General features: G+C 48.6%; 3 protein-coding genes and 6 pseudogenes across 3 annotated transcripts; 7 read left to right on the top strand and 2 right to left on the bottom strand.

Moving 5' to 3' along the window:
* The first annotated feature begins 23,303 nt into the window (after nucleotides 1–23,303).
* Nucleotides 23,304–28,147, top strand: LOC134730780 (putative uncharacterized protein FLJ44672; annotated as a pseudogene).
* Nucleotides 28,148–29,758: 1,611 nt separating this feature from the next.
* Nucleotides 29,759–30,304, top strand: LOC134730675 (putative uncharacterized protein FLJ44672; annotated as a pseudogene).
* A 180-nt stretch (nucleotides 30,305–30,484) lies between these two features.
* On the top strand, nucleotides 30,485–31,024 carry LOC129398316 (putative uncharacterized protein FLJ44672; annotated as a pseudogene).
* Nucleotides 31,025–31,357: 333 nt separating this feature from the next.
* On the top strand, nucleotides 31,358–31,969 carry LOC134730673 (putative uncharacterized protein FLJ44672). The gene has a single exon (XM_063605743.1). The coding sequence runs from the start codon at nucleotides 31,358–31,360 to the stop codon at nucleotides 31,967–31,969; it is 612 nt and encodes a 203-aa protein (XP_063461813.1).
* Nucleotides 31,970–32,187: 218 nt separating this feature from the next.
* LOC129398315 (putative uncharacterized protein FLJ44672) lies at nucleotides 32,188–32,685 on the top strand. The gene has a single exon (XM_055115284.1). The coding sequence runs from the start codon at nucleotides 32,188–32,190 to the stop codon at nucleotides 32,683–32,685; it is 498 nt and encodes a 165-aa protein (XP_054971259.1).
* Nucleotides 32,686–32,912: 227 nt separating this feature from the next.
* On the top strand, nucleotides 32,913–36,519 carry LOC134730674 (putative uncharacterized protein FLJ44672). The gene has a single exon (XM_063605744.1). It carries the CDS (start codon nucleotides 33,019–33,021, stop codon nucleotides 33,562–33,564), a length of 546 nt encoding a protein of 181 aa, XP_063461814.1. The 5' UTR covers nucleotides 32,913–33,018; the 3' UTR covers nucleotides 33,565–36,519.
* LOC134730676 (putative uncharacterized protein FLJ44672) lies at nucleotides 33,632–34,136 on the top strand (annotated as a pseudogene).
* Nucleotides 36,520–37,552: 1,033 nt separating the features above from the next.
* On the bottom strand, nucleotides 37,553–39,443 carry LOC117981231 (protein capicua homolog; annotated as a pseudogene).
* Nucleotides 39,444–39,977: 534 nt separating this feature from the next.
* Nucleotides 39,978–43,667, bottom strand: LOC129398314 (putative uncharacterized protein FLJ46235; annotated as a pseudogene).
* Between the last annotated feature and the right edge of the window lie 26,625 nt (nucleotides 43,668–70,292).

The raw sequence follows: 70,292 nt of genomic DNA, 5'->3' as shown, positions 1-70,292 counted from the left end.
TTTGGTTATCCAAGGGGCAGTGCTGAGCTCCTTGCCAATGGGATATGGGATGCTGGTCATTTCCAGGAAGTGACCTCACAATGACTCAAGCTACCACCTACTGTTGATTGTGATGAATTGCCAGCTGAGGCACATACCTTGGGAGCTAAGTAGTTGCTGCACTTGACCACTATGAAGATTGGTGTGGGAAGGGTCCTTTTGGATGCACTTGAGCAGGGGCCCCTAATCCCTGGGTCACAGGCCTGTATTGGGCCACACAGCAGGAGGTGACCAGCGGGTGGGTGAGTGAAGCTTCATCTGTATTTACAGCCACTCCCCACATTACTGCCTGATCTCGGGCTCCTGTCAGATCAGCGGCAGCTTTAGATTCTCATAGGAGCACGAATCCTATTGTGAACTGTGCATGTGAGGGATCTACCTTGCTCTGTTCTTATGAGAATCTAATGCCTGATAATCTATGACTGTCTCACATCACCCCCAGATGGGACCGTCTAGTTGCAGAAAAACAAGCTCAGGACTCCCACTGATTCTACATTATGGTGAGTTACATAATTATTTCATTATATACTACAATATAATAATAATAGAAATAACATACACAATAAATGTAATTTACTTGAAATATTCCAAAACTGACCTGCTGCCTCCAGTCTGTGGAAAAATTGTCTTCCACAAAACCAGTCCCTGGTGCCAAAAAAATTGGGGACCGCTGCACTTGAGCACTTACAGAGAGAAAAACAAAAAGTTCAAGTCTTTACCTCTCAGCATAAGTCGCGGTCTAAGATCCAGAGAGCTTCCATGATAGCCCAAACACAATTCCTTATTTTTTGTATCCACAGGGCTGATATTGAAAATCAAACACAAACTTAAATGGGCGGGTTGCTGAATTGCAATGACAGTTGAATTCACCTACCCTCCAGCCACACGGAATGTCAGTTTCCTTCCGGGACTTTACTGGTCCTTGAGGAAACCCTCTCCCTACCCCCATCATCACTCTTTCACTCTCATCTTTGCTCATCTTTAGCCTCAGCTGAGATGTCTCACCTCACTCTCTATGATGCAACGAGAAGCCCCTTGGGAGCATTTCAGTCCCACTCTATACTCCTGTCATTGTGCTCATCACAGTCTGGTAAGTGTTGACATACGATTCCTATATTAGTCCATTTTCCATTGCTATAAGGAAACACCTGAGGCTAGGTAGTTTATAAAGAAAAAAGGTTTATTTGGCTCACAGTTCTGCAGACTGTACAAGTAGCATGGTTCCAGGCTGGGCCATGGCCCATACCTGTAACCCCAGCACTTTGAGATGCTGAGGCAAAAGGATTGCTTGAGCCCAGAATTTTGAAACAAGCCTGGGAAACATGGTGAGACCTTGTTTCTACTAAAAATAAAAAAAATAGCCAGGTATGATGGTACACTAATGCATGCCTGTTGTCCCAGCCACCTTGGAGGCCAAGGTAAAAAGATCTGGGAAAGTGCTGGGATTATTGGCATGAGCGACCACATCTGGCCAGTTTATTTTCTATTACTGGCTCAATGTAAAGGCTGCATCTCAGGAACAGCCAATGAAAGAGATGCACAGGGTAAGGTAAGTGGGAAGGGGCACTTCCATGCCCTCTGTTGGGCACACTACCCTTCCAGCACCTCCTTGTGTTCAGCAAAACAGAAGCTCTCCAAACCGTACTGTTTAGGGTTTTCATGGAGGCATGATAAAATCATTGGCCATTGGTCGTTAAATCTCCAGACCCTTTTGCCTCCTGGAGTTCAGCGAGTGAGGCTGAAAGTTCCAAGCCTCAAAAAATGTGGTTGGGGCTAGATGCAGTGTCTCAGCCTGTAATCCCATAACTTTGGGAGGCCAAGGCGGTGGATCACTTGAGTTCAGGGGTTCAAGACCAACCTGAACAACGTGGTGAAACCCCGTCTCTACTAAAAAAACAAAAATTAGCTGGGCATGGTAGCGGGCACCTGTATGTAGTCCCAGCTACTTGGGAGGCTGAGGCAGGAGAATCATTTGAACCCAGGAGGTGGAAGTTTCAGTGAACCGAGATCACGTCACTGTACTCCAGCCTGGGTGACAGCGAGACTCTGTCTCAAAAAAAAAAAAAAAAAAGTTGAAAAAAATTAGCCAGGAGTGTCAGCTCCTAGGGAGGCCAAGGCAGGAGGATTGTTTAAGCCTGAGAGGTTGAGGTTGCTGTGAGCTGTGACTGCACCACTGTACTTTATCCTGGGCAATAGAGAAAGACCCTGTTTCAAAAAGAAAGAAAGAAATGAGCATGATGGAAATGGGGACAGATGGCAATGTTAAGTAGAGTGGTCAGGGTTGGCCTCATAAGTGAAAATTGAGCAAAAGTTTGAAGCAGGTGATGGAGCTGGCCAAGGTGCTAAGGGAAGAGCACTGTAGGCTGAATCAACAGGATAAAGGCATTGGGAGGAAACTCCCTGGTGTGTCTGAGGCTCTGGAAGGAGGCCAGTGGAGCAAACAGATAGAGGGAGAGAAGTAGGGGAGGAGCCAGGGAGTTGCTGGGCTGGGATCAGTACAGATCGTGTAAACCCTGGGAGGCCATTGCTGGGGCTTTGGCTTTTACTCTGACTAAAATGGGAACTGTGGGGTGGTTCTGAGCAGAGAGGCAACATGATCTGTCTCCTGATTTAAAAGCACCCCCTGGCTGCTGAGTTGAGAAAGACTGTGGGAAGATTTGGGTAGAAGCACAGGGGCCAAGCTGTGGCAACATCCAGGTGGGAGATGATAGTGGTCCTGACCAGGGTCATGATGGTGGTGAGAGATGGTCAGAGCCCGGATACATGTTGAAGTCAGTCAATAGGATTTCTTGACAGACTGGATGTGAACTGCGAGAGAAGGTGGGAGTCAAGCTTGAGTTTGATTCTAATTGAATTATTAATTAAAAAAAACACTACTACCTTTCTCAGTCCTACTAAGTAAAGGACGCAAGATTAAAGAAGTCTCAAGTCAGGCCAGATGCAGTGTCTCACACCTATAGTTCCAACAGCTTGAGAGGCAGAGATGGGAGTACGTTTTAAGGCCGTGAGTTTGAGAGCAGCCTGGGCAACATAGCAAGACCTCCTCTCTACAAAAATAAAAGATTTAATAAAATAAAATAAATATAGCTGGGCATGGTGGTGTGCACCTATAGCCTCAGTTACTCAGGAGGCCGAGGTAGGCAGATCTCTTGAAGCTAGGAGTTTGAGGCCAGCTTGGGCAATATAGCAAGACTTCTCTCTTTACAAAAATGAAAAAAATAGTGTGACATGGTGTTACTTGCCTGTATTCCCAGGTACTGGGGCAGCTGAGGCAGGAGCATCTCTGGAGCCCAGTTGGTGAAGGCTGTAGTGAGCTATGATTATACCACTGCACTCCAGCTTGGGTGACAGACTGGGACCCTGTCTCAAAATACAAATACAAATGAAATGAAATCTGAAGTCAGACCAGTCCCTTCTAGGCTATGCAGTCCTTACAACCGCATAGCCGTGTGATCGGGTTTGTGTGGCTGTGGATGAGGAGACCTCTTTCCAGTTGTTGTTGGCTATATAATCAGTTTATTTTTAAATATAGTAATCAAATACGTTTCCTCATACTTGATCATCTCAGATATGTGTGGGTTTTGAAATTCTCCTTGAAAGAAATTGTAACACCTTATTGGCTCCATCATTCCATAATTTTTTTATCTGATCAGTTTTTTAAAAGATCAGAATTGATATTAGACCACCAAATCAGTTTTGATTAATGAGAAAATGAAATTGCATTGTTTGCACTTTATCCAAGATTGGTGTCATATTGGCTAAATCAAATCAAAACACAAAATTAGAACTTTTTAATCATGAAACTATGTCATTCTTGAAGAAGATGCCTTTTTTTTTTTTTTGACAGTCTTGCTTTTGTCACCCAGGCTGGAGTGCAATGGCATGATTTTGGCTCACCGCAACCTCCTCCTGCTGGGCTCAACCAGTTCTCCTGCCTCAGGCTCCCAAGTAGCTGGGATTACAGCCACATGTTACCACACCCAGCTAATTTTTGTATTTTTAGTAGAGACACGGTTCCACCATGTTGGCCAGGCTGGTCTCGAACTCTTGACCTCAGGTGAACTGCCTGCCTAGGCCTCCCAAAGTGTAGGGATTACAGGCATGAGCCACCATGCCCGGCCTCCATTTCTTTTTTGTAGTCTTTAGTAAACAGCTGCTATCATTGCAGACTTGCTATTCAGACACTTAGGAATTTTTCACTAGGAGGCATGTAAAGAAAGACCATGAGCATTTGTAATGAATTTAGCATTCATTCTTTGACTGCATGGCTATCCCCAGAGCTGTAACTTTACTAATGAATTTTTTAGAAGCTGATAAGCTAGCAACTGAGCCTAACCAGCCACTCACCCTCATTATTCAGTGCCCTTTTATTCTTGTCTATTTCTCCACCAACTTGGCTACACTCACAAAGTGGTAAAAACTTGCATTTCTTTTCTTTCCTTTTTAGAGACAGAGTCTTGCTCTGTTACCCAGGCTGCAGTACAGTGACATGATCATGGGTCACTGTAGCTTCAAACTCCTGGGCTCAAGCAGTCCTCCCATGTCAGTCTCCCGGGTAGCTGGGACTACAGACATGTGCCACCATGCCCAGCTAATTTTTTTATTTTTTTATCATAGAGACGGGATCTTGCTAGGTTGCTCAGACTGGGCTCAAACTTCTGACCTCAAGTGATCCTCCTGCCTCAGCCTCCCAAAGAGCTGGGATTACAGGCAGGCATGACTACCTGTGCCCAGCCCCTTATTATTATTATTTAAAATAATAGCTTTATTAAAATATAATTCACATACCATTCACTTTATTTATTGAAATCTGCAATTCAGTAGGTTTTAGAGTATTCCCAGAGCTGTACATCGATCACCACAGTCACTTTTAGAAACTTTCATTACTCTATAGAGAAATCCGCACCCCTTAGCCACTACCTCCTACTCCCCCCACCTGCCTTGGCCACCAGCCTTAGGCAACCATTGATCCATTTTTTTGTCACTGTAGATTTGCCTAACCTGGACAAATAGAATTGTATAATATGTGGTCTTTTGTGGCTTTTTTTTCCCTCTTAGCACAATGTTTTCAAACTTCCTTTATGTCATAGTGTGTATCAATATTTCATTACTTCTATGGCTGAATAATATTCTGTGGTAGAGACACACTGCATTTTGTTTATCTGTTCATCAGTTGGTGGACATTTGGGTTTTTTCCATGTATTGGCCATTATGAATAATGGTGCTATGAAGATTGCTGTACAAGTTTTTGTGTGGACATATATTTTTATTTCTCTGGGATATATGCCTAGGAGTGAAATTGTTGCATTATACGACGAGTGTACATTTAGCATTTTGAGACACTGCCAGACTGTTTTCTAAAGTGGCTACACCAATTGGGTGCAATGGCTCACAGCTGTAATCCTAGCTACTCAGGAGGCTCAGTTGTGAGGATGGCTTGAGCCCATGAGTTCAAGACAAGCCTGGGCAAGATAGTGAGACCCTGTCTTGATTTTTTTAAAAATCCAGTTAAAATGACAAGAAAAGAAATACCCAAGCAAAGTGGTTACATGATTTTATGTTCCCACCAGTAATGTATGTGGGTTCCAATTCCTCCACATCTTCACTGACATTTTTTTTTTTCTAGACAGGGGCTTGCTCTGTCTCTCAGGCTGCAGCACAGTAATGCCATCACAGTTCACTATAGCCTTGACCCTCCCAGGCACAAGTGATTCCCTCATGTCAGCCTCCTGAGTAGCTGGGAATTATAGGTGCATGCCACCATGCCTGGCTAATTTTTATATTTTTTTGTAGTAATGGGGTTTGACTATGTTGATTAGGCTGGTCTCGTACTCCTGGCCTCAAGTGATCTGCCCACCTCAGCCTCCCAAAGTTCTGGAATTACAGGCTGAGCCACTGTGCCCGGCCTTCACCAACATTTGTTATTATCTTTTTTTTTTCTTTATACCTTAAAGCAGTGTAAGAACAAGTATCTTCAATTATTCTAAACAAAAATTATAATCCCAGGGCATTGGGAGGGTGAGATAGGAAGATCTCTTGATGCCGGGGTTTTTTTTTTTGTTTTTGTTTGTTTGTTTGTTTGTATTTTTCTTTTTTTGAGACAGAGTCTCACTGTCGCCCAGGGTGGAGTGCGGTGGTGCGACCTCGGCTCACTGCAGCCTCCACCTCCCAGGTTCAAGTGATTCTTCTGCCTCAGCCTCCTAAGTAGCTGAGATTACAGGCACATGCCACTACTGTCCAGCTAATTTTTGTACTTTTAGTACAGATGGAGTTTCACCATGTTGGTCAGGCTGGTTTCTAACTCCTGACCTCAGGTGATCTCCCTGCCTTGGCCTCCCAAAGTGCTGGGATTACAGGCATGAGCCCTCATGCCCAGCCTGATTCCAGGAGTTTTAGACCAGCCTTGGCAACCTAGCAAGACCTCATCTCTGCAGAATATTTAAAAATTAGCCAGATGTGGTGGTGTGGTGGTGCCTGCCTTATAGTCTCTCTTTTTTTTTTTTTTTACTTTTTGAGAAACTGTCTGTTTCTGTCACACAGGCTGGAGTGCAGTGGTGTGATCATGGCTCACTGCAGTCTGAAACTGCTGGGATCCAGTGATCAGTCCTCCCACCTCATCCTACCAAGTAGTGGGGACCACAGGTGCATGCCACCCGGGTCTCGCTATGTTGCCCAGACTGATCTTGAGCTCCTGGCCTCAAGCGATCCTCTCACCTTGGCCTCCCAAAGTGCAAGGATTACACGTATGAGCCACCATGCCTGACCCCTACCCTACCTATTGAGAACCAAAAGAAGGATCCAAATTCTCCTTAGCTCAACTCGAGCCATTTCCCGATTGCTTCATCAGCAAGGAGCTGGTTATTGGGCTGTCCAGGCCTCCCAAACTGCACAGAAATGAGGTGAGGGAGTTTTTCTGCTGCTCCACTCTGTGAGGAGTTGGAGGATGATGTTTACTTGTTTGCAGAGAGAGATGCATTGTAGGCACCTTAGGATGGAGGGGACCCTGATTCCAATGTCCTTTTTTTTCTTTAGAAACAGGACCTTGCTGTGTCACTCAGGCTGGAGTTCAGTGGTCCTATCACGGCTCATTGTAGCCTCAAACTCCCAGGCTCAAGCGATCCTACCACTTCAACCTTCCCAGTAGCTGGGACTACAGGTAAGCACCATGGCACACAGTGATTATTATTATTTTTTTTTTAGTAGAGATGGGGCCTCTCACTATGTTGCCAGGGCTGGCCTTGAACTTCTGCACGCAAGGGAATTTCCTGGCTTGGCCTCCCAAAGTATTGGTATTACAGGGATAAGCCATTGTGCCCACCATCTCTGGTTCTTAACTTTCTGCCTCCCTCTTCCACATTTAAAGAACACTTGTAATTACATGGGCTCTTCTAGATACTCCAGGATAATATTATTTTAAGGTCAGCTGATTAGCAACATTAATTTCATCTGCACTCTTAATTCCCCCTTCCTATGTATTTGTGCAGTGTAACATAGGACATGAGCAATTGGTGGGGTGGGGGGGTCATTACTTTGGCCACCACAGTAACTTTTTTGTGCCAGGTACTCAGCTAAGCCCTGGTGAATTAAGCATGAATAATACATACTCGCTAATCTCCATCCATTCATGGGAGGAGCATTTCACCTCCCATGCTCCTGAGAATCTGGAGAGTCAAGGAAGGCTTCCAGGAGGGGGTGATGCCAAAGCGGACAAGTGACAGGAGCCAAAGCTAGCCAGGAAGAGAGTAGAGGTTTAAGGGGAAGTGTACTCTTTAAGCAGAGGGCATCACCTACTTCAGAGACTCCCAGAGGGGAAAGAGTGTGGATTCAGGATTCAGCTCCTTATGAGAATCTAATTCCTGATTCAGGGGGCAGATGAGACTCAGTTGGATTCCACAGCAGGTAAAATGGAGAGGGGCAAGCAGTGAGGCTGCTTTGCAAGGCAAGGAAGAGCAGGGGCTTTTAAGGAGTTTGGACTTAATCCCCGAGACAAGGAGAAGTGATGTAAATGGGGGAGTAATGTGATGAGATTAATGGATTAGAGACATGGCTCAGGCTGCTGTGTGGAGAAGGCACCACGGGGAGCGGATGGCTCAGTGGGTGTGCAGGAGACCTAAAGCAGGGGACACACTGAGTTTAGGGAGAGGTTTTTAAAATAGAAGAAGTTTGAGTAATTTAGATGATGGTGGGAAGGAGCTAAAAGAGGGGGATAGGTTAAAGATACAGGGAAGTGGGAGGAAGAACTGACAAGTGAGGTTCCAGAGAGGGCCGGAGAAGAGGAGATTCCCATAGGGGGATTAGCACTTTCTTTTCTTTTCATTTTCTTTCTAAGACAGGGTCTCTTGTCCAGGCTGGAGTGCAGTGGCAGGATCTTGGCTCACTGTAGCCTAGACTTCCCAGGCTCAAGGGACCCTCCCACCCTAGACTCCCAAGTAGCTGGAACTACAGGTGTGTACCACTACCACACCTGGCTAATTTTTCTCTTTTCTTGGTAGACACAGGGTCTCATTATGTTTGTCAGACTGGTCTCCAACTCCTGGCCTCAAGTGATCCTCCTGCCTAGGCTTCCCAAATTGCTGGGATTACAGGCTTGAGTCACCATGCCTGGCCTCTGCTAGTTCTGTATTCTGTAGAGTTGTCTTTAATTTGTGCTAGTGTGTCCCTCATTATGCTGATCCTCTGTTAAAATTAATATTTTTTGTTTTGAGATGGAGTGTAGCTCTTATTGCCCAGGCTGAAGTGCAATGGCGCGATCTTGGCTCACCGCAACATCCGCCTGCTGGGTTCAAGCGATTTTCCTGCCTCAGCCTCCCAAGTAGCTGGGATTTACAGGTATGTGCCATCACACCTGGCTAATTTTATATTTTTAGTTGAAACGGGGTTTCTCCATGTTGGTCAGGCTGGTCTCAAACTCCTGACCTCAGGTGATCCACCTGCCTCTACCTCCCAAACTGCTGGGATTACAGACGTGAGCCACTGCACCTGGCCAAAATTAATACTTCTTATATTAAATTTACATATATTGTTTTTCTTCTTCTTTTTTTTTTTTTTTAATACCGGGTCTCATGCTATCACCCAGGCTGGAGTGCAGTGGCACAATCTCTGCTCACTGCAACCTCCACCTGCCAGGCTTAAGCAGTTCTCCTGCCTCAGCCTCCTGAGTAGGTGGGATTACAGATATATGCCACCACACCTGGCTAGTTTTTGTGTTTTTTGTAGAGATGGGGTTTCACCATGTTTCCCAGGCTGGTCTCAAACTCCTGAGCTCAAAGCGATCCACCCGCCTTGGCCTCCCAAAATGCTGGGATTATAGGTGTGAGCCACTTTGCTCATTCTAGTTTAAACTTTTGAGTGGTTTGTGTCTCCTGATTGGACTCCTACAAATACAGAATTGATGATAGGAAGGATTCCAGGAGATAGACACACACAGATGGGATTTGGGCATAGGTTTGGTTATCCAAGGAGCAGTGCTCAGCTCCTTTCCAATGGGACATGGGATGCTGGTCATTTCCAGGAAGTGACCTCACAATGACTCAAGCTACCACTTACTGTTGATTGTGATGAAATGCCAGCTGAGCCATAGGCCCTGCGAGCTTAGGAGTGCTACACTTGACCACTGTGGCAGTAAATATGACTCTGAAGAAGGGCATGGGATGGATCCTTTCAGATGCACTTTAGCAGGGGTCTCCAACCACAGGGCCACAGAGCCGGAGGTGAACAGTAGGCGAGTGAGGGAAAACTTCATCTGTATTTCTAGCCCTCCCATCACTTGCATGACCACCTAAGCATGATGTTCTGTCACATCAGCAGCAGCATTAGATTCTCCTAGGAGCACGAACCCTGTTATGTGCATGTGAGGGATCTAGGTTTCGTGCTCCTTATGAGAATCTAATGCCTGATGATCTAATGCCTGGGGTGACTGTCTCCCATCACCCCAGATGGACAGTCTAGTTGCAGGAAAACAAGCTCAGCGATCCCACTGATTCTACATTTTAGTGAGTTGTAGAATTATTTCATTATATATTACAATGTAATAATAATAGAAATAAAGTGCGCAATATACGTAATGCACTTGAATCATCCTGAAATCATTTCCTTCACCCCAGGTCTTTGGAAAAATTGTCTTCCACACATTCACTCTGTTATTTTTTGGTAGAGACAGGGCCTTAATATGTTTTCCAGGCTGATATCAAATTGCTGGCCTCGAGTAATATACCTCTCTCAGCCTCCCAAAGTGTTGAGATTACAGGCAGAAGCCACCACGCTCAACCAAGACTGAGTTTTTTAAACCAAATAAAAATTAAATGAGATTACCTGAGCCCAGGTGGTCAAGGCTGCAGTGAGCCCTGATTGCAGCACTGCACTCCAACCTAGGTGACAGAATGAGATTCTGTCTCAAAAAATAAAATAAAATAAAATACAAATTAATCCTTTATGACATTCCCAGTAAGTTTCCCTCCTAAGTGTTCCCCAAAAGGCTATGAATTTAGTTAAAGTTTCACATACCATTTAAAACATTTAAGAACTTATGTCTGTCTGTGTCACCGTTCTATTTCAAAAGAATGTCTTTTTGTCACTTCCAGCTGGATCTACCATGAAAGACTTCAGAGTCCAGGAAGAGAGACTGACTGGGCAACATGTTATTCAGGTACAAAAAGACTTGGAATATAACTCAAAAATGATCAAATAATAGTTCATGCATCAAGTGCAATGGGAAGCTCTTCTGGAGGGTGAGAGAAGCTTCCAGTTAAGGTGACTTTTGAAGCCAAGTCCTGAAAGATGAGGAAGAGTTGTATGAGAATGGGGTGGGAAGGGGGAGGTGGAGGGGAATGGACTGGGGTGGGATGGAGTGAGCTGCCCAGGCAGGGAAACCAGCACTGTAACGACCTGAACAATGAAGATGGCACATTTTTTTTTTCAGGAAGTGGTGAATTAAGTGTGGCAGGAATACTTTGTAGCGACAGTAATTTGCTTGTATGGAATTTTGCCTGAGAGACCTCACTACAGTTTCTAATCTTTTGATGTTATCATCCATCCCTGTCCTTGTCAAATAGTTTGGAATAGGTATGATGATCACAATAACACCAAGCATAATATCTCATTAATTCTCACAAAATGACAGGTAGGTGCCACAGTTATCCTCATTTTATGAATGAAGTGATGAAGACTTAGGGATAACGAATGATTTGCCCAAGCTCACCTGGATATTAAGACTGAGTCAAATGTTGGGTCTGGTCTGACTTTAATGTTTGCTTTGTTCATGAGCACCACGTATTGCCTCTCCTATGCAGTTAAGCAGGTAGACAGGTCAAAGAAAAGCCTGTGTTTGTCTCTCCTCATGCACTTTTGACTGAACGTGTGTGTGGAGTTTGTATACCAAGTTTTCCAGTGTTCTGGATATTAACTGGGTATCCCACAATTTTATTCTGACACTACGTGGAGTTAGCACAGACTCCACAGGTTAGGGGCTTAGTCCCACAAGACTATCCTCACTTCAGATGCCAGTGGCAAGTCCTAGGTTGTCACCTGTACTTTTGTCCAACCTGTTACAAATCAGGGTTTCCAATGACCCTCTTCTTGGGTTTAATGATTTGCTAGAATGGTTTACAGAACTCAGAAAAACAGTTTATTTTCTTTTTTCTGAGAAACAGGTTCTCATTTTGTTGCACAGGCTGGTGTGCAATGGTGCAGTCATAGCTCATTGCAGCATCAACTGCCTGGTCTCCAGTGGTCCTCCCACCTCAGCCTCCGTAGTAGCAGAGACTACATGCTTGCACCACCACATCTGGCTAATTTCTTTTATTTTTTTTTTTGTAGAGATGGGGTCTTGTTGTGTTGCCCAGGCTGGCCACAAATTCCTGGGCTCAAGTGATCCTCCCACCTCAGCCTCTTAAAGTGCTGGGATTACAGATGTGAGCCACTGTATCTGGCCAGTTCATTTCCTATTACTGGTTCATTGTAAAGGATACATCTCAGAAACAGCCAATGAAAGAGACGTACTTTCCAGATGCGGTGGCTCATGTCTGTAATTCCAGCACTTTGGGAGGCTGAGGTGGGAGGATTACTTAAACTCAGGAGTTTGAGATCAGCCTGGGCAACATGGTGAAAACCCATCTCTACAAAAAATTAGAAAAATAAAAATAAATAACCGGGTGCAGTGTTGTGCATCTATTATTCCAGCTACTAGGGAAGGTGAGCCGAGAGGATGCCTTGAGCTGGGGACTGGGGAGGCTTAGGTTGCTGTGAGCTGAGATTGTGCCACTGCACTCCAGCCTGGACAAAAGAGCCAGACCCTGTCTCAAAAGAAAAGAAAGATGCCCAGGGCAAGGTAAGTTAGGAGGGGCACAGAGCTCCCATGTCCTCTGTTGAACATGCCACCTTGCCAACATCTCCTGTGTTCAGCAACCCCAGAAGCTCTGCAAACCCCATTCAGGGTGTTTATGGAGGCTTTATTATGCAAGCATGATTGGTAAAATCTTTGGCCGTTGGTGATTAAGTCAATCTTCAGCCCCTCTTCCTCCCGGAGTTCAGTGCATGAGGCTGAAAGTTCCAAGCCTCTAATCATGTGATTGCCCCCAAAGTTTAGAGGCTCTTGTGTTAGAAACCTGGGACCAAGACTAAATATTAAAAACAAAAGATGCTCCTATCATGTCTATCACTGAGGTCTTTGTAAGAGCTTTGGAAGCTCTGTGCCAGGAACCAGGGACAGAGATTAAATATGTATTTATTTTCTTTTTTTGAGACAGAATCTCCCCGTGTCATCCAGACTGGAATGCAGTAATGTGATCATAGCTCACTATAGCTCTGACCTCCTGAGATCAAGCCATTCTCCCTCCTCAGCCTCCCAAGTAGCTGGGACTACACATGCATGTCACCCACACCCAGCTCGTTTTCGTAGAGATGAGATTTAGTTATGTCACCCAGGCCGATCTCAAACTCCTGGGCTAAACTGATCATCTCACCTCAACCTCTCAAGTAGCTGGGACTACAGGTGCACACCACCATGTCCGGCTAATATTTATTTTAATTTTTTTCTAGAGGTGGGATCTCACTATGTTGTTCAGGCTACTTTCAAATTTTGAGCTTCAAGTGTTTCTCCTGCCTTGATCTCCCAGTGTTGGGATTATGGGTGGGAGCCACCATGCCCAGCAATCACAAGGATCTTTATGAAAGAAAGAGGGTAGGACAGTTAGACTTGGAGCAGGAGATGTGGTGATGGAAGCAGAGATCAGAGAGGGAGATTTGAAGATGCTTCACTTCTAGCTTTGAAGACGGAGTCAAGGGCCATGATCCAAGGAATGTTGGTGGCTTCTAGAAGCGGGAAAAGCTAAAGGAACACTTTAGAGTCTCCAGAAGGAATGCAGCCCTGCTGACACCTTGACTTTAGCCTTAATAGACCTATTTTGGGCTTCTGGGCCCCAGAACTGTAAGATGGTAGATTTCTGGTGTTTTAAGCCACTAAATGTAAGAAACTGCAAACTGTTGCAGCAGGAAGAAGAACATGAAGCCAGTCATGGTGGCTAATGCCAGCAATCCCAGCACTTCAGGAATTTAGACAGGAGGATGACATGAGGCCAGGAATTCAAGACCAACCTGGGCAACATGGTGAGTCCTTGTCTCATGAAAAATAAAACAGTTGGCTGGGCACAGTGGCTCATGCCTGAAATTTCAGCACTTTGGGAGGCCGAGGTGGGTGAGTCACCTGAGGTCAGGAGTTCGAGACCAGCCTGGCCAACATTGCAAAACCTTGTCTCTACTAGAAATACAAAAATTAGCCAGGCATGGTGGCAAGCACCTGTAATCCCCACTACTTGAGAGGCTGAGGCAGGAGAATCACTTGAATCCAGGAGGTGGAAGTTGCAGTAAGCTGGGATTGCACCATTGCACTCCAGCCTGGGCAAGAAGAGTAAAACTCCATCTCAAAATTAAAAAAAAAAAAAAAATAGGTCTGGCAGCCAAGATGGCCGAATACGAACAGCTCCGGTCTACATCTCCCAGCATGAGCGACGCAGAAGACAGGTGATTTCTGCATTTCCATCTGAGGTAACAGGTTCATCTCACTAGGGAATGCCAGACAGTGGGCGCAGGACAGTGGGTGCAGTGCACCGTGCGCGAGCCAAAGCAGGGCAAGGCATTGCCTCACTCAGGAAGCACAAGGGGTCAGGGAGTTCCCTTTCCTAGTCAAAGAAAGGGGTGACAGACGGCACCTGGAAAATCAGGTCACTCCCACCCTAATACTGCGCTTTTCTGATGGGCTTAAAAAACGGCGCACCAGGAGATTATATCCCGCACATGGCTTGGAGGGTCCTACGCCCACGGAGTCTCGCTGACTGCTAGCACAGCAGTCTGAGATCAAACTGCAAGGCGGCAGCGAGGCTGGGGGAGGGGTGCCCGCCATTGCCCAGGCTCGCTTAGGTAAACAAAGCAGCCGGGAAGCTGGAAGTGGGTGGAGCCCACCACAGCTCAGGGAGGCCTGCCTGCCTCTGTAGGCTCCACCTCTGGGGGCAGGGCACAGACAAAAAGACAGCAGTAACCTCTGCAGACTTAAATGTCCCTGTCTGACAGCTTTGAAGAGAGCAGTGGTTCTCCCAGCACACAGCTGGAGATCTGAGAACGGGCAGACTGCCTCCTCGAGTGGGTCCCTGACCCCTGACCCCTGAGCAGCCTAACTGGGAGGCACCCCCCAGTAGGGGCAGACTGACACCTCACACGGCCGGGTACTCCTCTGAGACAAAACTTCCAGAGGAACGATCAGACAGCAGCATTCGCGGTTCACAAAAATCCGCTGTTCTGCAACCACCGCTGCTGATACCCAGGCAAACAGGGTCTGGAGTGGACCTCTAGCAACCTCCAACAGACCTGCAACTGAGGGTCCTGTCTGTTAGAAGGAAAGCTAACAAACAGAAAGGACATCCACACCAAAAACCCATCTGTACATCACCATCATCAAAGACCAAAAGTAGATAAAACCACAAAGATGGGGAAAAAACAGCAGAAAAACTGGAAACTCTAAAAAGCAGAGCATGTCTCCTCCTCCAAAGGAACGCAGTTCCTCACCAGCAATGGAATAAAGCTGGTTGGAGAATGACTTTGACGAGTTGAGAGAAGAAGGCTTCAGATGATCAAACTACTCTGAGCTACGGGAGGAAATTCAAACCAAAGGCAAAGAAGTTAAAAACTTTGAAAAAAGTTTAGAAGAATATATAACTAGAATAACCAATACAGAGAAGTGCTTAAAGGAGCTGATGGAGCTGAAAGCCAAGGCTCGAGAACTACGTGAAGAATGCAGAAGCCTTAGGAGCCGATGCGATCAATTGGAAGAAAGGGTATCAGTGATGGAAGATGAAATGAATGAAATGAAGCGAGAAGGGAAGTTTAGAGAAAAAAGAATAAAAAGAAATGAACAAAGCCTCCAAGAAATACAGGACTATGAGAAAAGACCAAATCTACGTCTGATTGGTGTACCTGAAAGTAACGGGGAGAATGGAACCAAGTTAGAAAACACTCTGCAGCATATTATCCAGGAGAACTTCCCCAATCTAGCAAGGCAGGCCAACATTCAGATTCAGGAAATACAGAGAATGCCACAAAGATACTCCTCGAGAAGAGCAACTCAAAGACACATAATTGTCAGATTCACCAAAGTTGAAATGAAGGAAAAAATGTTAATGGCAGCTAGAGAGAAAGGTCGGGTTACCCACAAAGGGAAGCCCATCAGACTAACAGTGGATCTCTCGGCAGAAACTCTACAAACCAGAAGAGAGTGGGGGCCGATATTCAACATTCTTAAAGAAAATAATTTTCAACCCAGAATTTCATATCCAGAGAAACTAAGCTTCATAAGTGAAGGAGAAATAAAATCCTTTACAGACAAGCAAATGCTGAGAGATTTTGTCACCACCAGGCCTGCCCTAAAAGAGCTCCTGAAGGAAGCACTAAACATGGAAAGGAACAACCAGTACCAGCCACTGCAAAATCATGCCAAATTGTAAAGACCATCGAGGCTAGGAAGAAACTGCATCAACTAACGAGCAAAATAACCAGCTAACATCATAATGACAGGATCAAATTCACACATAACAATATTAACTTTAAATGTAAATGGACTAAATGCTCCAATTAAAAGACACAGACTAGCAAATTCATACTCAAGACCCATCAGTGAGCTGTATTCAGGAAACCCATTTCACATGCAGAGACACACATAGGCTCAAAATAAAAGGATGGAGGAAGATCTACCAAGCAAATGGAAAACAAAAAAAAAGGCAGGGTTGCAATCCTAGTCTCTGATAAAACAGACTTTAAACCAACAAAGATCAAAAGAGACGAAGGCCATTAAATAATGGTAAAGGGATCAATTCAACGAGAAGAGCTAACTATCCTAAATGTATATGCACCCGATACAAGAGCACCCAGATTCATAAAGCAAGTCCTGAGAGACCTACAAAGAGACTTAGACTCCCACACAACAATAATGGGAGATTTTAACACCCCACTGTCAACTTTAGACAGATCAACGAGACAGAAAGTTAACAAGGATACCCAGGAATTGAACTCAGCTCTGCACCAAGCGGACCTAATAGACATCTACAGAACTCTCCACTCCAAATCAACAGAATATACATTTTTTTCAGCACCACACCACATCTATTCCAAAATTGACCACATACTTGGAAGTAAAGCTCTTCTCAGCAAATGTAAAAGAAGAGAAATTATAACAAACTGTCTTTCAGACCACAGTGCAATCAAACTAGAACTCAGGATTAAGAAATTCACTCAAAACCGCTCAACTACATGGAAACTGAACAACCTGCTCCTGAATGACTACTGGGTACATAACAAAATAAAGGCAGAAATAAAGATGTTCTTTGAAACCAACGAGAACAAAGACACAACATACCAGAATCTCTGGGACACATTCAAAGCAGTGTGCAGAGGGAAATTTATAGCACTAAATGCCCACAAGAGAAAGCAGGAAAGATCCAAAATTGAAACCCTAACATCACAATTAAAAGAACTAGAAAAGCAAGAGCAAACACATTCAAAAGCCAGCAGAAGGCAATAAATAACTAAAATCAGAGCAGCACTGAAGGAAATAGAGACACAAAAAACCCTTCAAAAATTAATGAATCCAGGAGGTGGTTTTTTGAAAGGATCAACAAAATTGATAGACTGCTAGCAAGACTAATAAAGGAGAAAAGAGAGAAGAATCAAATAGACACAATAAAAAATGATAAAGGGGATATCACCACCGATCCCACAGAAATACAAACTACCATCAGAGAATACTACAAACACCTCTACGCAAATAAACTAGAAAATCTAGAAGAAATGGATAAATTCCTCAACACATATACCCTCCCAAGACGAAACCAGGAAGAAGTTGAATCTCTGAATAGACCAATAACAGGATCTGAAATTGTGGCAATAATCAATAGCTTACCAACCAAAAAGTCCAGGACCAGATGGATTCACAGCCAAATTCTACCAGAGGTACAAGGAGGAACTGGTACCATTCCTTCTGAAACTATTCCAATCAACAGAAAGAGGGAATCCTCCCTAACTCATTTTCTGAGGCCAGCATCATCCTGATACCAAAGCCGGGCAGAGACACAACCAAAAAAGAGAATTTTAGACCAATATCCTTGATGAACATTGATGCAAAAGTCCTCAAGAAAATACTGGCAGACTGAATCCAGCAACACATCAAAAAGCTTATCCACCATGATGAAGTGGGCTTCATCCCTGGGATGCAAGGCTGGTTCAGTATACACAAATCAATAAATGTAATCCAGCATATAAACAGAACCAAAGACAAAAACCACATGATTATCTCAATAGATGTAGAAAAGGCCTTTGACAAAATTCAACAACACTTTATGCTAAAAACTCTCAATAAATTAGGTATTGATGGGATGTATCTCAAAATAGTAAGAGCTGTCTATGACAAACCCACAGCCAATACCATACTGAATGGGCAAAAACTGGAAGCATTCCCTTTGAAAACTGGCACAAGACAGGGGATGCCCTCTCTCACCACTCCTATTCAACATAGTGTTGGAAGTTCTGGCCAGGGCAATTAGGCAGGAGAAGGAAATAAAGGGTATTCAATTAGGAAAAGAGGAAGTCAAATTGTCCCTGTTTACAGACGACATGATTGTATATCTAGAAAACCCTATTGTCTCAGCCCAAAATCTCCTTAAGCTGATAAGCAACTTCAGCAAAGTCTCAGGATACAAAATCAATGTACAAAAATCACAAGCATTCTTATACACCAATAACAGAGAAACAGAGCCAAATCATGAGTGAACTCCCTTTCACAATTGCTTCAAAGAGAATAAAATACCTAGGAATCCAACTTACAAGGGATGTGAAGGACCTTTCAAGGAGAACTACAAACCACTGCTCAAGGAAATAAAAGGATACAAAGAAATGGAAGAACATTCCATGTTCATGGGTAGAAAGAATCAATATCGTGAAAATGGCCATACTGCCCAAGGTAATTTATAGATTCAATGCCATCCCCATCAAGCTACGAATGACTTTCTTCACAGAATTGGAAAAAACTACTTGAAAGTTCATATGGAACCAAAAAAGAGCCCGCATCGCCAAGTCAATCCTAAGCCAAAAGAACAAAGCTGGAGGCATCACACTACCTGACTTCAAACTATACTACAAGGCTACAGTAACCAAAACAGCATGGTACTGGTACCAAAACAGAGAGATAGATCAATGGAACAGAACAGAGCCCTCAGAAATAACACCACATATCTACAACTATCTGATATTTGACAAACCTGAGAAAAACAAGCAATGGCGAAAGGATTCCCTATTTAATAAATGGTGCTGGGAAAACTGGCTAGCCATATGTAGAAAGCTGAAACTGGATCCCTTCCTTACACCTTATACACAAATTAATTCAAGATGGATTAAAGACTTAAACATTAGACCTAAAACCATAAAAACCCTAGAAGAAAACCTAGGCATTACCATTCAGGACATAGGCATGGGCAAGGACTTCATGTCTAAAACACCAAAAGCAATGGCAACAAAAGCCAAAATTGACAAATGGGATCTAATTAAACTAAAGAGCTTCTGCACAGCGAAAGGAACTACCATCAGAGTGAACAGGCAACCTAGAAAATGGGAGAAAATTTTCGTAACCTACTCATCTGACAAAGGGCTAATATCCAGAATCTACAATGAACTCAAATTTACAAGAAAAAAACAACCCCATCAAAAAGTGGGCGAAGGACATGAACAGACCCTTCTCAAAAGAAGACATTTATGCAGCCAAAAAAACACATGAAAAAATGCTCACCATCACTGGCCATCAGAGAAATGCAAATCAAAACCACAATGAGATACCATCTCATACCAGTTAGAATGGCAATCATTAGAAAGTCAGGAAACAACAGGTGCTGGAGAGGATGTGGAGAAATAGGAACACTTTTACACCGTTGGTGGGACTGTAAACTAGTTCAACCATTGTGGAAGTCAGTGTGGCGATTCCTCAGGGATCTAGAACTAGAAATACCATTTGACCCAGCCATCCCATTACTGGGTATATACCCAAATGACTATAAATCATGCTGCTATAAAGACACATGCACACGTATGTTTATTGCGGCACTATTCACAATAGCAAGGACTTGGAACCAACCCAAATGTCCAACAATGATAGACTGGATTAAGAAAATGTGGCACATATACACCATGGAATACTATGCAGCCATAAAAAATGATGAGTTCATGTCCTTTGTAGGGACGTGGATGAAATTGGAAATCATCATTCTCAGTAAACTATTGCAAGGACAAAAAACCAAACACTGCATATTCTCACTCATAGGTGGGAATTGAACAATGAGAACACATGGACACAGGAAGGGGAACATCACACTCTGGGGACTGTTGTGGGGTGGGGGGAGGGTGGAGGGATAGCATTAGGAGATATACCTAATGCTAAATGACAAGTTAATGGATGTAGCACACCAGCATGGCACATGTATACATATGTAACTAACGTGCACATTGTGCACATGTACCCTAAAACTTAAAGTATAATAATAAAATATATAAAAAAAATAAAATAAGTAAAATAAAATAAATAATTAAAAAAATGAGCCAGGGATGATAGCATATACCTGTAGTCCCAGCTACTAGGGAGGCTGAAGTGGGAGGACTGCTTGAGCCTGTGAATTTGAGGTTACAGTGAGCTGTGATTGCACCACTGCACTCCAGCCTTGGTGACAGAGTGAGATCTTGTGAAAGAGAGACCAAAAGAGAGAAGAAACAGAAAAAGAAAGAAAAAAGAGAAAGAAGACATGAGCATGGTGGGCATGGGGACAGATGGCAATGTTAAATAGAATGGTCAGGGGTGTCCTCCTAAGTGAAAATTGAGCAAAGACTTGAAGGAGGGGAAGGAGTTGGCCAAGGTGCTGAGGGAAGAGGATTATAGGCAGAAAAACAGGATAAAGTGTCTGAGGTGTGTCTGAGGCTCTGGAAGGAGGCCAGTGGAGCAGAAAGATAGAAGGAATTAGGGGAAGGGATCAGTACATATCACATAAGCCCTGGGAGGTTATTGCTGGGGCTTGGGCTTTGGCTTTTACTCTGACTGAGATGGGAACTGTGGGAGGGTTCTGAGCAGAGAGGCGACATGATCTGTCTCCTGATTTGAGTGCATTCTCTGGCTGCTCATTTTAGAAAGGCTGTGGGAAGATTTGGGTAGAAGCATGGGGGCCAAGCTGTGGCAACATCCAGGCAGGAGATGTTAGTGGTCTTGACCAGGGTCGTGGTGGTGAGAGATGGTCAGAGGAGAGAAGTAGGGGAGGAGGCCAGGGAGTTGCTGGGTGGGAGTCCAGTACGTGGTGAAGACAGTCAACAGGATTTCCTGACAGACTGGATGTGGGGTGTGAGAGAAGGCAGGGGTCAAGGTTGAGTTTGATTCTCACTGAATTATTAAGTAATTTTTAAAAAACACTACTGCCTTTCTCAATCCTACCAAGTATGGGATGCTAGATTAAAGAAATCTCTTCATTTTCAGTGCAGTGGCTCATGCCTGTAGTCCCAGCTGTTTGGGAAGCAGAGATGGGAGTATCTTTTAAGGACAGGAGTTCAAGACCAGTGTGGGCAACATAGCAAGACCTCCTCTCTACAAAAATGTTTTTCAAAATTTAATAAAATAAATGTAGGTAGGCATGGTGATGTATACTTGTAGTCCCAGCTACTCAGGAGGCTGAGGTGGGCAGATCTCTTGAGGTCAGGAGTTTGAGGCCAGCTTGGGCAATATAGCAAGACCCCTCACTCTACAAAAAATTTAAAAAATAGCCAGGTATGGTGGCACTCAACTGTAGTACCAGCTACTGGGGAGCTGAGACAGAAAGATGGCTTGAGCCCAGGAGATTGTGGCTGCAGTGAGCTCTAAGTACACAACTGCACTCCAGTCTAGGTGACAGAGCACGACCTGTCTCACAGTACAAATAGAAATACAAATAAAATAATCTCAAGTTAGAGCCTTTTGTCTCTGCAGCCCTTGCAACCCCGGAGCTGTGCAGTGGGGTTTGTCTCTGGGAATGAGGAGACCCCTGCCCAGTGTTGTTGCCTGACTAATCAGTGTTTTTAAAAATGTATTAATTGGGGTGGGTGCAGTGGCTCATGCCTGTAATCCCGGCACTTTGGGAGACCCAAGGGGATGGATCACCTGAGGTCAAGAGTTCGAGACCAGCCTGGCCAACATGGTGAAACCCCGTTTCTACTAAAAAAAACACAAAAATTAGCCGGGCATGGTGGTGGGCACCTGCCCAGCTACTTGAGAGGCAGAGGCAGGAGAATCACTTGAGCCTGGGGGCGGAGGTTGCAGTGAGCCGAGATCGCACCACTTCACTCCAGCCTGGGCGAAAGAGCGAGACTCCATCTCCAAAAAAAAAAAAAAGTATTAACATGTAATGATTTTATTATTAATATGTAATGTATATTAAATATTTTTTAAAACTTGTATTATATCAACATGTAATGGTTTTATTAATATGTGATAATATTTTTAAAATTTAGTCATTTTCTAATTTTAATATATTTATGTAAAGAAAAAGTCTTAAGAGATCTTCAATAAAGTTAAAAAATGTAAAAGGATGCTAGACCCCGAAAGATTGAGAACTTCTAGTTTAGAAATATTCCAAGTAAGCCACATATAACTTGCTACTTAATCTATTTTCTTTCTTTCTTTTTTCTTTTAGGAGATGGGGTCTCACCCTGTCACCCAGGCTGGAGTACAGTGGTGCCATCACAGCTCGCTGCAGCTTTGAACTCCTGGGCTAAGGATCCTCCTGCTTCAGCCTCCTGAGTAGCTGGGACTGTAGGTATACATGATGACACCTGGCTAATTTTTAAATTGTTTTGTAGACATGGGGTCTCACTTTATTGGCCAGGCTGTTGTCAAACTCCTGGCCTCAGGTGACCCTTCTACCCCTGCCTCCCATCCTAGAGGTATGAGCCACGACAACAAGCACTTGTTCAATTTTCTAAAAAAATAAAAAATGTCTAAAGGCTGTGGGATGATGGCAGGAAAAGTAGAAAAACAGAAAAGTTCAAATAACTTACTCACACATATTCTTTTGACAGCAAGAAGAACTTTTAGTATATATGTTCCTTACAAAAAAACAAAAGGCAAATAAACTGTTGTATAAGAACTTCAACACACACTGTACAATATTCCCACTTTGCTGACATCAGTTATGGAAATTCTTCGTGGTTTACTTGACTATCGCTATCAGTATTTTGCTTCTCTGATCATTTTTATCAACTTCCTCATCGGTTAACTGCTCTCCAAGGTATATCGTATTGTGACATACTGCTGCTGCACAAACATGGCCAGCGTCTTCTTATTAAACATACACAATGCTTCCCTAATTTCTTTTTTTTACCATCTATCTCTGTGTTTTGCATTTTTCTTACCTTTATTGTCAGAGACTCCAAAAAGTCCGTTGTACTGATTTATCACAATTTGCTTCATTTATTTTTTGCTTATATGGAATTTTACCCAACAGATCTCATTAGAATTTCTAACCTGTTTCCCCCCACCCCCCCCAAGACAAGGTCTTGCTCGGTTGTCCAGGCTGGAGTGTGGTGGTGCTATCACAGCTGTCTGCAGTCTCAACCTCCCAGGCTCAAGCAATCCTCCCACCTCAGCCTCCCAAGTTGCTGAGACTATAGGTGCTTGCCTCTATGCCCAACTCATATTTGGACTTTTTCTATATGTGGGTTCCAGAGGGATGACTGCGAAACGTGAGTATGCATGGATTTTGATATATGCAGAGATAGGTGGCTGGAACTAATTCTCTCTGTATACCAAGGGACAACTGTATGTGGTTTTACAATTATGCTGTGGGACACATATTGTTCCATAGCCTTTAAAATAATAATTTGTAATGACAAATAATTTTTAATAGAGTGGAATAATAATATTGATAAAAGTAGCAACTGGCCAAGTGTGGTGGCTCACACCATTAATCACAATACTTTGGGAGGCTGAGGCAGGAGGATGGCTTGAGGTCAAGAGTTTGAGACAGGTCTCGGAAAGAAAGGGAGTCACCATCTCTACAGAAAAATACATGAATTAGCCTAGTGTGGTGATGTGTTCCTGTAGTCCCAGCTACTTGGGAGGCTGAGGTGGGAAGATCACTTGAGCCCAGGGAAGCTGAGACTGCAGTGAGTCATGATCAGGCCTCTGCACTCCAGTCTGGGTGACAGAGTGACACCCTGTCTCAAAAAAGTAGCAGCTAACATGAAGTGACCTTTTACCAGGTGCCTATAAATATCATAGTTTAATTTCTTATAACTGTTTATTCCATTTAACTACTCTGTCTTCAATTACTCCTAGATTTTCACTGTGTTTGTACAGTTGACCTTTTGTTTAGATTGAATTGTCTCCCCAAGGTATTTCCAGAAGTAAGATTACTGTGAGTAATGGTGAATGGACATTCTCATTGCCCTTGATGTAAACTGACAAGGTTTTGGGTGCCTCCCAGCTATAATCCCAGCCCTTTGGAGGCTAAGACAGGACGATTGCTTGAGGCCAAGAGTTGGAGGAGGCAGTAAGGTGAGACCCTGTCTCTATTATTTTAAAAAATTGCCAAGCTTTACTCTGGAAAGCTATGTACTACTTAAACACCCCTCATAGTATAAGAAAGTGTCCATTTCACTGCACCTCTGCCAGCACAGGGTATTATAATTTAATAAGTTTTTTTCATTATTTTAAATAGATAAAAGACCTCATGTTACTTTGTCATATTTTAACATCTTTCCTTAGCTTATTAGCTCTATTTCTTTTCTGTCTGTAAATGGTTGTTGTTGTTTTGTTCTTTGAGACAGGGTCTTGCTCTGTCACCCAGGCTTGATGACTGTAATGGCATAATCATGACTCACTGCAGCCTTGACCTCCCATGCTCAAACTACCCTCCCATGTCAGCTTCCCAAGTAGCTGGGACTGCAAGTGTGCACCAGCACTCCCAGCTAATTTTTTTCTTTTTTTGGTTAGAGACAGGGTCTTGCTGTGCTGTCCAGGCCGGTCTCTAGCTCCTGGCCTCAAGCAATCCTCCTGCGTTGGCTTCTGAAATTGCTGGAATTTCAGGCATGAGCCATGATGTCTGGCCTGTGCTAGTCTTTTATTTTCCAGAGTTCTCTTTACTTTGTGCTAGCCAATCTCTCATTATGCTGTTTCCCTGTTACAATGAATAATTCTCTGTGTTAAATTTTACCACTTTAAACCTTTGAGTGGTTTATGTCTCCTGATTGGACTCTGACTAATATGCTAGGAAGGGTCCCAGGAGATAAACCCACACAGATGGGATTTGGGCATAGGTTTGGTTATCCAAGGGGCAGTGCTGAGCTCCTTGCCAATGGGAAATGGAATGCTGGTGATTTCCAGGAAGTGACCTCACAATGACTCAAGCTACCACTTACTGTTGATTGTGATGAAATGCCAGCTGAGGCACATGCCTTCGGAGTTAAGTGGTTGCTGCACTTGACCACGATGAAGACTGCTGTGGGAAGGGTCCTTTTGGATGCACTTGAGCAGGGGTCCCCAACCCCTGAGCCATGGAGCTGTAAGGAGCCACACAGCAGGAAGTGAGTGGTGTCGAGTGAGGGAAGCTTCATCTGTATGTACAGCCACTCCCCTTTGCTCACATTCCTGCCTGAGCTCCTCCTCCTCTCAGATCAGCAGCAGCATTAGATTCTCATAGGAGCTCACACCCTATTTGTGAACCGTGCATGTGAGGGATCTACGTTGCGCTGTCCCTATGAGAATCTAATGCCTGATGATCTGTCACTTTCTCCCATCACACTGAGAGGATGGGACCATCTAGTCACAGGAAAACAGGCTTAACACGGCCACTGATTCTACATTATGGTGAATTCTATAATTTCATTATATCTTACAACATAATAGGGGAAATAAAGTACCTAATAAATGTAACGTGCTTGACTCTTTTGGCCCAGCTCCTGCCTCCCAGCCGCCTCTTCAGGCCCAGAACTTTCTCCACTCAGCCTCTACAGACCAAGCTCATGACTCACAATGGCCTATTTAGGCCCATACCATACCTCACGACAGTCTCCACAGATGAGGCTACTGCCTCACAACAGCCTCCACAGGCACAGCTCCATCGTTACAATGGCCTCTTTAGACCCAGCTCCTGCCTCCCAGCCTTCTCTCCAGGCCCTGAACTTTCTCAAGTTGACCTCACCAGGCCCAGCTCCTGCCACTCATTGGCCTCCCAAGGGCCAGCTTTTGCCTCACGGCCACCTTCCAAGGCCCAGCTCCTATTTTACAGTGGCCTCTTGAGGCCCATCTTCTGACTCCTGGCAGCCTGTACAGGCCCAGCTCCTGCCTTACAATGGCCTCTTTAGTCCCAGCTCCTGCCTCTTTGCAGGAGGCCCAAATGTCCGCAAGTCTAGGCCACAAAATCCAGGGCCAAAATGTCCACAAGTCAGCCTCTCAAGGCCCAGCTCCTGCCTTTCGTTGGCATCTCTAGGCCCAGCTGCTGCCCCCAGGTGGCCTCTACAGGCTGTGCTCTTTCTTCTGACTGTGTCTGGAGGTCCAACTCCTGCCTCAGAACAACCTCTTTTGGCTCAGCTTCTGCCCAGCTCCTACTGGCCTTTGTAGGCCCCAAACTGCCTCAAGTCAAGCTTTCCAGGCCCACCTTCTGCCTCCCAATGGCCTGAACAGGCCCAGCTCCTGCGTGACAATGGCCTCTCCAGGCCCAGCTTTTGCCTCACAGAGGCCTTCCCCAAACAAGGTCCTACCTGCCTCCCAGCAGCCTCAACAGGCCCAGATCCTGCCTCACACTAATCCCATTAGGCCCAGCTCATGCCTCACGGTGGCCTCTCCAGGCGCAGCTCCTGCCCCCCGACAGGCTGTCCGTGCCAGAAACTTCCTCAAGTCGGCCTCTCCAGGCACAGCTCCTGCCTAACATTGGCCTCTTTAGGCACAGCTCATGCCTTCGTGGCCTCTCCAGGCCCAGCTCCTGCATCCCAGCAGCTTCTCTAGACCGAGAACTTTCTCAAGTCTGCCATTCCAGGCCCAACTTGTGCCTTCCGTCAGCCTCTACAGGCTCAACGTCTGCCTCACAGCAGATTTTCCCAGCCCAGCATGTGCCTCACTGCAGCCCCCTAGGCCAAGCTCCTGCCTTTCAGCAGCCTCTACAGGCCCCACTCCTGCCTCAATGGCCTCTCTAGGGCAAGCTTATGCCTCACAGTGGCCATTCTGGCCCAGCTTTTGCCTTTTGGCAGCATCTCCAGACCCAGAACTTCCTCAAGTGGGCCTCTCCAGGCCCAGCTCTTCCTCCCGGCTGCATCTCCAGGCCCACCTCCTACCTCACAACAACCTCTTTCGGCTCAGCTCCTGCCCAGCTCCTGGCAGCCTTTATAGGCCCAAAACTTTCTCACATCAAGTTTTCCAGCACAACCTTCTGCCTCCCAGTAGCTTGAATAGGCCCAGCTCCTGAAAGACAGTGGCCTCTCCAGGCTCAGCTCTTGCCTCACAGAGGTCATCCCTGGCCAAGTTCCTGCCTGCCTCCCAGCAGGCTCAACAGGCCCAGCTCCTGCCCCTGACAGTCTCTCCAGGCCAAAATCTTCCTCAAGTAGGCCTCTCTACAGGCTGATCTCTTGCCTCACACTGGCCTGTTTAGGCCCAGCTCATGCTTCTTGGCAGCCTCTCCAGGCCCAGCTCCTGCATCTTGGCCTCTCCAGGCCCAGCCTCTGCCTCCCGTCGGCCTCTACAGTCACAACATCTGCCTCACAGCAGATTCTTCAGGCCCAGTATCTGCCTCACTGTGGACCCCCCAAGCCAAGCTCCCAACCTTTCAGCAGCTTCTACACACCCAGCTCCTGCCACCCAGTGGCCTCTTTAGGCCAAGCTCATGCCTCACAAGGGCCTTTCCAGGCCCAACTTTTGTCTCATGGCAACCTTCCCTGGCCAGATTCCTGCCTGTCTCCCAGCAGCCTAGACAGGCCCAGGTCTTGCCTCACACTGGCCTCTCTACATCCAGCTCATGCCTCACGGTGGCCTCTCCAGGCCCAGCTCCTGTCCCAGGACGTCATTTCCAGGCCCAAAACTTCCTCAAGTTAGCCTCTCTAGTCCCAACTGCTGCCTCCTGGTGGCCTATGAAGGCCCAAAATCTCCTCAAATTGACCTCTCCAGGCCCAGCTCCTGCTTCCTGTCAGCGTCTACAGGCCCAACCTCTGTCTCATGGCGGCTTCTCCAGGCCCAGCTCTTCCTCTGGGCTGAGTCTACAGGCACAACTGCTGCCTCACAACAGCTGCCTCACAACAGCCTTTTTTGGCCCAGTTCCTGTCCAGCTCACGGCGGCCAATGTAGGCCCAAAACTTCCTCAAGTAAAACTCTCCAGGCCCACCTTCTGCTTCCCGGTGGCATGAACAGGCCCAGCTTTGACTTGAGAACAGCCTCTGCAGGCCCTGCTCTTACCTCTCAGGGGCTTCTCCAGGCCCAGCTCTTGTCTCATGGCAGCTGCCCCAGGCCAAGTTTCTGCCTTCCTGCCAGCAGCCTCAACAGGCACAGCTCCTCCCTCACAGTGGCCCATTTAGGCCCAACTCATGACTGTCGGGCCATTTCCAGGCCTAGTGCCTGCCTCCTGGCTGACTCTTGAAGCCCAAAACTTCCTGAAATTAGCCTTTTGCCCAACTTCTGTCTACTGTCGGACTCTACAGGCCAGCCTCTGCCTCACAGTGGACCCTCCAGACCCAGATGGTGTCTCACTGTGGCATCCTCAGGCGAAGCTCCTGCCTTTCGGCAGCCTCTACGGGCCCAGCTCCTGCCTTGCAATGGCCTCTTTAGGCCAAGCTCATGCCCCACGGTGACTTTTCCAGGCACAGCTTTTGCCTTTTGCAGCCTGTCCAGGCCCAGAATGTGCTTAACTCGGCATCGCCAGGACAAGCTCATCCTCCCAGTGCGTCTACAGGCCCGTCTCCTGCCTCACAACAACCTCCTTTGGCCCAACTCCTGCTGAGCTGCTGGCAGCCTCTGTAGGCCACAGACTTCTTAAAGTAAAGCTTTCCAGGCCCACCTTCGGCCTCCCGGCAGCCTCAGCAATCAAACTATTCCCTCACTGCGGCCACCGAAAGCCAAGTTTCTCCCTGCCTCACGGCATCCTCCAAAAACTGAGCATTTGCCTCACGGTGGCCTCCCCAGGCCACGAATCTGCCTGCCTCCCAGGCAGCTGCTGCCTCACAATGGTCTCTTTACCCAGCTCATGCTAGAAGACGGACTCTCCAGGCACAGCTCTTGCCTCCTGGCAGGCTCTGCAGGCCCAAATTCTCCAAAAGTTGGCCTCTTCTAACTCAGCTCCTGCCTCATGTCGGCCTACACAGGCCCAGACTCTTACCACACAGTAGACCCTCCAGGCCCACCACTTGCCTGAGCATAGCCTCCTAAGGCCAAGCTCCTGCCTTTCAGCAGCCTCTACAGGCCCAGCTCCTGCCTCGCAATTGCTTTTGTAGGCCAAGATCGTGCCGCGAAGTGGCCTTTCCTAGCCTAACTTTTGCTTTTTGACGCATACTCCAGTCCCAAAACTTCCTCCAGTCAGCCAGTCCAGGCCAAGCTCTTCCTCCCAAAGGCTTCTGCAGGCCAAAATCATCCTGAAGTCACCCTCTGCAGGCCCAGCTCCTGCCTCCAAGTGCTGTGTAGGCCAAGCTAATGCCTCACAGCACACTTTCCAGGCTGAGCATTTCCTTTTGTGCATACTCTCCAAGCCCTGAACTTACTCCAGTTGGCCTCTCCAGGCCAAGCTCTCCCTCCCAGTGGCCTCTACAGGCCAAAATTGTTCTCAAATCAGCCTCTCCAGGGCCAACTCCTGGCTACCGGTGGCTTCTGCACGCCAAAATCGACCTCAAGTCAGCCTCTCCACACCCAGCTCTTGCCTCTAAGTGGCCTCTGCAGGAGCAAAAGTTCAAGTCGGCCTCTCCAGGCCCAGCCTCCTGCTTCCCGAGGGCATGTACAGGCCCAGCCTCTGCCTCACAGCAGACTCTCCACTCTCCACGCCCAGCTCTTCCCTGTCTGTGGCCTCTCCAGTCCAAAGCTGTTCCTGCCTTTCGGCAGCTTGTACAGGCCCAGCTCCTCCCACACGGTGGTTTCTTTCGGCCCAACTCATGCCTCTTGCAACCTACCCAACTGTCAGCTCCTGCCTCACACTAGCCTGTTGAGGCCCAGCTCATGCCTCTTGTGGCCTCAACGGGTGCAGCCCCTGCCTGACGGTGGCCTCTACAGGCCCGGACTCTACCTCACAGTGGGCTCTCCAGGCCCATCTCTTCCTAACTGTGGCCTCCTGGGGCAATGCTCCTCCCTCTTGGGAGCCTCTGCGGGCCCAGCTCCTGCCTCCCAGTGGCCTCTGTAGGCGAAGCCCTTGCCTCAGGGCAGCCTTTCCAGGCCTAGCGTTTGCTGCTTTGCATCCTCTCCAGGCCCTGGACTTCCTCCAGTCGGCCTCTCCAGGCCGAGCTCTTCCTCCCGGCGGCCTCTGCAGGCCCAGACTGTCAAGTCGGCCTGTCCAGAGCCAACTCCTGCCTCCTGGCAGCCTCTGCAGGCCCAAATCATCCTCAAGTCGGCCTCCCTAGGCCTAGCTCCGGCCTCTCGGCGGCCTCTCCAGTTGCAAAAGTTCCTCGAGTCAGCCTCTCCAGGCCCAGCTCCTCCTGTCTCCCAGTGGCCTCTTTCGGCCCAGCCCAGCTCATGCCTCCTGGCGGCCTTCCCAGGCCCCGCTTTTGACTTTCGGTGGCCTCAGCAGGCCCCGAACTTGACGTCCAGTCAGCCTCTCCAGGCTCAGCCTCCTGCCTCCCAAAGGCTTGCACAGGCCCAGCCTCTGCCTCACAGCGGACTCTCCACGAACAGCTAGCTCTCGCCTCACTGCGGCCTCCTGAGTCCAAAGCTCCTGCCTCTCGGCCGCTTCGGCAGGCCCAGCTCCCGCCTGCCAGTGGTCTCTTCAGGCCCATAGGGTTCATTCCTCACAACGGCCTTTCCAGGCCCAGTTTTTCCCTTCCGGCGGCCTCTCCGGGCCCAGAACCTCCTCAAGTCGGCCTCTCCAGACCCACTTGCAGCCTCCCGGCGTCCTCTCCGGGCCCAGCTCTTCCTCCCGGCTGAGTCTGCAGGCCCGACTCCTGCCTCCCAGCAACCTCTTTGGACTCAGCGCCTGCCCAGCTCCTGGTGGCCTTGGTCGGCCCACAGCTTCCTCAAGCCAAGCTCCCCAGGCCCAGGTCAGGCCTCACGGTGGCCTCTCCAGGCTCAGCTCCTGCCCTCCGACGGCGTCTCCAGGCCCCAAACGGCCTCCGGTCGGTGGGCTCCTCCAGGCCCAGCTTGGGCCTCCCGGCGGCCTCTGCAGGCCCAAGTGGTCCTGAAGTCAGCCTCTCCAGGCCCAGCTCCGGCCTCCCAGCAAGCAAGCTCTTTTGGCTCAGCTCCTGCCCAGCTCCCGCCGGCCTTTGTAGACCCTGAACTTTCTCCAGCGAAGCTCCTCAGGCCCACTTCCTGCCTCCCGGTGGCCTGTACAGGCCCAGTTCTGGCTGGAGAACAGCCTCTGCAGGCCCCGCTCTTGCCTCCCAGGGGCGTCTCCAGGCCCAGCTCTCGCCTCACGGCGGCCTCCCGGGACCAAGTCCCTGCCTGCCTCCCGGCAGCCTGTGTGCGGCCCAGCTCCTCTGTCACGGTGGCCTGTTGAGGCCCAACTCATGCCTCTGGCACCCTTTCCAGAGGCGTGAGCCCCTGCCTCACACTGGCCTCTCTCACGCTGAGAGAAGTCCTCCCTCACGCTGGCCTGTTGAGGCCCAGCTCATGCCTCTGTTGGCTTCTCCAGGCCCAGCCCTTGCCTGTTGGCGGCCTCTAGAGGCCCAGCCTCTACCTCAACAGTGGGCCCTCCACGCCCACCTCTTGCCTCGCCGTGGCCTCCTCGGGCCAGGCTCCCGCCTTGGGGTGGCCCCCGCAGGCCCAGCTCCTGCTTCACGGCCCTCCGGAGGCCAAGCTCATGCGTCAGGGCGGCCTCTCCCGGCCTGGCGTTTGCTCCTTTGCATGGGCTCCAGGCCCTGCACTTCCTCCATTCGGCCTCTCCAGGCCCAGCTCTTCCTCCCGGCAGCCTCTGCAGGACCAGACTGTCATCAAGTAGGCCTGTCCAGGAACAGCTCCTGCCTCCCGGCGGCCTCTGTAGGCCCAGACTGTCATCAAGTAGGCCTGTCCAAGCACAGCTCCTGCCTCCCGGCAGCCTCTGCAGGCCCAAGTCGTCCTCGAGTCGGCCTCCCCAGGCCCAGCTCCGGCCTCTCGGCGGCCTCTCCAGGTGCAAAAGGTCCTCGAGTCCGTCTCTCCAGGTCCAGCTCCTCCCGTCTCCCAGTGGCCTCTTTCGGCCCAGCCCAGCTCATGCCTCCCAGCGGCCTTCCCAGGCCCCGCTTTTGACTTTCCATGGCCTCTGCAGGCCCCGAACTTGACCTCCAGTCGGCCTCTGCAGGCCTGGCCTCCTGCCTCCCGAAAGCTTGCACAGGCCCAGCCTCTGCCTCACAGCGGACTCTCCACGCCCAGCTCGCTCTCGCCTGCGGCCTCCCGAGTCCAAAGCTCCTGCCTCTCGGCCGCTTCGGCAGGCCCAGCTCCCGCCTGCCAGTGGCCTCTTCAGGCCCATGGGGCTCATTCCTCACAATGGCCTTTCCAGGCCCAGTTTTTCCCTTCCGGCGGCCTTTCCGGGCCCAGAACCTCCTCAAGTCGGCCTCTCCAGACCCACTTGCAGCCTCCCGGCATCCTCTCCGGGCCCAGCTCTTCCTCCCGGCTGCGTCTGCAGGCCCGACTCCTGCCTCCCAACAACCTCTTTGGACTCGGCGCCTGCCCAGCTCCTGGTGGCCTTGGTCGGCCCACAGCTTCCTCAAGCCAAGCTCCCCAGGCCCAGGTCAGGCCTCACGGTGGCCTCTCCAGGCTCAGCTCCTGCCCTCCGACAGCGTCTCCAGGCCCCAAACGGCCTCCGGTCGGTGGGCTCCTCCAGGCCCAGCTTGGGCCTCCCGGCGGCCTCTGCAGGCCCAAGTGGTCCTGAAGTCAGCCTCTCCAGGCCCAGCTCCGGCCTCCCAACAAGCAAGCTCTTTTGGCTCAGCTCCTGCCCAGCTCCCGCCGGCCTTTGTAGACCCTGAACTTTCTCCAGCAAAGCTCCTCAGGCCCACTTCCTGCCTCCCGGTGGCCTGTACAGGCCCAGTTCTGGCTGGAGAACAGCCTCTGCAGGCCCCGCTCTTGCCTCCCAGGGGCGTCTCCAGGCCCAGCTCTCGCCTCACGGCGGCCTCCTGGGACCAAGTCCCTGCCTGCCTCCCGGCAGCCCGCGTGCAGCCCAGCTCCTCCGTCACGGTGGCCTGTTGAGGCCCAACTCATGCCTCTGGCACCCTTTCCAGAGGCGTGAGCCCCTGCCTCACACTGGCCTCTCTCACGCTGAGAGAAGTCCTCCCTCACGCTGGCCTGTTGAGGCCCAGCTCATGCCTCTGTTGGCTTCTCCAGGCCCAGCCCCTGCCTGTTGGCCTCTAGAGGCCCAGCCTCTACCTCAACAGTGGGCCTTCCACGCCCACCTCTTGCCTCGCCGTGGCCTCCTCGGGCCAGGCTCCCGCCTTGGGGCGGCCCCCGCAGGCCCAGCTCCTGCCTCACGGCCCTCCGGAGGCCAAGCTCATGCGTCAGGGCGGCCTCTCCCGGCCTGGCGTTTGCTCCTTTCCATGGGCTCCAGGCCCTGCACTTCCTCCAGTCGGCCTCTCCAGGCCCAGCTCTTCCTCCCGGCAGCCTCTGCAGGACCAGACTGTTGTCAAGTAGGCCTGTCCAGGGACAGCTCCTGCCTCCTGGTGGCCTCTGTAGGCCCAAGTCGTCATCAAATCGGCCTCCCCAGGCCCAGCTCCGGCCTCTCGGTGGCCTCTCCAAGTGCAAAAGTTCCTCGAGTCCGTCTCTCCAGGCCCAGCTCCTCCTGTCTCCCGGTGGCCTCTTTCAGCCCAGTCCAGCTCATGCCTCCCGGCGGCCTTCCCAGGCCCTGCTTTTGACTTTCCGCGGCCTCTGCAGGCCCCGAACTTGACCTCCAGTCGGCCTCTCCAGGCCCGGCCTCCTGCCTGTTGGCAGCCACTAGAGGCCCAGCCTCTACCTCAACAGTGTGCCCTCCAGGCCCACCTCTTGCCTCGCCGTGGCCTCCTCGGGCCAGGCTCCCACCTCGGGGCGGCCTCCGCAGGCCCAGCTCCTGCCTCACGGAGGCCCTCTGGAGGCCAAGCTCATACGTCGAGGCGGCCTCTCCCGGCCTGGCGTTTGCTCCTTTGCATGGGCTCCAGGCCCTGCACTTCCTCCAGTCGGCCTCTCCAGGCCCAGCTCTTCCTCCAAGCAGCCTCTGCAGGACCAGACTGTCATCAAGTAGGCCTGTCCAGGGACAGCTCCTGCCTCTAGGTGGCCTCTGCAGGCCCAAATCGTTCTCCCCAGGCCCAGCTCCGGCCTCTCGGCGGCCTCTCCAGGTGCAAAAGTTCCTCGAGTCAGTCTCTCCAGGCCCAGCTCCTCTTGTCTCCCAGTGGCCTCTTTTGGCCCAGCCCAGTTCATGCCTCCCGGCGGCCTTCCCAGGCCCCGCTTTTGACTTTCCGCGGCCTCTGCAGATTCCGAACTTGACCTCCAGTCGGCCTCTCCAGGCCCGGCCTCCTGCCTTCCGAAGGCCTGCACAGGCCCAGTCTCTGCCTCACAGCGGACTCTCCACGCCCAGCTAGCTCTCGCCTCACTGCAGCTTCCCGAGTCCAAAGCTCCTGCCTCTCGGCCGCTTTGGCAGGCCCAGCTCCCACCTGCCAGTGGCCTCTTCAGGCCCATGGGGTTCATTCCTCACAACGGCCTTTCCAGGCCCATTTTTTCCCTTCCGACTGCCTCTCTGGACCCAGAACCTCTGGGCCCACTTGAGGAGATGCAGCCAGGAGGAACAGCTGGGCTTGCAGAGGCTGCCATGCGGGAGGCAGAGGCTGGGCCTCCTGAAGTCGGCCTCTCCAGACCCACTTGCAGCCTCCCGGCATCCTCTCCGGGCTCAGCTCTTCCTCCCGGCTGCGTCTCCAGGCCCAACTCCGGCCTCCCAACAACCTCTTTGGACTCAGCTCCCGCCCAGCTCCCGGCAGCCCTGGCTGGCCCACAACTTCCTGAAGCCAAGCTCCCCAGTCCCAGCTCAGGCCTCACGGTGGCCTCTCCAGGCTCAGCTCCTGCCCTCCGACGGCGTCTCCAGGCCCCGAATGGCCTCCAGTCGGTGGGCTCCTCTATGCCCAGCTTGGGCCTCCCAGCGGCCTCTGCTGGCCCAAATCGTCCTGAAGTTGCCCTCTCCAGGCCCAGCTCCAGCCTCCCGGCGGCCTCTCCAGGCGCAACGCGTCGTCAACGAGGGCCCCTCCGGGGCCAGCTCCTGCCTCTCGGCCTCTAGAGGCCCAGCCTCTGCCTCCCGCATGGCGGCCTCTGCAGGCCCAGACTGCCCTTGAGTCAGGCTCTCCAGGGCCAGCTCCAGCCTCCCGGCAGACTCTGCAGGCCCAAGTCGTCCTCAAGTCGGCCTGGAAGTGGGCCTGGAAGAGCTGCACGTTGGCCTCCCCGGGCCCAGCTCCGTCCTCTCGGCGGCCTCTCCAGGTGCAAAACTTCCTCGAGTCAGCCTCTCCAGGTCCAGCTCCTCCTGCCTCCCAGTGGCCTCTTTCAGCCCAGCCCAGCTCGTGGCTGTAGGCAGCCTTCCCAGGCCCTGCTTTTGACTTTTGGCAGCCTCTTCAGGCCCAGAACTTGATCTCCAGTCAGCTTTTGCAGGCCCGGCATCCTGCCTCCCGAAGGCCTGCACGGGCCCGGCCTCGGCCTCACAGCGGACTCTCCACGCCCAGCTAGCTCTCGCCTCACTGTGGCCTCCCCAGTCCAAAGCTCCTGCCTTTCGGCCGCTTCGGCAGGCCCAGCTCCCACCTGCCAGTGGCCTCTTCAGGCCCAGCTCATTCCTCACAATGGCCTTTCCAGGCCCCGTTTTTCCCTTCCGGCAGCCTCTTGGCCTCTAATTTTTTTTATCTTTTGTGTATAAATCCCAAAATATGGAATTTTGGAATATTTCCACCATCATATAAATATTTTGGTAGGTAATTTATTTGGAGTGAGTTTCTGCACCAAGCCCGAATTTTTTATTTTATTTTCCTTATTATTTGGTGTTAAACAAGTTTAATGACAGTCATGGCAACTTTTTGGCACAATAGAAAATATTGCCCATGATCAACGTGTTCTGTTCTGGGGAAGGGGGCAAAGGCAGGGTGAATCACTTTCTTAAAAAGTACAACTCAAGTTGGGAGTGCAGAGGGAATTGGGAGAAAACCCTCCCGCTGCCTGTGTCGAAGTGCAGGAGCCCCCACCCACATACTCACCTGAGTCCAGCCCCTCTGGAGAAAGAAGGGGTGCATGAACTCCCCCTATTCCACAGGCACCTCCCTGTGGCCCAAGGCCCTCTTCACACTCCATCTTGTAGGAGCTATTTTCCGAAAAGTGAAAAGCTCTGAAGGTCCCACACTTCATGGTATGTACAGGGGCTCAGAGGAGGGAAACTGCCCAGCTTTCCCCCGGCACAGCTGCAGGGGTAGGGGGTATATATAACAGGAGCAGGCCTTGGCCAGGCGTGGTGGCTCACACCTGTTATCACAGCACTTTGGGAGGTGGAGGCCGGTGGATCACGATTTCAGGAGATCAAAATCATACTGGCCAAGATGGTGAAGCCCCGTCTGTACTAAAAATACAAAAATTAGCCGGACGTGGTAGCGTGCACCTGTAATCCCAGCTACCCGGAAGGCTGAGGCAGGAGAATGGCGTGAACCCGGCAGTAAGAGGTTGCAGTGAGCCAAGATCTCACCACTGCACTCCACTCCAGCCTGGGTGACAGAGCAAGACTCCATCTCAAAAGGAAAAAAAAAAAAAGCAGGCCTTATTCCTTCCCAAACTGAAAGGATTAAATGGCTTTACCCTGGAGAAGATAACCGTCCTGCCCTCCATTGCTACCCCCACATAGTGTCCATGTTCTCAGGGGGTACTGTGAGTCCTGGGATCATCTTTGGGGTCGCCCACCTGCCTGTGGTAGTTATGGAGGGACCCAGGTGTTGAGGCAGGGCTGGGGTGTCCCCTTCCAGCCAGGCTGTCGAGGCCCCAGCTCTGGGGCAGAGGCAGTGGCAGGGCAGCCAGGGTTGCACCAGACCCTGAGCAGGGTGAGGTGGGGTCAGGCAGGGCTGGGAGTCAGGGCAGGGGCAGCAGCAGTGGACCCACTATGCACACATCTTCTTCTCCAAGGTTTGTGTGCAGAGCATCCTGCCCATGCTGCCCCAGCAGCTTCAGTTGGCGCCTGCCCCAGTCCAGCCTCTGGGACCCATGCAGCGGCTCCCAGCAGCCCTGCACCCACCACCAGCATCCGTTTCACCTGCAGTTGAAGATCTGTGAGGTGCCCAGAAGATCATGCAGTCATCAGTCCCACGGAGCAGCCCGCGAGGCTGAGGCTCCTCCCACTGGACCACCCCCCAACTGGCACCACTGCTGCCCCTGCCCCTACTCTCAGCCTCACGTGACTCTCGGGCAGAGGCAGTGGTGGGGCAGCCAGGGCAGTGTCAGAGTCTGAGCCAGGTGAGGTGGGGACAGGACCCCCGCAGGGCTGGGAGTCAGGGCAGGGGCAGAACAAACCTTGGAGGGGAAGATGTGTGCATAGTGGGCCTGGAGAGCGGCTGTGGCCTAGTGGACAGGAAGAAGCAGTGGGCCTGGAAGAGCTGCACGATCAGGGCCCGCACTGGTCCAGGGCGCGTGCAGTGAAGAGGACAGCGCCTTCTCAGTCTCCGGTTCCCTGAGCCCGTCCTTGGCTTTTCCACCTGTACAGGCAAAGGGGAAGCTGTCCCCATCACACATGGCACACTTGGGGGTGTTGGGCTTTGGGCTGCAGATGGAGCATCTTCTCATCTTGCATTTGGGCATGGTGGGGTCGTCCAGTGCGGGATCCATGTCCGTGGGGTTCCCTCTGCCCCAACCCCCAAAGCCCAGTCAGTTTCTCCTCTTCAGGCTCTGCCCCCTGGGTGGCTCAGCCCAGCTCCTGCCTAGGAAAGCCTTAGTGTTGGGAGGGACCGTGATGACTGAGGGGCCTGGTAGCTCCAGGTCACCCACACTTTCAGGTCTCTTGCACCAGAAGGTGGAAGGATCCATTGGGAGGAAACAGGTCGCCTTGGAAGGCGTCCCTGGGCCCCCATCCCCAGAGGTAGGGGCCGTAGGGGGCCCACTCTGCTGCCCTGACCAGACTCCTGGGCTTTGAAGGCTCCTGGGCCCAGTAAGAAGGAGGTGGGTGCCAAAGTTGAGGAGGAAGCATCCGAGTATGTGTAGGAGGAGGAGGGAGTGGGACCATGGACTTTGCCAAAAACTGCAGATGGATTGGGGGACCCTGGGGGCTCAGGATCCAGCAAGGGGCGGCAGGAGTAAAGGAGGAAGGAATGACAGGTGCAAATACCTTCCTACCAAAGCCCTTGTTGCCCTCTGGCTCCTCCCACAAGCTGTCACCACTCTCAGTCGGTCACCCACTCCTTGAACTTGAGATCAGTGTCAGTGGTGCTAAAGCCATCATCAGCAATGACATCGTCACCCCCTCCTCCTCATGGATGACCACGTGCTCCTCATCACTCACTATGTCGTCACTGGCCATGTGCTGGGAATGAGCAGCTCAGGTGGGCAGCAGCAGGGCTGCCCACTGGTCACCTCCCTCACCAGGGGCTGCAAAGTGGCCTGGAGCTCCATACTGAGTAGAAGGCTTTGGGCTAGAGTATGATGCAGTGCCAGACACCACTTTTGTCAGTTCCTGTAGTGCCTGACGGTCTATTTCCCTGCCGTCCAGGCTGTGTACACCCCTGTGGGAGAAGGCTTGGGCCAGGCTGAGCCAAGTTCCCTGACTGCGTGCAGCCGTTCTGCCCCACAGAAGCTGCTCCTTGGTATCCGAGCTCTGGAGTGTCTGGGCTGCAACTGACAGGAGTTCAGAGGACACCCCAGGGGCAGTGGCAGTGCTCGTCTCTGATATACTCCGCTCCCACGAGCCCTTGTACACTCCTGCTAGCCCCTGGCTTGTGGGCTTGGCCTCTGAGCTGGACTTCTTTCGGTCCTTGTTGCAAGTGGGCCACCTTCATCTGGAAGGCCAGGTCGTGGTATTTCTGCGTCTCATTGGGCCCCAGGAGTGTACCACCGCTCACTCAGGATCTGGCTGACGGTCCGGTTGTCCTGGTTGGGGTGACCCTTGTGTGCCCTGCCAGGGCCTGGTGCCGCTTGCTGAAGATCATGACCGCCACTCATGGGCCACCGGATGTGGTCCTTGTCCCATTTGTTGGGGCTGCGTCCATCCTTCTCAGAAGATGAGTCCTGTTCCTCGCGCAGGGCACTGAGGGACTGGTCCTGACATCATCTGAGTGGTAGAGGCAACTGGGTGTCAAGAGACATGACGGAGAGGAAAGCATCATCGTGGTCATTCTCTGTCTCATTGTCCAGCAGGGACTCCCCTTAGGGGCCCAGGGCTCCTCCTCCATGGTGGGAGGTGGGCCCTTACCAGGTTCCACCACCCCCAAAGTGTGTGGGGTTCTGGGCCCTGGGCTTTCAGGGCAGGTGGCTCCAGGGGGCCACCCAGGGTCAACACTCCCTGTCCCACCTGGTGGATGCTCATGAGCAACAGCTGCCAACTTGGCAGGTTGTTTGCTCTGGTTGGAGGCCACTGAGTGACTGGCAGGTTGCTGGGCCTTGTGTGGCTCCAGGGAGGGGTCAGGAAGGGGACGGAGTACCAGGGGAACACGGCCACAGAGTGAGGTTCCACATTCCTCCACACGAACACGCTGACGCCACGGGAGGCCTTGCTGGACGCAGGCCTGTGGGCTGAGTACTTGGTCCGCGCAGGGGGTTCCTGGCAGGGGCTCACACGTCCTCAGCCCCCTCCTCAGCCAAGGTGTCTTGGGCCCAGAGAAGAGGGTTTGGAGAGGAGCAGAAGGCCAGGCCTCAAGTTTTGTTTTTTGTTTTTGAAATGTAGTTTGACTCTTGTCACCCAGGTTGGAGTGCAGTGGCACAATCTCAGTGGCCTTCATACCTGGCTAATTTTTTGTATTTTTATTAGAGGTGGGGTTTCACCATGTTGGCCAGGATGGTCTTGACCTCCTGACCTCAGGTGATCCACCCACCTCAGCCTCCCAAAATGGGATTACAGGCATGAGCCACCGCTCCCAACTTCATTCATTTTTACTTGAAAAACTCCCTTAAGCATTTTTTTAAGGTATACCTAGTGGTCCTGGTGGCCGCCGTGACGCATGAGCTTGGCCTCCGGAGGGCCTCCGCGAGGCACGAGCTGGGCGTGTGGAGGCAGCCCCGAGGCGGGATCCTGGCCCGAGGAGGCCATGGCGAGGCAAGAGGTGGGCCTGGAGGGCCCACTGTTGAGGTAGAGGCTGGGCGTCTAGAGGCCGCCAACAGGCAGGGGCTGGACCTGGAGAGGCCACCAGAGGCATGAGCTGGGCCTCAACAGGCCAGCGTGAGGGAGGACCTCTCTCAGCATGAGAGAGGCCAGTGTGAGGCAGGGGCTCACGCCTCTGGACAGGGTGCCAGAGACACGAGTTGGGCCTAAACAGGCCACCGTGAGGGAGGAGCTGGGCCACTCGCGGGCTGCCGGGAGGCAGGCAGGGACTTGGCCCCAGGAGGCCACCGTGGGGCGAGAGCTGGGCCTGGAGAGGCCCCTGGGAGGCAAGAGCGGGGCCTACAGAGGCTGTTCTCCAGCCAGAGCTGGGCCCGTACAGGCCACCGGGAGGCAGGAGGTAGGCCTGAAGAGCTTGGCTGGAGAAAGTTTGGGGCCTCCAAAGGCCAGCGGGAGCTGGGCAGGAGCTGAGCCAAAACAGGTTGCTTGCTGGGAGGCAGGAGCTGGGCCGGGAGTCGCAGCCAGGAGGAACAGCTGGGCCTGGAGAGGCCGCCAGGCGGGAGGCAGAGGCTGGGCCTCTAGAGGCCGATGGGAGGCAGGAGCTGGCCCTGGAGGGGCCCTCATTGAGGACGTGTTGCACCTGGAGAGGCCACCGGGAGGCCGGAGCTGGGCCTGGAGAGGCCGACTTCAGGACAACTTGGGTCTGCAGAGGCCGCTGGGAGGCCCAAGCTGGGCCTGGAGGAGCCCACCGACTGGAGGCCGTTTGGGGCCTGGAGACGCCATCAGAGGGCAGGAGCTGAGCCTGGAGAGGCTACCGTGAGGCCTGACCTGGGCCTGGGGAGCTTGGCTTGAGGAAGCTGTGGGCCTACCAAGGCCTCCAGGAGCTGGGCAGAAGCTGAGTCCAAAGAGGTTGTTGGGAGGCAGCAGTCGGGTCTGGAGACGCAGCTGGGAGGAACAGCTGGGCCCGGAGAGGCTGAATGGAGTAAATTCAGGGCCTGGAGAGGATGGGGCCCCACTCCTCTGACTGTGGCAGAGGAGCCTCTGCCTCCCTCCTGGCTGCCTCTCCAAGCCCAACTCTTCCTCCCGGCTATGTCTCCAGGCCCAAATCCTGCCTCACAACCAACGACCTCTTTTGGCTCAGCTCCTTCCAGCCTTTGTAGGGCCAAAACTTTCTCCAGTCAAGCTCTTTAGGCCCACCTCCTGCCTCGCGGTGGCCTGCACAGACCCAGCTCTGGCTTGAGAAGAGCCACTGCAGGCCCCACTCCTGCCTCCCAGGGGACTGTCCAGGCCCAGCTCTCACCTCACGGCGCCTTCCCAGGGCCCAGTTCCTGCCTGCCTCCCGGCAGCCCCGACAGGCCGAGCTCCTCCCTCACGGTGGCCTCTTTAGGTCCAACTCATGCTTCTTGCATCCCGCCCTGGTGTCAGCTCATGCCTCACACTGGCCTCTCTAGGCCGAGGTCCTCCCTTACGCTGGCCTGTTGAGGCCCAGATCATGCCTCTCGTGGCCTCTGCAGGCCCAGCTCCTGCCTGTCGGCGGCCTCTACAGACCCAGCCTCTACCTCATGGTGGGCACCTCCAGGCCCAGCTCCTGCCCAGCTCCTGGCGGCCTTTGTAGGCCAAAAACTTCAAGCAAAGCTCTCGAGGCCCAGCTCAGGCCTCACTGTGGCCTCTCCAGGCTCGGCTCCTGCCCTCTGGTGGCATCTCCAGGCCCCAGACTTTCTCCAGTTAGCTTCTCGAGGCCCAGCTTGGGACTCCCGGCGGCCTCTGCAGGCTCAAATCGTCCTGAAATCCTCTCCATTTCCAGCTCCGGCCTCCCCACGGCCTCTCCAGGCGCAGCACATCCTCCAAGTGGCCCCTTCAGGGCCATCTCGTGCCTCCCATTGGTCTCTACAGGCCCAGCCTCTGCCTCCCTCATGGCTGCCTCTCCAGGCCCAGCTCTTCCTCCCAGGTCCATCTACAGGCCCAACTCCTGCTTCACAACACACCTCTTTTGACTCAGCTCCTGTCCAGCTGTCCTAAGCCTTTGTAGGCCCAAAACTTTCTCCCGCTAAGCTATTTAGGCCCACCTTCTGCCTCACGGTGGCCTGTACAGACCCAGCTGTGGCTTGAGAACAGCCTCTGCAGGCCCTGCTCTTGCCTCTGAGGGGCCTCTCCAGCTCCAGCTCTCACCTCACTGTGGCTTCCCGGGACCTAGTTCCTGCCTGCCTCCCGGCAGCCTCGACAGGCCCAGCTCCTCCCTCAGAGTGGCCTGTTCAGGCCCAACTTATGCCTCTGGCCACCTTCCCAGAGGTGTGAGCTCCTGCCTCACGCTGGCCTCTGTAGGCCGAGGTCCTCCCTTATGCTGGCCTGTCGAGGCCCAGCTCATGCCTCTCCTGGCCTCTCCAGGGCCAGCCCCTGCCTGTTGGTGGCATCTAGAGGCCCAGCCTCTACCTCACAGTGGGCCCTCCTGGCCCACCTCCTTCCTCACCGTGGCCTACTCAGGGCAAGCCTCCTGCCTTTCGGCAGCCTCTGCAGACCCAGCTCCTGCCTCCCAGTGGCCTCCATACGCCAAGCTCATGCCTCACAGCAGCCTTTCCAGGCCTAGCGTTTGCTCCTTTGCATCCTCTCCAGGTCCTGAACTTCCTCTAGTCGGCATCTCCAGGCCCAGCTTTTCCTTCCAGCAGCCCCTGCAGGCACAAGTCGTCCTCAAGTCGCCCACCCCGGGCCCAGCTCTTGCCTCTTGGCGGCCGCTCCAGGTGCACAACTTCATCAAGTCGGCCTCTCCAAGCTCAGCTTCTCCTGCCTCCCAATGGCCTCTTTAGGCCTAGCCCAGCTCATGCCTCTCGGCAGCCTTCCCAGGCCCAGCTTTTGACTTTTGTCTGCCTCTTCACGCCCAGAACTGGACTTCCTGTTGGCCTCTCCTGGCCCAGCCTCCTGCATCCTGAAGGCCCGTACAGACCCTGCCTCTGCCTCACAGCTGACTCTCCACACTGAGCTCTTGCCTCACTGTGACCTTCCCAGTCCAAATTCTTGCGTTTCAGCAAGTTTGACAGGACCAGCTCCTGCCTTCAAATGGCCTCTTTAGGCTTACCTCATTCCTCTCAACAGCCTCTCGAGGTCGAGTTTTTTCATTTTTGCAGCTTCTGTAGGCCCAGAACTTTCTCAAGTCTGCCTCTCCAGGTCCAGTTGCTGTCTCCAGGCATCCACTTCTTCCCCTTTTCTTCCTACATTTTGTGTCTAAAGGTTCAGCTTTTGCCTCACAACATCCTCTTTGGATTAGCTCCTGTGCAGCTCCTCGCCTTTGTAGACTCAAATCTTTCTCAAGTTGAGTCCTCCGGTTTCACTGCCTTCCTGGTGGCTCCCTGAACAGGCCCAGCTTTTGCCTGACAATTGCTTCTCCAGGCTGCCTCAACAGACCCAGCTCTTGCCTCACACTGGCCTCTCTAAGCCCAGCTGCTGCCTCTCACTGTCCTCACCTGGCTCATCTCTTTCCTCACATCTGCCTCCCAAGTCCCAGCTCCTGTCTCACAGTTGTCTCAGTTATACCAGCTCCTTTCTCATGATGGCCTCTTCTGGCCCATCTTCGGCCTCATAGTGGCCAGTCGAACCCATGATGGCCTCTTCTGGCCCATCTTTGGCCTCATAGTGGCCACTGGAACCCATCATCTGCCTCATCATGGCCTCTTCTGGCTTTGCTTTTGCTTCGCAGTCACCTTTTCCAGATCCCGCTTTTTCGTCTTTAATGGTCAACAGCATCAAGGAGCCTAAAGCTTCCCTGGACTCTTATTTGTTGGTAAATTCACTGCACAGCAGAGTGCCTTAGCAAAACACCTGTCTCTTCTTTTAACCTTGACAGTGGATTTCTGACAAATTTATAATAAATTCTGCCTGCGTGGTTTCATAGTGATGTTTGTTTTATTTAGTGTCTCATAGTTTTTCTTGTCTTCTTTGGGTGGGAGTCAGAATGAGCCTCTGCTTGGGCCCTTTTTCTTTGCTCTGGACATGGTAGCTTCTCACTTCATGTTTTCTATATTTATATTTTTTTACAGTTATCTTTTTTTGTTTTGTTAGGGTCTTGCTCTGTCACCCAGGCTGGAGTGTAGTCGTGTGATCATGGCTCACTGCAGCCTTGGCCGTTTGGCCTGAAGTGATTCTCCCAACTCAGCTTCTTGAGTAGCTGATGCTACAGGCACATGCCACAATGCCTGGCTAATTTCTAATTTTTTCTGAGAAGTTGGTTCTCACTTTGTTGCCCAGGCTGTTCCCAGACTTTCGGACACAAGCAATCGTTTTGCCTGAGCCTCCCAAAGTGCTGTGATCACAAGCACGAGCCACCATGCCTGGCCTGCTATTTGCTTGTCATGAACTATTAAGAATTTACTTTTTCATTAATATACTATTTCTATATAGATTTATGTATATATAGATATTTTACATTTTTCATGGATACCAATTTTTTCCCTTTTTTTGAGGCAAGGTATGACTTTGTCATTAAGGATGGAGTGCGGTGGTATGACCCCGGCTCACTGCAACATCTTCTTTCTTGGCTTAAGTTATCCTCCCATCTCAGCCTCCTGAGTAACTTTGACCCCAGGTACAAGCCGCCATGCCCAGGTAATTTTTATATTTCTTGTAGAGAGGGGGTCTCACCATGTTTCCAAGGCTGGTTTCAAACTCCAAGTCTCAAGTGATCCTTCCCCCTCAGCCTCTTGCAGTGCTGGGATTACAGGTGGGAGCCACCACACCTGGCCTACCATTTTCTTTTCGTGGATCATTAGGAATTTACTTTATACCAGCACGGTGACTCATGCCTGTAATCCCAGCACTTTAGGAGGATGAGGTGGGTGGATTACGAGGTCAGGAGTTCAAGACCAGCCTGGCCAAGATGGTGAAACCCCGTCTCTACCAAAAATATGAAAATTAGCCTGGTGTGGTGGCAGGCGCCTGTAGTCCTAGCTACTCCAGAGGGTGAGGCAGGAGAATTGCTTGAACATGGGAGGCAGAGGTGGCAGTGAGCTGAGATCATGCCACTGTACTCCAGCCTGGGTGACAGAGTGAGACTCTATCTCAAAAGAAAAAAAAAGAATTTTTTTTATTAGTATAATGTAAATACATAAATGTGTGTATATATTCATATGTGAATATATGTGTGTATGTATCTTCACAGCATACACACACACACACACACACACACACACATACATTGTGAAAGATATATTTGAATACCTAGAAATTGATAAGCTTCTTCCAGGTTTTGAAACCACCCTTAGCACAAACACGAAAGAAGTACAAACTATCATTATTAATGACCATGGACCAAGATGACCATGAGTCAATAGTACTTTGTACCTCAACCACCTTCCAGCAGAGCATCTCAAAGGGCTGGATATATCTGAACATCACATGCTTTCACACAGACTAAGATGGTTTGTAATTATTACTTCTATTAAAAACTCAGTGTGATCCTTGTCAGGGTGAAATCATACTATTTCTCAAATCATAGAGATACTGAATAACAGCTTTGGTCAAGAAATAGGTATTGCATTTGGTTTGTCATGACAAGCTCCTGGCCTAGGCAGATGGAATATAGCAGAAATGTGTGTGTGTGTGAACATTCTTGCGCACAGATGTGGGGGTGGAAGTGGGGGGATTGAATTTGATAAAACCAGCAGGGGGCAGGCTGCTGGAAAGGGGGAAATTGTTTTGGCAGCAGCTGTGTATCTCTAGAACCAGGAAATGCTTGTAATCCACATTTTTGTCTCCTGGAAAATAAAGATTATAAGGGCCAGGCGCGGTGGCGCATGCCTGTAATCCTAGCACTTTGGGAGGCCGAGGCAGGTGGATCACGAGATCAGGAGATCGAGACTATCCTGGCTAACATGGTGAAACCCAGTCTCTATTAAAAATACAAAAATTGGCCGGGCGCGGTGGCTCACGCCTGTAATCCCGGCACTTTGGGAGGCAGAGGCGGGTGGATCACGAGGTCAGGAGATCGAGACCATCCTGGCTAACACGGTGAAACCCCGTTTCTACTCAACATACAAAAAATTAGCCGGGCGTGGTGGCGGGTGCCTTTAGTCCCAGCTACTCGGGAGGCTGAGGCAGGAGAGTGGCGTGAACCTGGGAGGCAGAGCTTGCAGTGAGCCAAGATTGCACCACTGCACTCCAGCCTGGGCGATGGAGCGAGACTCTGCCTCAAAAAAAAAAAAAAAAAAATTAGCCGGGCTTGGTGTCGGGTGCCTGTAGTCCCAGCTACTCAGGAGGCTGAGGCAGGAGAATGGCCTGAACCTGGGAGGTGAAGGTTGCAGTGAGCCGAGATCACGCCACTGCACTCCAGCCTGGGTGACAGAGCGAGGCTCCATCTCAAAAATAAAACAAAATAAAAAAATAAATAAAGATTATAATTCCTGCCTTGATATGTGGACTATGTGATCCGCTATATGCAAAATATCTAGTATATAATAGGTGCTGAATTAATACTACTTTCTGTACCTCATTCTTAATCATTGCTTAATTTTAAAAAGTTTAGAGTGACTACTGCTTTTGTAAAAAATATTTTTAATTATTATATAAAATCTAAGTCCTGTAGAAAAGTACAAAGCAGGCCGTGTGCTATAGCTCACACCTGTAATCCCAGCACTTTGGGAAGGCAGGGTAGAAGGATTGCTCAAGGCCAGCAGTATGAGACCAGCATGAGGAACATAGCAAGATCCCATCTCTATAAAAAATTAAAAACCAGTTATAGTAATGTACACCTGTAGTCCCAGCTACTTGGGAGGCTGAGGCAGGTGGGTCACTAGAACCCAGGGGTTTGAGATTGCAACCTGGGTAACAGAGTGAGACCCTGTCAGAGAGGGAGAGCGAGAGAGAGAAGAGAAAGCAAAACAAGAAAAGTACAAAGAAGCAAGTAATAAATCATGAAATTTTCAACCACCAAAAAATAACTTAACATTACGTGATATGACCAGGCCTGATAGCTCATGCCTGGCTGAGGCATGAGAATCGCTTAAGTCTCGGAGGCAGAGGTTGCAGTGAGCCAAGATTACACCATTCCACTCCAGCCTGGGCAACAGAGAGAGACTCTGTGTCGGAAAAAAAAAAAAAAAAAGTGATAATTCACACCTCTTTTTGTGCAAATAGGTAGTTAAGTAAGTAGATGTATTAATGGATTAAAAATAACTTTGCCTGGTACAGTGGCTCACGCCTGTAATCCCAGCACTTTCAGACGCTGAATTGGGCAGATCACGAGGTCAGGAGATCGAGACAATCCTGGCCAACATGGTGAAACCCTGTTTATACTAAAAATAGAAAAATTAGCTGGGCATGGTGGCGGGTGCCTGTAATCCCGGCTACTTGGAAGGGTGAGGCAGGAGAATCACTTGAACCTGGGAGGCGTAGGTTGCAGTGAGCCAAAATTGCACCACTGCACTCCAGCCTGGCAACAGACAGACACTGTCTCAAAAAAAAAAAAAAAAACTTTACATATTTTATATGTGTTTTAGTTCAAATATATATAATATTTATTTTGCTTGATACAACAGAAGCTGAAGAAACTAAAGTAAGGTGGGAGAATTTCTGAACTTCAGATAAAAGTCTACATGAAGGTCATATCTTTTTATTCAACATTCATTAAAATTATGAAAAAAGATACAAAAGTATCATGATTCTTTTTAACCTGCAGTTTCTATTTTCACCTACAGCTGCTGTATTTTTGGAATTGATGCATGTTTGAGAGTTTCTGTTTAATGCGTTTATACTTGAATAACTATTCTATTATTATTATTATTATTAGTTGAGACAGAGTCTTGCTCTGTCACCTAGGCTGGAGTGCAGTGGTGCTCACTGCAACTTCTGCCTCCCGGGTTCAAGTGATTCTCCTGCCTCAGCCTCCTGAGTAGCTGGGATTATAGATGCACGCTACTATGCCCAGCTGATTTTTGTATTTTTAGTAGAGACAGAATTTCACCATTTTGGCCAGGCTGGTCTCGAACTCCTGACCTCAAGTGATCCACCCTCCTTGGCCTCCCAAAGTGCTGGGATTACAGGCGTGAGCCACCACAACTGGCCTGGGAGAATATTCTTGACTCATTTTCCTTTTCTTTGTTCTTCCTTTAAGTTCTGACTTTATTGTCATCTAGCTCTAGCTGGGGTTATGGGAAGCTCTGAGGCTGGCTGGAGGTTCTTCTCACATGTACTTATGTTTTCCTGCCCAAAGGCCAGTGGAGTACTTCCTTTATCATTGAAGCTAAGTAGCTTAGCCAGGGTTGGCTCGAGGCCAGTCATTCCTTACTAGATTTTCCAGACCTCAGCTCACACATCACCTTGGCAGAGAAATCCTCCCTCATCCTGTGGAGAGGGAGGATTCATTGCCTCATTCTGCCTGGTTCTCTCAAAGCAGATATCACACTCAAAAATCAGCTTGCTATTTACTGAATTGCTTGCCTACATATCCTCCTCCCAAACTCACACCAAATCAGAACAAAGGCTCCCTGCAGCAGGAGTCCCATCTTAGTCATTCTCAGAACCTAATATAGTACTTGGCACATAGTAGGCGCACACTAAATGTCATTAGAATGAATAAGTATCAAGGGCCCGGGTGCAGTGGCTCATGCCTGTAATCCCAGGACATTGGGAGGCCGAGGCAGGTGGATCACCTTGGGTTAGGAGTTCCAGACCAGAGTGGCCAACATGGTGAAACCTCGTCTCTGCTAAAAATACACAAATTACCTGGGCATGGTTGTACACACCTGTAATCCCAGCTACACGGGAGCCTGAGGCAGGAGAACCACTTGAATCTGGGAGGCGGAGGTTGCAGTGAGCCAAGATTGTGCCACCACACTCCAGCCTGGGTGACAGAGTGAGACCGCATCTCAAAAAATAAATAAAAAGAACAAAAAAAGAATGAATAAGTATCAAGGAAGGGAGATTTTGTGATTTGCCACCTTTACATGGAAATCCTGCTTAACATTGACATTTTCTATTTGATGGTATTTGTATAATAAGAAACTGAAACTGAGCTAATTAAAAGAAAATGAGGCTGGGCACGGTGATTCATGCCTCTAATCCCAGCACTTTGGGAGGCTGAAGGGGGAGGATCATTTGAGAGTAACATTTTGAGACCAGCCTGGGCAACATACAGAGATCCCTGTCTCCGCAAAAATAACATTTAAAAAAATGAACCAGGTGTGCCAGGTGCAGGGTTCATGCCTGTAATCTCAGCACTTTGGGAGGTTAAGGCAGGTGGATCACCTGAAGTCAGGAGTTCAAGACCAGTCTGGCCAACATGGTGAAACCCCATCCCTACTAAAAATACAAAAATTAGCCAGTGTGGTGGCGAATGCCTGTAGTCCCAGCTACTTGGGAGGCTGAGACAGGAGAATTGCTTGAACCTGGGAGGCAGATTTGTAGTGAGCTGAGATCAGGCCATTACACTCCAGCCTGGGTAGCAAGAGTAAACTTCATCAGATGTGATGGCACATGCCTGTAGTCCTAGCTCCTCGGGAGGCTGAGAGGAGAGAATCTCTTCAGCCTAGGAGATAGAGGCTGCAATGAGCCATGATTGAACCACTGCACTCCAGCTTGAGGGTCAGAGCTAGACCTTATAGCTAAAAACAAAACAAAAAAAACGGGCGCAGTGGCTCATGCCTGTAATTCCAGGACTTTGGGAGGCCGAGGCGGGTGGATCACCTGAGGTCAGGAGTTCAAGTCCAGCTTGGCCAACATGATGAAACACCGTCTCTACTAAAAAATACAAAAATTAGCCGGGCATGGTGGCAGGTGCCTGTAATCCCAGCTAATCAGGAGGCTGAGGCACAAGAATTGCTTGAACCTGGGAGGTGGAGGTTACAGTGAGCAGAGATCATGCCACTGCACTCCATCCTGGGTGACAGAGCAAGACTCAAAGAAAACAAAGCAAAACAAAACAAAAACACTAAAAAGAACATTCCAGCTGCTTGTCAAGAGACTGGACATAGATGGGCAATAAAGGGAGCAGGACATCTGGTGAGGAGCTGCCACGTCAACATCTTTTGATTACTCCAGGCCACATTTTGAGCAGGGCCTCTGCTAGAATGTGGCCCAGCTTCACATGCCTCAATTCTGACACTCAGTGCCGGTAGAGGCCCTGTGATGTCACACTGTGGAGGCTTCTTGGGAAAGTGTTGGCTCTTCAAAATCAACATCTTGGTTCATTCCTTTGATGCTGGAGACAATGACTTGTCTCTCCTCATATGTCTGATCAAGACGGTTAAAAACACAGTGGAATGTCCTTTGTCCAGGAGCTTGGGCTGCTCTGGAGTTTGCACAAACACAAATAACCATCACAGGCTGTCAGGCCATGTGTCTTGGTTATGACCGTTCGGCAGTGGACGTCTACGTAGTGGAACATCCCAAACACCTCTTTAAAAAAAAAAAAGAGAGAGAGACAGAGAGAGACAGGGTCTCACTATGTTGCCCAGGCTGGTCTCGAACTCCTGGCCTCAAGAGATCCTCCTGCCTCAGCCTCCCCAAGTGCTGGGATTACAGGTGTGAGCCACTGAGCCTGGCCCTTTGTTGTTGTTTTTAGACAGGGTCTTGCTTTGTCATGCAGGCTGGAGTGCAGTGGCATGATTACAGCTCACTGCAGCTTCAAATTCCTGGGCTCAAGTGATCCTCCTCCCTCAGCCTCCTGAGAAGCTGGGACCACAGGCATGCACCACCAACCACATCTAGCTAAGTAAAAAAAAAATTTTTTTTTCTACAGACAAGGTCTCGCTATATTGACCAGGCTGGTCTTGAACTCCTGATCTAAAGCCATCCTCCTACCTCCATCTCCCTCCCACCTTGAACACCTCTTTTCCCAGGTTTGAAAATAAAATCTACTCTTTGAGAAGGAGAAAGAAATGAGTAAGACAGAAAACCAAGAAGCCAACCAGGCTTGCCTGGATAAACACTATATCCCTTAAATTGGTTTTCCTTCAATGATACAGTGATTAAGGGTTTTTTTTTTTTTAAGTTCCTACTTGGCATGTGAATAGTTTCTTCCTCAGTAAATTTGAATCTCAAGTGTCTATTCTGTGATTGAATGAAGCAAATCTTTTACACATGGGAAACCATTATTAAATGATTTTGTTATAGAAAGGGGTGGATGGGGGCTGGGCATGGTGGCTCACGCCTGTATTCCTAGCACTTTGGGAGGCTGAGGCGGGTGGATCACCTGAGGTCAGGGGTTCGAAACCAGCCTGGCCAACATGGTGAAACCCCATCTCTACTAAAAATACAAAATTAGCCGGGTGTGGTGGTGCATGCCTGTAATCCCAGCTACTTGGGAAGCTGAGACAGGAGAATTGCTTGCACCTGGGAGGCAGAGGTTGCAGTGAGCTGAGATTGTGCCATTGCACTCCAGCATGGGTAACAGGAGTGAAACTCCATCTCAAAAAAAAAAAAAAGGGTGGATGGGATGGGGGCAAGGCAGGGGCGGATGTCACTGTGTCTCTGTCCCTGTGCTCCCCACCCACCTTCTCTGTCCCTGCTCCCATGATGCCTGTCAAGGGGCACAGTGTGCTGAAGGAGGGGTTACCAGGTGGCATATCCAGAAGGCATAATACTCGGCTTCATGGAGTCCACTTACTTTGATCTAATTTGTTTACTCATAAAGTTCATCAAACGTTCACATCAACAGCTTCTGAATATCTAAGCCAATTAAACACGGCAATGTTACTCGATTCTTAAAACAAGCTGGAGACCGGGCACAGTGGCTCACACCTGTAATCCTAACACTTTGGGAGGCTGAGGCAGGTGGATCACCTGAGGTCAGGAGTTCGAGACCAACCTGGCCAACATGGTGAAACCCCTGTCTTTACTTAAAAAAATACAAAAAAATTAGCTGGGCATGGTGGTCAGCACCTGTAATCCCAGCTACTTGGGAGGCTGAGGCAGGAGAATGGCAGGAACCCTGGAGTCGGAGGTTGCAGTGAGCCAAGATCGCACCACCGCACTCCAGCCTGGGCAATAGAGCAAGACTCCATCTCAGAAAATAACAAAACAGAAACAAAATAAGCTGGAGAAGGGTTTGTTTTAGCTTCATTTTGGAAATGTGAAGACACGGAGTGAGAGGGAGTGAGTTGTCCAAATTCAGGCAGCAAGCTAAAGACCATGTGGTCCCTGGCCCTTTGCAGCCAGAGTGCGTGGGCCAACTGTGTGGTGGTATGCACTCCCCCTCCATCTGCCGGCACTACCATGTGCCGTATCTGGCCTTGTCACCTGGAGACCTGGAAGTCTTTGGTTTTCCCTGACCTTTGCTACCAGATCTGCTTACTTGCAAGCCCTGTTGGTTGTAACCTTCCAGCCTTTCCCCATCTTCCTCCTTTTTATCTTGTTTCATTGTTTTGTTTTCATTGTTTCAACCCAGCTATAATCATATCTGGCCAAGATTCCTCCAATAGTTCCTAGTTGGAGTCCTCCAAACTCTCTTTTTTAAACAAAGATGACTGAACAGGTAGCTCATGTCTGTAATCCAAGCACTTTGGGAGGCTGAGGCAGGAGGATCACTTTAGGCCAAGAGTTCAAGACCAACGGGCAACAGAATGAGACCTCATCTCTACAAAAAAATTTAAAATTAGCTGGGTGAAGGAAATAATGTATACAGTGGTCCATTTCCAAGACAAAGTGGCTTAAATCAGGTTAGGCCAGCAAACTACAAAAGAAACAGTACATACTAGGTTTCTGCTTGGACACTCAATGCCTGCTTGTCACCACCCCCACCTTTTTAGTTGCCCCCACCTGAACCAAAGAAGTTTAGTCTAAGATGAAAGTTTACTAGCCCACAAAATAGCTGGTTTTGTCTGTTCTTATCAGCCTGCCTAGCTACTTGGGTCATAAGTCAAATACTTGAAGAGGCTCTAAGCTAACTAGGATTGCAATGCATTGTGGGCTGCAACAAAATGCAGCAGGACAACTGTAGGAAGTAGAAAAGTTCCTCTTCAAAGCTCATCTTGGTTTAAACATAAAATAATAGACACTAGGAATAATAGCTCCTTACTCTAAAGCCTCCTATCAACTATTAGTTCTTACACTTTAGCCCACTGAGTTGCTTGGCTTACTCAGGCATGTCTGGACAGGCCCAGGCAAGTCTTAGCTCATAGTTTATGTCCCTTCCTTATTTGGAAATGTTATTACTTCCTTAAGCCTTTCATAAGCAACTTCCTCTCTTTCTTTGTTCTTCCCTGCACTTACCTATTTAGGGAAGTTTTAGGCTATTAGCAAATCGGGTATCAGTTTAAGATTGTGAGGTTCAACTCCAGCCAGCGGATGCAGGATACAGCAGTAAGGACGACCCAAATGCATAAGGGTAAATAGATCTGCTTTTCCTTTGCTCAGGTGTGCTCTTGCCATTGTTCCATCTGTGATTGAGCACCCTTTCCGCAGAAAGTAAAGATTGCCTTGCTGAGAGATCTTTTGTCTTCATGCTGACTTTTCTTCATGGCACCAATTATCTATTTCTAACAATTCTGGTATTTCTAACAACCCTAAAGAAAACACCTACAGCCCCTACCCAACAACCAATAGGCAACATCCAGGAAGATTGTGACCCCATAGTACTCAGCCTATGAGGAACCAGGGGAGGTACCTGCAGACGAAGGGATACATTGCTTGTTGAAACTGTGCTATGTGTGCCTGGTGCCAGACACCCGATCCTGCAAGACCATCATTAAAAGTCTCACTTTCTCTGTGCTCTGGGTCTCTGAGTCCATTCTTTGGGTTTGGACGGGTGCATTTGTTTCTCACACTGGGTATGGTGGTGCATGCGTGTAATCTCAGCTACTCAGAGGCTGAGGCAGGCAGATGGCTGGAGCCCAGGAATCTGAGGCAGCAGTGAGCTATGATCGTGCTGTGGTGTGATCTCTGCTCACTGCAACCTCCGCCTCTCAGGCTCAAGCGATACTCCTGCCTCAGCCTCATGAGTAGCTGGGATTACAAGCACCCACTGCCATACCCCGCTAATTTTTGTATTTTTAGTAGAGACCGGATTTAACTATGTTGGTTAGGCTGGTTTCAAACTCCTGACCTCAAATAATCTGCCTGCCTCAGCATCCCCAAGTACTAGGATTACAGGCATGAGCCACTGTGCCTGGCCTCAAAAAACATTTTTTAATTAAAAAAAATATAGTCTCAGCCAGGTGTGGTGGCTCACACCTTTAATCCCAGCACTTTGGGAGGCCGGATCACCTGAGGTCAGGAGTTCGAGACCAGCCTGGGCAACATGGTAAAACCCTGTCTCTACTAAAAATATAAAAATTAGCCAGGCATGGTGGCAGGCATCTGTAATCCCAGCTACTCAGGAGGCTGAGGCAGGAGAATCACTTGAACCCAGGAGACAGAGGTTGCAGTGAGCCGAAATCATGCCACTGCACTCCAGCCTGGGTGACAGAGCAGGACTCTGTCTCAAAAAAACAAATAAAAAATTAAAATAAATAAAATGTTTAAATTATTTTAGACAAAGAACTAAGAATAGGATGGCAGGGGTGTGAGAAGTCATGGGCTTCAGGGTTCCTGAATGTACCTGAGCTCTGAGACTAAGTTTAGGTTGGCAGCCAGGGTCTTGTTTATGCCTGTCTTAAATTATTTTCAGGGTCCCAGCACTGAGGTTCACAGAGCTTGGAGGGAGAGGACCCCAGTCGAGACACATCACAGGGGCCTTGGGATGGCAGTGTGCAGCGGAGTCTTTGCACACTTTAGGATTTAAGCCTAGGTCTAGCCTGCTACAGAGCACAGGGGAGCCCCCTCTGTTTCACCTTGAGGCAAGAAGAAGGGAACACCCTAGCCCTTGATTACACTGATAAAACTGAGGAAGTGGGTTGGGAAATATTCCATTCATTATATTCTGGGAAAGAACAGAGCCTCCACATCAAATTGAGTGGTGATTTATTAAAGGGAAGCCAAGGCCAGGCACGGTGGCTCATGCCTGTAATCCCAGGACTTTGGGAGGCCGAGGTGGGTGGATCATCTGAGGTCAGGAGCTCAAGACCAGTCTGGTCAACATGGTGAAACCCCATCTCTACTAAAAATACAAAAAATGGGCCCAGCGCGGTGGCTAGCGCCTGTAATCCCAGCACCTTTGGGAGGCTGAGGTGGGTGGATTGCCTGAGGTCAGGAGTTCGAGACCAGCCTGGCTAACATGGTGAAACCCTGTCTTTACTGAAAATGCAAAAATTAGCTGGGTGTGGTGGCAGGCGCCTGTAATCCCAGCTACTCGGCAGGCTGAGGTAGAAGAATTGCTTGAAAGCAGGAGATGGATGTTGCAGTGAGCCAATATTGGACCACTGCACTCTAGTCTGGGCAACAGAGCAAGACTCCATCTCAAAAAAAAAAAAAAAATTAGCTGGACATAGTGGCAGGCACCTGTAATCCCAGCTACTCGGGTGCCTAAGGCAGGAGAATCGCTTGAACCCAGGACATGGAGGTTGCAGTGAGCCACAGCACCATTGCACTTGAGTCTGGACAACAAGAGTGAAACTCCACCTCAAAAAAAAAAAAATTAAAATAAGTACCAGGAAGCCACGTGGATGGGTGGAGAGGGAATACTAGCATCAGATGGGCTTTGGTGCTAATTGAAGCTCTACCTTTTACAGTAATTGGGCAAGTCACTCAACCCTCTCAGATTGACTTTTCTATGTAAAGTAGCTATTCCTGTGGATGGCTTAAGGGGAGTGGAAGCAAAGGTCATCAGAGTTGATGTATGACTCAACTCAGAGTTGAGGATGAAAAGTGGGGATAATAACACCTGCCTGTACCCTGGTACAGATCATAAGATGTTTATTTATTTGTGGAGACAGGGTCTCACTCTGTTGCCCAGGCTGGAGTGCAGTGGCACAATCATGGCTCACTGCAGCCTTGAACTCCCGGCCTCAAGCAATCCTCCCGCCTTGATCTACAGGGATTTACAGGCATGAGTTACTGTGCCTGGCCAGATCTCATGAAGTTTAAATATGACATAGCATCTGGCAGGTAGACTTGCTCAGTGGAGGCCTCTTTTTTGCCTGGTGGGTCAGCAGGTCCTGTCTGTACAAATGATGTTTACTGGTCCACTCCTCCAGGTTTATAAAAATGAGCATTTTCTCTGTACTGACAATAATGAAATAAGGAAACTGAGGCTTGGAGAGGCAATATAGCCCGGCCCGAAATCACATGGGTAATAAGTCAGAGAACTAGAATTCAAACTCCAAGTCTACCTCCTGGACCCAAGCTCTTAACTTCTGTGCTATGAACTAATACCACATGGAGAATTTTGATTATTTTCTTAGCATTTACCACCATATAACTTAATATGTATTATACTTATTTATCTTGGGATGTCACTTCTGGGATTAGGTTTCAAAAAGGACTGTGAAACTGTCTCTCATTTTCTTTTTCTGTCTCTTCCTCTTTCCCCTCCCTAGCCCTGGGGTAAGCCAGCTGCTTCTTATGAAGAGGTGCAAGTGGACAAGAACTGATGTCTCCAGCCCACAGCCAGAGAGGACCTGAGGCCTGCCAGCAGCCGTCGAAGTGAGTTTCAAAGAGGATTCTGAAGCCTTGAGAGAGCTGCAGCCCTGGCTGACAGCCTGATTGTATCCTCGTGAGAGCCTGAGCCAGAGGACACAGCTAACCTCACCCAGATTCCTAGCCCATGGAAACTGTGAGGAAAAAAAAGTTTATTGTTTATAAAGCTGCTGAATTTGGGGCGATTTTTACCCAACAATAGATAACGAATACAAGGATATTGCTTATTACTCAACATAACTATATAAAGCCCCTGAAAAAATGGAAGCTGCAACCAGGGAAACACTGAAAATCTCCAAGAACACTTGTTTCTTCTTAAAGACAGTGAGAAAAGCACATACATTTGTTTTCCTTTTAGTTTTGGCCACCAGGAAGCTCAGAGCCAAATTTATGACGCAATTTTCATAATTGTGTAAGTCCCTATGGCCTGCTTATCTGTGTTCTTATTCCTGGCCTTTCATTTTATTCTGACTTTTCATTTTCTTCGTCCTGATTATATTAGCTCATCTTTATATTTTTCTGTATTCTACGATTTACGACAAGCCACCTCAAATTCAGCTTACAGAGAAGCAAGGCTTTCATAAATTTTTTTTTTTTTTTTTTTTGAGACTGTCACTCTATTGCCCAGGCTGGAGTGCAGTGGCACGATCTCAGCTCACTGCAACCTCCGCCTCCCGGGTTCCAGCAGTTCTCATGTCTCAGTCTCCCGAGTAGCTGGGATTACAGGCGCCCACCACTACACCTGGCTAATTTTTTTTTTTCGTATTTTTATTAGAGATGAGGTTTCACTACGTAGACTAGGCTGGTCTCAAACTCCTGACCTCAAGTGATCCACCTGCCTCAGCCTCCCAAAGCGTTGGGATTACAGGTGTGACCCACTACGCCCGGCCCATAAATCATTTTTTAAAAACAGTTTTGAAATTTAAAACATAGTTTTGAACATTTAAAAAAATAAAGTTTTGCACAGGTTGAACACAGAGTGCCCTTAGGTGGTAGTGGTAAGATCAAGTCATAGGAGTGTGGCTCTAAAGCTCCAAGCATTGGCCAGGGTTGATTTGGATTGGGTCAGAAATATCAAGTGATAACGACGAAAAAGGGAAAAAGGATAGCAATTGAGTGCCACGTCCAGAGGGAGGGGCCAAGGCCTCGCCCAGTCACCCACAGTGGCATCCTTGCACCGCTCCCGGAAGTCCCTCCCCGCGCTGGCCCACCTGGCCCCGTCCCTCCCGGCCCCGCCCCTCTCTCCCCGGGCCCCAAGCCTCGCGGGCGCCGTGGCGCGCTGCCTCAGTTTCCGCCGGCCGATCGGGCCTCCAGGGTAGTTGCGCTCTCTGTCCACTCCCTAGGCGCCCTTGCGCGCCTTCCCCGCCCGGCCCGCCTCACTCCTGTCGGGGCGGTTGGGCCGCGCGCCTGTCGGGGCGGGGCCCGGAGCAGGCGACTGAGCCAATGGGGCGGCGGCGGCGGCGGCGGCCGACGGCGGCAGACGGAGGCTCACGTCCTGCTGAGTGTCGGTGCCGCGGTGAAAGAAGGTGACCTGATACGCAGTGTGCGCTGCCGCCGGGATCCTGCTCTCCATCTACGCCTACCACGTGGAGCTGGAGAAGGAGCGGGACGCCGAGCACCGGGCCCTCTGAGACCTGGGACCGTGGGTGAAGCGCTCCGCTGCGCTTGGCTCCAGATAGCCGGCGTGGGGGTGTGGGCCGGGAGCTGCCAAGCGGGGCGAGGGCAGAGGCTGGGGCTGGGGAGCGCGCGGTGGATGCTCGGGCCTGGAGGCGGAGGGGACCGGGCCGCGGGGGAACTGACTGGGTCGGGGCTGGGCGGGAGGCGGCGGTCGGGCGCTCCTGCCCGGGGGCGACCCGAGCCCAGGTCGCGGGGAGGAGGTGGCGGGGCCGCGAGGTCGCCGGGGAAGAATGAGGTGGCCGAGTGCAGCCCGGAGGCTGGGGCAGATGGGGAGCGGTCGGGCGCGCTGGGGCTGGGCTGGGCAGGAGCGCGAGGGGGCTGCGGAGTGTGGGTCCCGGCTGGCTTGACAGGTTTCCTCGTTCTTGGGAGGCAGGCTGGGGGTGTGGGACCCTGTCCGCAGCACCCGCGAGACCAGCGGCCGCCTCTTGTCCCCACCATCGCTGCTGCTGAGTCTTTGGGGCGGGCTCGGACCCAGGGAGGGTTATATTTCCCACTGTCTTCCTGGTGCTAGGACAGGTGTTTCTGTGGTCAGGCCTCTTTGTACTCCAGCGCTAGTGAGAATTTGCAGACTTACTAGGACGGTGACATTTGCGGGCAAACACGAATTTGACCCTACTTTGGAAGAAGATACAGGCACTTAACATATCTGATTTCTTGGATTCCCCCTCGTATATTTCGGTGTGCCAGGAGGGGGAAATGGTCTGAGTTCGAGTCTAGTTTAAGCTTCATTGGAGTAAAGGACAAGTATGTTATGTAGATGGCGGTGTTATAGGCATTGGGATGACTTTTAGACATTGTTGCTTATTAGCATAATACGATACCCACAACAGATTAAAAACACACGCTTTGCTAAACTGGAGTGATTGGTTTGTGTTACTGATCATTTTAGTTTTTTTTTTAATGTAGTAATTGATTTGTCTGTTACGTTTTATTTTAATGCATTGAATTTCCCTAGGCAAGTTACTTTGAGAAAGGGAGAATTTACATTTTAAAAGTGGATGCGTGTTTTCTTTCTTTCTTTAATGGGGGGATTAAAAACATAACAAAAGTCGAAGGAATGATTTCAAAATGGATAGGTTACGATTTTGATGGAGACTATATCTGATATTTAGATGTTTGTTAACAGTAGTCACATTTGAGCGATTTCTTCCTCTCCCGTTGATTGGTAAATTTGTATGTATCAGAAATATATAGCTCACTAGTTTATTTCGACTCACATATTGTTGATTATATGAACAAGTAGCATTGGAGTTTGTCTTGTTATTGGTTACAAACTTTAGGGATCTGATCTTTCCACTTAGCCTTTTTCATGGACCAGATACTCTATCTCATTTGCTCTTAAACAAAAATCCTGTAGCTTTTTACAGGAGAAATAATTATCATAGGGCCAAATGGAACATTTTAAAAATGCACTTAAAATGTAGGTATCAGTTTACAGGGGAAAATACATAGATGTGACAAAAAGCTCACATTTGTTGTTGGTTATTCAGAACAAAGTTAATAGGCTGATTAGACTCTCAGATACACTTTGAGAACCATTGAGTGTCTTTTATGCAAACATTTTTATGTTATTTCCACTTTTGGAAAGGACTTTTAAACTTGCAAGTACCTTCCACCCAAAGTTAGTTGAATGAATAAATATATAAGGAAAACATGTAGCAGCACTTTTCAAGTATTTAAGAAACAAGAAGAACTAAAAATAACTTTTGATCCTAGTTTAATATGGAATTTAAGCAGAATTATTACCAGTTTTAGATTTTTATTTGAAACAAGTAGTCTATAATAGATGGACCATTGGGGCATGGAAAGAGTACTTTACTATATGCTTAAGTTGTTTTATTTTTTGAGATGGAGTCTTGCTTTTGTCACCCAGGCTGGAGTGCAATGGCGCGATCTTGGCTCGCTGCAACCTCTGCCTTCAGGATTCAAGTGATTCTCCTGCCTCAGCCTCCGGAGTAGCGGGGATTACAGACTCCCACCATCAAGCCCGACTAATTTTTGTATTTTTAGTAGAGACGGGGTTTCTGCATGTTGGCCAGGCTGGTCTCAAACTCCTGACCTCGGTTGATCTGCCCTGCCTCGGCCTCCCAAAGTGCTGGGATTACATCCGTGAACCACTGAGCCCGGCCTGCTTAAGTTCTTAAAATGGACTTTTCTTGGCCGGGCGCGGTGTCTCACGCCGCAATCCCAGCACTTTGGGAGGCCAGCACTTTGGGAGGCTGAGGCGGGCAGATCAACCGAGGTCAGGAGTTCGAGACCAGCCTTGCCAACATGGTGAAACCCATCTCTACTAAAAATACAAAAATTAGCCGGGCGTGGTGGCGCATGCCTGTAGCCCCAGCTACTCGGGAGGCTGAGGCAGGAGAATTGCTTGAACCCAGGAGGCAGAGGTTGCAGTGAGCCGAGATTGCACCATTGCACTCCGGCCTAGGCGACAAGAGTGAGACTCCATCTCAAAAAATAAAAATAAATGGACTTTTCTTTTAAAAAGAGAGTTTTGAACCATTTAATAAGCACACACTCTAAATATTTTCATAGTTATGCATCCTGCAAGAGCTGCGTGTTTTTGCACCATAAAACATCAAGTAGTATATTAAAAATATATATAAGTACATGTAAGACTAAAGGTAACTGGATCTCTTTATAGTTTTAAATGTGAATTTAATATGTTGTGACTGAAAGTGATGTTTCATTGTGTAGCTGTGGACATAAAATAGTTTAACTTAGAAGCTTGCAAAAGGAGGGTGGGTAAAAATAAGATATGCCAATAAGAGTAAATAATTTATTTGCTATCTATACAGTGAAATTAAGAAATTTGTTCAGTTTGATCAGCCTGTTTATAAACTACTTGCAAAAATCAAGTACTTTATAAACTACTCATTTAATAAATGAATTTACAAATCAGCTTGTTTTGCAAGTAGTTTATAAACAGGCTGATCAAAATCACATATGTACGTATACATATATAATCACATATATATGTATAGATATAGACTAATTTTCTTTTGGAAATGGTAGACACAACATCATTGAAAGTTTTTATTTTGTCAAGCTGAAAGAGACTTTAAATGAAAGCTGATTATTGGATGCCTCAAGTTAGTTTATTTTGATAGTGATTGCCATGTAGCAGTAATACTCAAAGATGTGACTGTTTTAGGAAAAGAAAGTTTGAGCCCAGAGGAAAGTTAACACATGAAAAAGATTCTGAAGAAAGCAATCTTCGAGGACCCAGAGTCAGCATGTGGTTTTGGATTGCTTAAATTCACTTTATTCTCATTTCACAATCCCTAAATGTCTTAATCCAAACAGAATAAGGTAGAGATTAATGAGAGAATCTTGAGGGGCATGTGTAATCTGTGTGTAAAGTCCTCTATTATTCTGGGGAGGCATAATGATGGAAAGTTCCAGACTTTTAGATTTCTAAAGAAATATTTCCCCCCAGTTAGGAGGCTACAATAGAAATGCTGATTTTTTACTTCTACCAGGTACAGCCAATAAAAACAGTAACACACCACTATCTCCTATCACCATCATTTCATTTAACAAAAGGATATTTCCATTCAAACAATTTGAAAGAACAGAATCTTTTAGAATAAAAGATCTTTAAATGGAATCAATTAGCTATGTGGAAGTTTACTTTCAGACCAGCCTGGCCAACATGCTGAAACCCCGTCTCTAGTAAAAATACAAAATTAGCTGGGTGTGGTGGCATACACCTGTAATCCCAGCTACTCTGGAGGCTGAGGCAGGAGAATCGCTTGAACCCGGGAGGCGGAGGTTGCATTAAGCTCGCACCATTGCACGCCAGCCTGGGTAACAGAGCGAGACTCCGTCTCAAAAAAAAAAAAAAAAAGTTTACTTTCATGTTCTTACTGTTCCCCATTTTCCCATAAATCAGTGAAAACTCTGCTACAAACCTGCACCAGCCTGCCAGCTAACATTAAGTTAGCACTCCCTGTCCCCTTGGTTTGGTACACTGAACTCAAATCTAAGGAATCTGTGTGGGCTTCCAGCCCTCTGAGTTCTTAGCTTGTGGCCTTATCTTCATGATGCCTTAGTTTCTTATGTTAAATAGAGATTTTAACACCTACTTAGAGCCTGGTGCAGTGGCTCACACCTGTAATCTCAGCACTTTGGGAGTCTGACACCTGGCAGATCTCTTGAGCTTAGGTTTCAGACTAGCCTGGGCAACAGGGCAAAACCCTGTCTCTACAAAAAATACAAAAGTTAACTGGGCATGGTGGTGCCTGCCTGTATTTCCAGGTTCTTGGGAGGCTGAGGTGTGAGGATCACTTAAGCCTGGGAGGCTGAGGTCCACAGTGAGCCATGATGGTGCCACTGCCCTCCAGCCTGGGTGGTAGAGAGAGACCCTGTCTCAAAAAACAAACAAATAAACCAAAAAACCCTACTTTGCTAGATGAGTGTTAAGATGAAAAGTGATACATGTATGTTCCAGAAATAAAGTCTGTCCTCAGTTATAGCTGTTACCATTGATTGGAGATGTTCTTATTTTTTTCAGTGTTTGATAACAAGTGCCTTTAAGTATAAGTTTCTTGTATATACTTGTGTATATATTTGAATATTGTTTTAATGTAGTTTATTGCTGACCTAAAGACGTGTTCATTTAAAACAATTTTAAAGTTGTGCAAGATAAACTAATATGCAGAATTTTTTTTTTTTTTTTTGAGATGGAGTCTTGCTCTGTCACCCAGGGTAGAGTGCAGTGGCACGATCACAGCTCACTGCAACCTCCGCTTCCTGGGTTCAAGCGATTCTCCTACCTCAACCTCCTGAATAGCTGGGATTACAGGCGCACGCCACCATGCCTGGTTAACTTTTGTATTTTTAGTAGAGACAGGGTCTCGCCATGTTGGCCAGGCTGGTCTTGAACTCCCGACCTCAGGTGATTTCACCCGCCTCAGCCTCCCAAAGTGCTGAGATTATAGGTGTCAGCCACTGTGCCCAGCCCTAACATGCAGAATATTCTATGTAAGTATTTCCTATATATTAGACCCCCTCTAAGAAGGGTTTCTATGTAAGAATAGTACAAATGATCTGGAAAGGCTAATAGGCTTGACAAATCTATGTTTCTTAAAACTGTAAAAATAGTCTGGTTGTCTTATGGTATATGTATAGGATATATGTATAGGACATATACCATACGGGATTTGTTCCAGGACCCCATTTCTACCAAAATCCTGGCATAGTCAAGTCCCCACTGTAGGCCCTGCAGAACCTGGATATATGAAAAGTTGGGCCTCCATATATGCAGGTTTCGGTCTGCATTTGGTTGAAAAAGATCCACATATAAGTGGGCCCACGCAGCTTAAACCTGTGTTGTTCAAGGGTCCACTGCATTTGAAAATCAAGTCCACGGTCGGGCACGGTGGCTCACACCTGCAATCCCAGCACTTTGGGAGTCCGAGGCGGGCGGATTACCTGAGGTCAGGAGATCGAGACTATCCTGGCTAACATGGCAAAACCCCATCTCTACTAAAAAAAAGAAATACAAAAAAATTAGCCAGGCGTGGTGGCAGGTGCCTGTAGTCCCAGCTACTAGGGAGGCTGAGGCAGGAGAATGGCGTGAAACCAGGAGACGAAGCTTGCAGTGAGCTGGGATTGCACCACTGCACTCCAGCCTGGGCGACAGAGTGAGACTCCGTCTCAAAAAAAAAAAAAAGAAGAAAATCAAGTCCACAAAAAAGTTGCCGTGTTTTACAAAATGTTGGATTACTACCTCCCCCATATCAAAATGTTGGATTACTACCTCCCCCATATCTTAAAAAAAAGTACAATCTATTTACTACCCCTCTGAGATAATGAAACTTTTAGAATTAGAATAGAACCTAGGGCCGGACATGGTGGTTCACGCCTGTAATCCCAGCACTTTGGGAGGCTGAGGTGGGTGGATCACTTAAGTTCAGGAGTTCCAGACCAGCCTGGCCAACATGGTGAAACCCCCTCGCTACTAAAAATGCAAAAAATTAGCTGGGTGTGGTGGTGAGTGCCTGTAATCCCAGCTACTCGGGAGGCTGAAGCAGAAGAATCGCTTGAACCCAGGACACAGAGGTTGCAGTGAGCTGAGATCACGCCGCTACACTCTAGCCTGGGCAACAAGAGCAAAACTCTGTCTTCCAAAAAAAATAAAAATAAAATTTTCGGGTATAGTGGCAGGCGCCTGTAATCCCAGCTACTCGGGAAGCTGAGGCAGGAAGATCACTTGAACACGGGAGGCGGAGGCAGCAGTTAGCCGAGATTGCGCCATTGGGCTCCAGCCTGGACAACAAGAGAAAACTCGTCTCCAAAAAAAAAAAAAAAAAGAACCTAGAAGTATTTATTGCTCCTTGCTTTGTCTGAGATTCAGAGGTTAAGTGACTTGCCCAAGATAACACAGCTAGTAGTAAACTGAGACTTGACACCTGGCTTCCAGAGTACTTATTTAGAGTCCCTTTTTGCAGCCCCATTTTAAAAATTAAATTCTTGGCTGGACGCGGTGGCTCAAACGCCTGTAATCTCAGCACTTTGGGAGGCCAAGGCCAGCGGATCATGAGGTCGGGAGATCAAGACCATCCTGGCTAACATGGTGAAACACCTCTACTAAAAATACAAAAAAAGTTAGCTGGGTGTGGTGGCCCATGCCTATAGTCCCAGCTACTCAGGAGGTTGAGGCAGGAGAATCGCTTGAACCCGGGAGGCAGAGGTTGCTGTGAGCCAAGATCGCGCAACTGCACTCTAGCCTGGGTGACAGACTGAGACTCCATCTCAAAAAGAAAAAAAAAAAAAAAAAAAAATTCTTGTCTAGATAACACTTTTGCTGCTTCAGATTTGAAAGATAACAAAGCATGTGCAGTGAAGTTTCCTTCATATCCCTTCCACCAGACAGTTCTCCCTCTCAGTAGACCGCTTTGAAACTTTTCAGAGCCATTTGACGCATAGACAAACATCCATGTGACCATATGATTCCTCCCTTTTTTTTAACATGGGAGTGTCACATATGCATCCTGATTGATAGCCTGCTTTTTGCTTGGCATTTGTTCCATTACTCCCATACTTTAAATGCTTGTATTCATATTTAGTGAAATGTTAATAACTGCTAGTACGTAAAAGAGAGTTTCTTCTAGTAATTTTGACTAACCAAGATGAACTTCAGAAATAAAATTCTTAACATTATCATTGTTTCTTGGTATGGATATTTCAGAAGCAGGTTGAACTGAAAAAAGTCCAAGAGGAATAGAGAAATATCACAAGGAAGTGAATCCGGACTGTAGTAGAGATAAATGTTAATACTTACAGATAATGCTTACTATGTGCTAGGCAGTGTTCTAAATGTTTTACATATATTATTGAAGTCTCACAACGGTCCCATGAGGCAGGTAGCTTTTATCACCATTTTACACGTGAGAAAACTGAGCAACGCAGACTAACACTTGATGCAGGTAGTACAGTGGCAGAGGCCTGATTCTAACCCAGGCAGTCTGGCTCAAGAGTCCAAGCTCTTTACCACCACTCTTTCTGTCTTCCTTTCTTCTCTTCTTTTTTCTTTCTTTCCCTCCCTCCCTCCTTTCTTTCTTCCCTTCCTTTCTTTTCCTTCCCTCCCTCCCTCCTTTCTTTTTTTCTTTTCTTTCTCCTTCCTTTCCTTTTCTTTCTTTCATTTTTTTGAGACATTGGCTCACTCTGTCTACCCAGGCTGAGTGCAGTGGTGCAGTCACGGCTCACTGCAGCCTCAACCTCCCTGGGTCAAGTGATCCTCTCACCTCAGCTTCCTGAGTAGCTGGGTCTACAGGTGCACACCACCATGGCTGGCTAATTTTTTCTATTTTTCATAGTGACAAGGTCTCACTTTGTTGTCTGGGCTGGTCTCAAACTCCTGACCTCAAGCAATCCTCCCACCTTCACCTCCCAAAGTGCTGAGATTATAGGTGTGAGCCACCACACCCAGCCTTTTACCACTACTTTAAATTCCACTTAGATCTAATATTGATAGAATGATAACCATATCAACCAGATTTTTAAAATATGCAAACAATGGTGCCATTTTTTGTATCTGTACGACAAAAATATATAGAGTTTGTATTATAGCTTTTATCTGTTTAGAGCACTCTTGGGAAAGGCAGGGAAATTACTGTGAAGGTATTGTGGTATTTGAGAAGTAAGTTCCTGGAGTGTTTGCCTTCTAAGCCTGAAGGTGTGAGGACGTGGTTTGTCACACCCAGTTAACAAACAGATAGGCAGTGGAGTGAGCTATCCAGAGACTTAGCAGATTAGCCTAGGGAGAAAGAAGAAAGGGGATCTGGCACCTGAAGGGAGGGGGAGGGAAAGGAGTTTGTTTGAATCTGTCCCAGGTTAGGGTAGCTCTTTCTGAGGGAGGCCTTTTCATGTGGACCTGCTGCATATAGAGACAGGAGAATTGGGCCTGAGGTGTGGTGCTAGCTAATGCACCACACAGATATAGGAATTTCAGTGGAGTTTATTTCCTCAATCATTAGAAAGAACTTGAAAGGGTAGCAAACTGTGGTCATTTGAGAAGAATAGCAAGTGGTCTATTTGAATGTAATGTACTCAACTGGGTTGGGAAAGAACCAGAATCTAGAGGTTGGCCATAAAAAGTGCAAAACCAGGTGTTCCTGTAAACCATGTAGTCTTGTAAACACTGATAAGACACAGCACTGAGTCCTGGGCTTTTCTTCTGTAAAGTACTTGTACAGGCTGAGGATCTGAAAATGCAAAATCTGAAATGCCCCAGTGAGCATTTCTGTTGAGTGTCATATTGGCACTCAAAGTTTTGGATTTTGGAACATTTTGGATTTTGGACTTTCAGATTTGGGATGCTCAACTGGTATATAAAGCACATATTCCCAAATCTGAAAAATCCCAAATCCAAAGTATTTCTGCTTCAGAGCATTTCAGATAAAGAATACTCAACCTGTACTACATTGTACTAGACTTGCATTAGATTACCAGTTTTCAAAATTTGTACCTCAGAATCCTTGTTCTGTGTCAATGAAACAGGGATATCATACACCTTTGATTCACATTTTAATGTTTTAAACTTTAAAATATTATAAATGTTTATACACACTCAAATGCATCTCATGCTACTTTTTAATGTATTAGATGCAACTGGTTTGTACTACCCAGTTATCTCAAGAGAGTTATACTGAGTGAAAACCAGTGAGAACCCTAAAAGGTTACATACTGTTTGATTGCATTCATGTAACATTATTGAAATAACCTGCAGAGATGGAGAACAGACTTAGTGGTTGCTAGGAGTTAGGGATGGGAGGTGAGAGGTGGTGTGGTTATAAAGTGGTAGTATGAGGGAGCTGTGTAGGGATGGAACAGTTCTGTATCTCAGGTGTGATTATATAAAGCTGCAAATGTGATGAAATTTCATACAACCACACACACATATACTGCATACAAATCCTAGCATACTCAAGTCCCCCTTTGCTTACAAAACTGGTGAAACCTGAATAAACTCTGGATTGTACCAAGGTCAGTTTCCTGATGGTGACCATGTACTAGAGTTACGTCAATAACATTGGAGGAATTTGGGCGAGGGTACTTGGGACCTCCCTGTGTACTTTTTTGCAAATTCCTGTGATTTTTAATTCCAGTAATTTTAAAATAAAAAGTTGGCCAGGTGCAGTGGCTCACACCTGTAATCCCAGCACTTTGGGAGGCCAAGGCGGATGGATGACCTGAGGTTAGGAGTTCAAGACCAGCCTGGCAACATGGTGAACCACCATCTCTACTAAAAATACAAAAATTAGCCAGGCATGGTGGTGGGTGCCTGTAGTCTCAATTACCTGGGAAGCTGAGGCATGAGAATCGCTTGAACCTGGGAGGCAGAGGTTGCAGTAAGCTGAGATCACGCCACTGCACTCCAGCCTGGGCGACAGAGCAAAATTCCATCAAAAAAAAAAAAAAAATAGCAATGCATTTAGAATATTTGAGAGAAAAGAGAAAATAAGCGAAAGGAAGAAAATGTAAATTATCTATAATGCCCACACCCAGGACAACAATCCTTGGAACAGTGTCTCACTTTGTGTATAGACTTGAAAAATTTCTCTTTTCTTTTTTTTCCCTCCTCAGAGTTAGAAAGGATAAAAATGTTATTGATCAGTGAGACTGTAGCTTTATGTTGATATTTTGAAATTTTAGGCTAGTGCTTGTTTTTTCATGTAACATTATGTAAGCACAGTCAGTACTATTAGAACTAATTGCATTAGGCAATAATGTGACTGCCTTATGCATGTATCAAGATTAGTACATATTGTAAAGTTGTTATTTTTTACCAAAAAGTTTATGACTACCAAGTATTCATTCCTTAACACTATTACAGAATTAATTTAGAAATGTTCTACTTTTAAAACTTCTGGACAGATGTAATTAAATCCTTAGATAGTGTTAATGTACTACTTAAAAAAACACACAAAACATTATCATTTGTAAAGTATGCTTTATCATCTATTCATGTTTGTGAATCAGGTTTTTCTTGATACCATGCAATCAAAACAAATTTAACATAAGACTGCCCAATCATCCATAATTTAAAGTTTGTGTTCATCAGAATAATTTTATTGTTCTCATTATACATGTTGTACATTTGAGTTTTTTTTTTTTTTTTTTAAGATAGAGTCTCCCTCTGTCTCCCAGGCTAGAATGCAGTGGTGCAGTCTCAACTCACTGCAACCTCCATCTCCCAGCTTCAAGCGATTCTCCTGTCTCAGCCTCCCAAGTAGCTGGAACTACAGGCATGTGCCACCATTCCCGGCTAATTTTTGTGTTTGTGTGTATTTTTAGTAGAGATGGGGTTTCACCATGTTGGTCAGGCTGGTCTTGAACTCCTGACCTCAAATGATCCACCCACCTTGGCCTCCCAAAGTGCTGAGATTACAGGGGCGACCCACTGCACCTGGTCCCATTTGAGCTTCAAAATACATTGATATAATACTGCTTTAATCTGTTTCTTTTTGAGACTGAGTTTCACTCTTTCACCCAGGCTGGAGTGCGGTGGCCGGATCTCGGCTCACTGCAACCTCTGCCTTGCGGTTTCAAGCGATTCGCCTGCCTCAGTCTCCCAAGTAGCTGGGATTACAGGCGCACACTACCATGACTGGCTAATTTTTGTATTTTTAGTAGAGATGGGATTTCACCATGTTGGCCAAGCTGGTCTTGAACTCCTGACCTCGTGCTCTGCCCACCTTGGCCTCCCAAAGTGCTGGGATTACAGGTGTGAGCCACCATGCCCTTATCTGTTTCTTATGTTATAGATCCACATAAAATTTCATTGAGAAAAATGTTCCTGTGCTAAAATATTTAAAGCAATTGGATTATGATTTATAAGTTTTATTTTGTAGTTAGCATCTCTAGGAAAATTTCAGGGACACTGTTGCTGTCTTGTGATTATTGATCCTTTTAAAAATTCATTGTATTTGAGAAGTAAAGTAGTAGAAAATCTATGACAAAATAGGGAATTAAAGTAGACAGTATACTCAACTCCACTGTGTTTAAAGAGTTTGATTAATTCCTGTACATTGTGTTAGTGGTTAAGGTCTGGGACTCTAGAGTCAACCTGAGTTGAAATCTTGGCTCCATCACTTGATCTCTTGTTGTCTCAGTTTCTTCCTCCATAAAATGAGGGTAATAATAATGTTAACTCATAGGATTATTGTGAATATGAAGTGGGCCAGTACATGTAAACAGACCTGGTGCCTGGTATAAAGGTACTCATAAAACATAGTTATTATTATTTTAGAACATGGATGAGATCTTAATGTATGTTTAATATGTCTTTTCCTCACTTAACATATCACGGCTGAGTGCGGTGGCCATAATCCCCGCACTTTGGTAGGCTGAGGCAGGTGGATCATCTGAGGTCAGGAGTTTGAGACCAGCTTGGCCAACATGATGAAACCCTGTCTCTACTCAAAATACAAAAATTAGCCATGCGTGATGATGCACACCCATAGTCCCAGCTACTTGGGAGGCTGAGGCAGGAGAATTGCTTGAGCTGGGGAGGTGGAGGTTGCAGTGAGCCAAGATCATGCCATCATGCTCCAGCCTGGGTGACAGAGTGAGACTCCGTCTCAAAAAAAAAAAAAAACCAAAAACATATCACAACTGTTTTCCCATGTTATTAAAAATTCCATCAGTAATGGAAGAGAATATTGGGTTCCCTGTGCC

Source organism: Pan paniscus, chromosome 6 (genome assembly GCF_029289425.2).
Source record: "Pan paniscus chromosome 6, NHGRI_mPanPan1-v2.0_pri, whole genome shotgun sequence".
Taxonomy (NCBI): Eukaryota; Metazoa; Chordata; class Mammalia; order Primates; family Hominidae; genus Pan; species Pan paniscus.
Note: the sequence above shows the minus strand (reverse complement) of the source record. Positions and strands in the feature narration are given on the sequence as shown.

Excerpts from the sequence above, each read along its gene's own strand:
- LOC134730673 (XM_063605743.1), top strand. The coding sequence starts at position 31,358 with ATGCCTCTGTTGGCTTCTCCAGGCCCAGCCCTTGCCTGTTGGCGGCCT.
- LOC134730674 (XM_063605744.1), top strand. The coding sequence starts at position 33,019 with ATGCCTCTGTTGGCTTCTCCAGGCCCAGCCCCTGCCTGTTGGCCTCTA.
- LOC129398315 (XM_055115284.1), top strand. The coding sequence starts at position 32,188 with ATGGGGCTCATTCCTCACAATGGCCTTTCCAGGCCCAGTTTTTCCCTT.